The 65875-nt window shown below is 38.7% G+C and overlaps 1 protein-coding gene and 1 long non-coding RNA gene across 6 annotated transcripts; both read right to left on the bottom strand.

The window, feature by feature from the left end:
• Positions 1–5918: 5918 nt before the first annotated feature.
• tlx2 (T cell leukemia homeobox 2) lies at positions 5919–21403 on the bottom strand. Of its 5 annotated transcripts, XM_074674259.1 has the most exons (6): positions 20512–21403; positions 20230–20430; positions 12660–12872; positions 11909–12146; positions 6630–6810; positions 5920–6277 (listed from the first exon to the last, which is right to left on the bottom strand). In XM_074674259.1, exons 1-6 carry the CDS (start codon positions 20729–20731, stop codon positions 6266–6268), a joined length of 1065 nt encoding a protein of 354 aa, XP_074530360.1. In that variant the 5' UTR covers positions 20732–21403; the 3' UTR covers positions 5920–6265. The 5 variants fall into 5 exon arrangements, with proteins under 5 accessions (XP_074530358.1, XP_074530359.1, XP_074530360.1 ...); XM_074674257.1 differs by having other exon boundaries at positions 5919–6277; positions 20230–21403; XM_074674258.1 differs by having other exon boundaries at positions 5919–6277; positions 11909–12143; positions 20230–21403.
• Positions 21404–22515: 1112 nt separating this feature from the next.
• LOC141793502 (uncharacterized) lies at positions 22516–63709 on the bottom strand. Its single transcript, XR_012598412.1, has 3 exons — positions 63558–63709; positions 63390–63453; positions 22516–22633 (listed from the first exon to the last, which is right to left on the bottom strand). It is a non-coding gene; the product is annotated as an uncharacterized LOC141793502 (long non-coding RNA).
• Positions 63710–65875: the final 2166 nt, after the last annotated feature.

The raw sequence follows: 65875 nt of genomic DNA, 5'->3' as shown, positions 1-65875 counted from the left end.
GCAGACGGAGCGTGACACGCAGCACAACACGGCTGTTTTCAGAGTCGCTTTTTGTCCGCCTGCTCCAAACAGAGAGGCTGATAGGAAGTGTGATACACCCTGATCCTCCGTCTCTTGTTCATCTTGTGTGGTGACATTTTATTGGATAAGGACAGGGCTCTTTGGTGGCGAGACAGAGAGGGAGTGGGAGAAAAAAAACTCAGCAAAGCCATGACAAGAGAGGAGAAAAATCTTTAAGCACCTGTAGTAAAACACAATGCACGGTTTTGAAAACAGTAAAAGCAAGGAATTTTTCAAGAATGAGCCAAGTCACGTCTTCAAGGCATCCGAGACGGAGAGATGAAAGCGGCGTGGAGCGAAAGGAAATGGGGGTGGAGGAGGCGTCACCTGGAGGACTGCCTGCTATTGACAGGATCCCAACCAGGCAAGACGCCCTCAAAAACTGACGAAACAGACGAGCTGTGTTGTGGAGAAAGCAGAGGGTTGTTGGGGATGGATGCAGCTGCAGACAGCTGTTTCCAACCAAATCATCAACCTGCTCGGAGAAACTGTTTGGAGACGGCAGCAGCCAGATGCCGTTGAAATCCCAACAAAAGGTGCGATATGTTCACCTTGCAGTTTTTCAACACAGAAGTACGTCATAAAGGCTTATGAAAGGAATTTGTCAGCAGTACGCTCCACCAAGATAACATGAGGAGGAAAATATGCTGCAATGCAAATGAGTGACTGCAGAGGTGGAGGTGTCTCCAGCACAAGTCTCTATTTTTCATTTTAAGATGTTGGATTTCTGTGCACGAGTTTGTGAAATTCAAAATATAGCACAACAGAGTGGAGTTGCAAAGTACTTGCACCAAAAATAACCTAAAAACAGATGCCACAAAAGCTGATTGTAGTCTAAAACAGGAGCTAAAGGCTAAAACCCAGGCTAATGTGTTTATACTAATGTTGTCTCCAACCCACAGTCAGCAGTTATTCTGCAGTGGTCTGTTCAAACTTGAGAGTCTATCAATAAAATGAAGAGCCAGGTTACGTTAGCTCTGCTTGGTGAGGTTGGAGTTGGTAGATGAGCTCTGGTAGGACAGAACCAGGATTCACTAACGTTACACGTTACAGACACGTCTCAGAGCACCGGGCTGTGAGTAGAGCTAAATATAGCCGGCTGCTAAACTACGGTACAAACTGATAAAGTTTGCTTGTTGTCACATTAGCCTACAGATATGTCTTTGCCCTGGGCTGCTAGTGGCACTAAATATAACCAGCTACTGACGTACAGTACAAACTCACGTTTGAAACAGTGCTACGTAACTGTACAAATAAATACCTCACCTCATTGCATTGTATCCAGTTAAAAGTTGACTTAAACAAAGAAAATTTCTTCCCAAACAAACACATGCCTGGTTAAAAAAGTCACGTCTTTACGACAGTGTGTTTGAGACTCCAGGTCAGGAGGTGACGCTGCAGTCCAATTAAAACAGACCCTCCTCTCAGCATCTTTTACGTTGGATACATAAAATCCACAATGATGCTGATGCTGTTCGTTTTCCTTTTTCTGTTTATGGCGGGTGGTGCTAATGCAGCGTTCCATGCAACTTGTGTTTTTCCGTAACTTGTGAATGTGCACTGAAACGGCAGTCAAACTCTTCACTTCCCACCTGTGAAACTCATACCAGATCGATGGACTCCGAGTTATGACTCGTAAGGTCACATCACTGCCTAAGTACTCTAACGTTATTTATCTGTAGGGATGGGTGCCTTTCACATTTGAAACGATACGGTACCTATACCCGGTACCTGTCAATCGGTACCGGCACTTAACGGTACCAATTTTCGGTACTTTCTGTGTTATTGTGGTAAAAAAATATCAATTTACTGAAGAATAAAATACATATTTTTTCCAATTAAACATATTCATTCTTCAATATATAACCTTGCAATGCTGTGTTCATGTCCAGCATGGAAAATCTCCTACTCTTCCACTCCATCACAATCACAATGTTGCATTTAGATACCTAAACATGGTACCTTTTGATTTTATGTGAATCTGTAATTCGGTACCCATCCTCATTCATCTGCTAATGCTAGTGCATTATTGGCAGCTGCTTTGGCGTTAGCTAGTTTTTAGTGCATTATCCAATACAGAATATGTTTTAATATAACGACAAATCACGTAAAATATAAAGTATAAGCTTCTGTTACCTTATGAGCCGTTTCTCCTCCTCCCTTTCACTCAAATAAACAAATTGCGGCTCCTTTCATGATTGAAAGGATTAAGAATGATGCTTATAATGTCGGCCATGTTGGTTTGTTTACATACCAGAATTCCTTGTGCTCCAACCTAAGTCATAATTTGCCTGAGACGCTTTCAGGTCGTAACCCGGAGATTTCAACTGGAAAGTTTCCTGGAAGGCAGTGTACGGTTTAGGTGAATTACTGCTACGAAAGAAACAGGTTAATCTTCTCACTTCCTATCGAAAAATGCTATGACATAAGCCTCCATCTTTCCTCAACTTACACAGGATTATGTGGAGATGATTTTTCCATTCACTCTAAAAATGAAAGTCAGTCAGTTTTCTCCGTATTCTACATTTTATGGATGCTTTGAAACAAAATTGACCAAAATTTTTTATTAAAGACTCACCATGACCTTGTCTGACAGATGGAGGCTGGTCATAGCAACACTAGTTTAGTTTATCCAGAAAACTTTGTGACAACATCATAGCAGATTTGGGGCCTTGAGGAAAATATTGTTTCATATTTTATTGAAAGTTAAAGTTAGATTTAAAAAAAATATGTTTGCATGAGTAAAGGTGTTTCACTCGTACTCGTGCTGACAGACTTGTCTTCAGAGGTATTTTCGCCTCTGCTTTGTTCAAGTATTTAAGCTCATTTCCCAGCCCTCCTGATTGGCTCACACAGTGGGCGTGTCACGGCCCACTTCCTGCGGCGTCACAGCCGTGGAGGCTCATTTACGAGCAGAGAACCTGAATGATGTGTTTACTGTGCGTCGATCTAGATAGGTGGGTCTTGTTATGACTCGGCTGATAAGCATTTGCATGATAGAGTGGACGTGGTGATAAAGGATGTTTGACTGTCTGGTGTCTCCGTGACCGTGAATCACCCAGACAACAATGGAGGCGAGAACCTAAAATAGTGTGGGAGCGAGCGTCTGACGAGATAGAGGCGGTGACATTTAGGATTATGAAGCTTTTGTGTTGATGTTGTTGTTTGTTGTTTGTTGGAGGTTTCCATGCCTGCCATGGGTGTTAACTGATCAACTGAAAGTGAGGAAGCTTTGACTGTAAATCATGAATTCTCCTTCACAAATAATGAGCAGAGACGAAGGCGGCGAATGGTTTGTTAATCAAGGAATTCAGCTTTTGAGAGACACAACTTAACCTGATTTATAGAAACTTAAACATTTAAAACAGCTGGTTTAAAACAACCATCACACCAACCCTCCTCTGTTTATATTGGTATCTCATCAGCCTAATGGGATATAAGCCAAAACAAACAACAGATTTCTGTGTGTGTACAGACATACTTACTTCTCCTTACCTGCAGCTCCTACAGGATGCAGCGAGCAAGCCGCGCTCTGCAGCGTACGCTGGCTTGAACAAACACAGTCACACACTCAGGTTAGTCCCTGCGTCCTCGTCGGTAACATCCCCTGCAGCTCCCTGTGTCTGAGACTTTCAGCGAACTCCTCCTTCTTCCTGTCAAACATCCATCAACTTCACCAACCATGCATCAACTACACCTCAGAGACAGAAGACAGAACAGCAAGAGCTGCAGAGTCCCTTCTTTTAGCTAAACAGATACAGAACGTGATCAATAATTGAATCCTGACAGCACAGGGAGGGGCAAAATGTTACAACAAATTTTGTTATCAGAGCAAATTTAAACCAGTGAATAAAATTAAGGAATTAAGGGATTAAGTTATCTAGGACAAAAGACGAGAAAGTGGATCATAACTTTGAGAAAGTTGGTCCAACTTATTAAAAAATGTGATAAATGTAATAAAATGTCAGAATTTAGGATAAACAGACAAAATGATGGTACCAAAAGTAAAAATACTGACTTTTATCTCAAAACTATGATTCTTATTTTTATTATTTATAGTTTTAGAAATCGTAGGATTTGCCTGAAACTAAAGATACTATGGCCCTAGTGTCAGACTTACTGTCAGATCAGATGTCAACTTTTTATCCCCAATATACTTATGACTTTCTTTCCCGTTACTGTAATGTTTAATCTGATAATTTTGAGTTTGTATATCAAAAAAATAACTTTAATCCCATTATTATGACTTTTTTTATTTCACAGGTATGCCCTTTTATCTACAACTTATTGCTTTGAAATCATAAAGACTTTTTTGCCTCATTTTTGTGATTTTTTAAAATATTTTTATTATGACTTTAACTTAATATTAATACTTTAATCTCACAAAATGACTTCTTTATTATATTATTATGACTTTTTCATTATTATGAATATTTATCTCAGTTATTAGTGTATAGATCAGAACGATAACTTATTTTAATTCATATGATTTTTGTCTTATAACGACATTTAGCGCAAAATCACTTCTTTAATATCATATCTTTGACTTTCACTCAAAATTGTTCATTTTTATCTCATTATTTTGACCTCTAACCCCTTTTTTCAAACCTAATTTTAATAAGTTTTATCTCCATAATATTACTTTTTATCTTTTGATTCTTAGATATTTTTTCCTTATATCAAATTGTTATTTCAAAGGTTCAATTTGTTTCTCTTTTTTTTCAAATTATTATTTTATTTTATATATATTTTGTAACAATCACATAATTATAAGCTTTTATTTTTTTATTTTCTTTTATTTTTTAAAATTATGGCTATATATATATAAATAAACAAAATTTAACCTAAAATTTCATTATGTCCATATTTTTAAGCAATTATTATGATTTTATAACTCATTAATTTTAGCCATATTCTCCAAGAAAAGAAAAGCAAAAATCTTTTTTCAGCTTTTTTTTTGTCTTTTTGTTTGTCTTTTCATCATGACCGAGTCTGCGTTTTTTGTTAATTTCCTTTTTTAGAAACAGCCTCTATGCTGCAACCAAAAATAAAAACATAAACAACAAAAATGCTAAAACTATTTGGCAGGACGTACGTCTAACAGTACCAAGATCTGATTTGGTTGGAGGCAAAAAAAAAATGAGCCGTGAAAGAGAAAAATGAAGGTAGAGTGACTGTGGTCGGTTTAATTAAGCCGTAAACGGATCAAATGTCTGTTTTGTTCTTTTACTCTAAAAGAAACCCTGATCATCTCAGCTCCTTGTTGTATTCACTAACACTTCCCCTGCAGCGTCTGGTTTCAGGGAGACTCTCTGTCCTCCGTCTGCTCACAGAAATCCGTCTGAAAACCAGAGAAGCGCCCACTCCTCGATGTTTCAATAAAATCACTGGAATAAAAGAAAAACAGAAACATAAAAGCCAGACCACAGTTCAAATGTTCACTTGGCAGAGGCACAACTTGTACTCTCCTCGTAATTTGAGTTGGCATCAGTCTCCAAACCTTTATTTATCCAGGGAGGCCTCTGCCGAGCACACTCGCTGTTTTTTCGGCAACGCCCTCCCTCACTGTCACACCTGGGAGCTGTAGTCATCAGTTTTTATGGATAAAAAAGGTATTGGCCTGTCTTTGTGCTACACTTTGATGGTATCTTACCTTTGGGTGGTTTGAAACTTTAATGTGTAATCATAGCCCAATCCCAAGAGGCTAACTATCCCGGCTAAAATCATAAAGTATTATTGCATTGTTTTCATAATGGTGACAAACAACGAGGAGAGCAGACGAGAAAGAGCCCGACGAGACGAGGAGAGGCAAGGAAAACAGAGAGCTTTGTCATCTTTTTCAAAAAGTCACAATATCATTTAATATAAAACACCTTTAAATCGAACATAATGAGGAATTCATCATCAGGAGATCCACCAATCCTCTACCGCTTCAACACCGCAGTCCACCTCCACGGCAGCTGACCTCAGCGGTTCATCCCAGTGCACACAGAAAAGGGTTGAAACATGCATTTTTACTACATTGTACAAAGTCAAAAGCGAAAAACAGGAGGTCTTTTTTTGCCGTTAGTGGCAGAGAGTCTCTGCTGCCTCGTGGGGGGGCTCCAGAGGCACAAAGAGGGGGGGGCACAGTCTTGGTAGTTGGGCATGTACAGAGGTGTCCGTTTGTTTCCTGGCACTTATGGGTAAAGTGCCTTCCTCTCTTTTAGACCGTCAGCTGAAGGGAAAGCGGAAACGTGGTGTGAGGCAGGAAAATGACTCAACATACTTCAGATATTCAAGATAACAGTTGTGGACGTGTTTAAATGTGACAAACAGAAATGTCAGTGCGGCTCCTGAGCTGTGAAGTCCGCACACACTGATGTGTCGGTCTTGGCTGCTGGTAACGATCACTGAGTCCATCCATCATTCTGAATCTACGACAATCCCACAATGATGCTGCGTTTTTGAACGTCAGACACAAACTTGTATCCCCTCCCTCTGTCTCTCCCTTTCTCATCTACACACACAAACACACACACACTCACACACACTCAAACTACAGATGCCAGGGAGGTGACGGAGGTCACCTTATTGTCGTCCGCCCAGGGCTGCAGGTTCTGCAGGGCGTACAGGGAGGAGTTGTGCAGGCAGAGCGGGTCCGGCTGCAGCGGCTGGCTCAACGTCTTCTGGAAGGCTTCCTGCTGGAGCTGCAGCATCAGCCGGTTGGCCTGCTGCCTCTCCGCCTCCCTCTCCTCTGCAGTCTGTCTCCTGGGTGGAAGGAGGAGACAAAAGGAGGACAGAGGGGGAGATAAAAAAAACCTGAATGATGTTTGTTTTATGAAGAGTTTAATGTGCAGAAAACCCACTAATGTTGCACATCACAGCTTTGAAGTGCAGTGCTTCTTAACAATACAACTATGACATTAAAATCAAGATGTCTGCTGCTCAAAATCACAATAACATCCTCATTTTCCAATCTCTAAAAATGTATTGCACATTTTTTTTGATTGAACGCAACTAGTGTGAAGTGCACGATTAGAAAAAGCTTTATTTGGAGAAGCTAAAAGCTGCTAAATGATGTCTGCATTTTCTTATAAAGGTGATTAATGAAATGATTTCCACAGAAAAGCAACACCCCCAATAAAATACCACTCTGAAACAGAATTTTGGTGATCTTTCTGGTATTTAAAGGTGTGTTTTGCTTCACCTGGCTGCAGCAATCAGTTTAGGTAAGGGGTCAAATGGATGTAAAGTAGGACAATGGGCTAACAGAGACTGATACCTGAGCTTTGGGAATCGTCTGATACCGGTACTGATCTAATACTGGTGTTAAATAATAACCTGCATGCCCTACTGTGGGATAAGACTGGTAGTATTTGGGTGAAAGGAAAAAAAAACTGAGTATATGGAATTCCTGAAGTTGATATTTACAGCTCTACAGTTTAATTTAGCAGATGCTTTTGTACAAAACGACGTACAACACAAGCAAGTTAGCGAGTTAGTGCTGAAAATTCCCTAAGATCTGGGTCTGAGACCTTCTGACTCAGGCCTGAACCACACGTATATGGATATTTTTTTGATCGGATATCTTTGTCCTCGTTTAAAAAAAAAATCTCCATCCACACCACAGAAATATCTCTGTCCATACAAAGAGGCCAAACTGAGAATGATTGCCTCTGAAGCCTGCAATGCCATGTCTGGCCGATAAGTGGCAGGTTAGCAAAATATGAAAACCATAGAAGAAGAACGTTATGAGCATGCGCAGTCAAACACAGGAAAAAGAAGCAGTCAACACGGATGTTTTGAGTAGATGGAGTAAAAAGATGGCAAAGAAAACAAATAAAATTGAGTCGTTTGTGTGGACGGACGATGAGGTGGACTTGTTACTTTGTGTAACATTCGATTAAATGTGTGGAGTGGCTTCGATGCAACATTACATTCATTTGTAGAGCTGTAATGAGTGCAAACAGTGCAAAGAACACAGAAATAGCGTGGTAAATGTTGGCCATCGTTCTTGTCGTTGGCAACCGTTGCTACAGTGACTTGTTGCTAGGCGCTTGACATCATCGCGTCAACACCAGCTCCATTTAACACCACTACATGGATCCACTCAACCGGATATTTTTTTATTTCTTCACTTTTTTTATCCATTTTACAAAATCTCCGTTTATGTGGGTGAAATCACCGTGTTCGTGTAGTTAAGAGGCCCAATTGGACAGAAAAATGTGCGTTTAGGAATATATCCATATATGTGTGGTTCAGGCCTCATTCTCCCCCTGAGGACAAAGATTAGGGGCCTAGGTGTTCCCTGAACAGATGAGTCTTCAGACATCTCTAAAGTAGAAAGGGACTCTGTGGGTTGTATAGAGTTTGGCAATTCATTCACCATTTGGCAACAACAGAGGAGAAGAGTCTGGCTAGAGATTTGGAGCCGCGCTGGGCTGGGAGCACCAGGCGTCTTTTACAAGCAGAACGTAGAGGACCAGAAGGAGTGTAGACCTGGATGAGGGACCCCAGGTAGGCAGGAGCCATTCTTGTCAATGTTTTGTAAATCAGAAGAAGAGCTTTGAATTTGAATGGAAAGGTTAACAGCAGGGTGACGTGTGCTATATCTTTCCTAACTATAAAATATTTAAATGCTTATCAGGATTTTTGGTTAAAAACTTAAAGAAATGACTATTCAATTGTGAGATTTTATACTTAAAACAAAGAAAGTGCATCAGAGGAAACATGTCAAATCTAGTGGCAGAGAGCCCTTTCCCAACGATACCCGGTCCAGCTTTGAGGAGCTGGGTCGGCTAATGCCTGATACCAGGATCAGGGTCGGTGCATTCCTAAATAAAACCCAGGCCTTTGTGTAATTTACCACTTCTGTTTTACGTCTTTAATCACCTGTGCTTGATCTTCAAGCTTCAGACTAAAAAATCATCAGGGCCAGTGACAAGGATTACAGAGAAAGGTTTAGGCCATGTCCACACGTAGCCGGGTACATCACTGGTTGTGCAACTGAAAAACAGTGACACCTATGGGTTTGAAATGCCTCAAACAAAAGAAGGGGGATATTCGTTTCTGAAAATACCTGGCTACATGTGAACAAAGCCTTAATCTCTCTGCATTATGTTGGGATTTTCCATCCATCCCTTAAAGATTGTTTCTGTTTAAACAGAAAACAGACGAAAACACTGGTTTTGTCTTGTTTTGGATGACAGTTTATCTTAAATTACGCAGTGTCTAATGGGATGCCTTTGTTTGAAGATATCCAGAGAAAAGGACAATATAACTGTCCCTTTGTATTTTTCTGAATTGCATCAAATCAGACCAATTGTGTATGTTATGGAGCGATTAAAGTAGAGTTAATATCTGCTTTCATCACATTAATGCACCAATAACCCATCTGAACGTGAGCGTATGCAAAGTCTGCAGAATTAAAGGTCAAAACAAGACGTGAGAATAAAAATACATTAAATGTGGTAAAGATTCAAGATTTACAAATCAGTCAGAATGTCACCGTCAGTAAACCTGACTGTTTTTGTCTAATGAGCTGTTCCCTCCCTTACGTTTGTTTCACACAGACCTCATTATCCCTGATAGCGGCGTCACTAATAACACAAACCATTACGAGGCCAACGCTGTCAAAACCAGCAACATACAAATGGCAGGTGGAGCGCACAGGCGGAAACACACCTCTGAAACACTCTTTCATACACACCAAGCTCCATCCATTAGCCACACATTATTGTTAACAGCATTATCATAATCCGATTCGCCGGGCTGTTGATTTGATCATCCTCTTGTTACTAGCGTAGTCGTCACGCAAAGACATCCCTCATGCTCATCCTATCAGGTGCACACTGCAGGGAGACGGTATGAATCTCTGCAAAACGAGGAAATCAGGAAGAAACGGTGGCGCCAATTCCCTAAATGCTTGTGACAAGAGTCTAAGATTCAGTTTGCTCGTGTTCAATGTGTGTTAATCCATTTTGAGCTTCTATCTCTGCTTAAACTGCTGCTGAATGTGGTCCAATACATTAAAAATACAAAAAATATAGGTCATGCCACGAAAATGGTGGCTTTCTGAACAGCAGTTTCATGATTTTTTTGTTTTGTTTTTATTTATTTAATAACTCAAAATAATAGTCTCAAAACAGTCAAAAATCTATTATTATTATTCTATTTTTTGCAGTATAATAAAAAATCTTGTCCTTTTTTTAAAACTAGTATTATTATAATTATTATTACTTTTTGTTATTAGTTTTTTTACAGTATTATAAAATATTCTTGTCCTTTTTTAAAAATCAAGTATTATAATTATTATTTTTTAACAGTATTATAAAAAAAACTTGACTATTTAAAATCTGTTTTAATATTAATCATTATTACTTTATTACTTTTTTACAGTATTATAAAAAAAAAATCTTGTCCTAAAAAATAGTCTCAAAACAGTTATAAATCTCTTATTATTACTATCAATTTTTTTTGTAGTATTATAAAAAATTATTGTCCTTTTTCAATATTTTATTATTATTATTACTATTATTAGTAGTATTAGTATTATTATATTTTTTACAGTTTTAAAAAAATTATTGTCCATTTTTATAAATCTAGTATTATATTTTTTTTTCTTTTTAACAGTGTAATGAAAAATTCTAGTTCTTTTTAATAAATTTTTATATTTTTTACAGTATTTTAGAATATTCTTGTCCTTTTTTACAGTTTCATTTAAAAAAAATAGTGTTTAAAAATATTAATATTATTTATTTATTTATTATCTATGTATTTATTTTATTTTATTTTATTTACTGTATTATAAAAAAATTGTCCTATTTTTTGTCATTGAAATCATGCTCCCTGAGATTTAATTTGACTTTTTAATTGACATATTTCATCAAAGAAAGAAAAGGGTAATTTATTATGAAAAAATAATGTAATTGTAAGTTTTAATATGTGCTTGTAAAGTGTTTAAAATTACATTTTATATTTTCTGTCATCCAGTTTTTTTTTACATTACTTTCAAATTAATTGGCACTGAGTCTTCAAATTTGAAAAATCATACCCTTTAAATGTTTATTAATCAATGTTACAACCCTGAACTAGATACAAAATAATTTCTTTTTTTTCCTTTAAGACAGGAAGCCAATAAAAATAATCAGCACTAAGAAACAAGCATTAGTGAGTGTTTTCCGTGTGTGTTAAGCTGAAAAATCCTCCCAGTAAGCCTTAAACATTAAAACACTAAGAGGTCATTAGCTGTCTATAATATGCTTTTGAAATATGCGTCCTGTCCCTTTAAGTAGGGGCAGGGCTTCATAATTTGATTTCCTACTCATTTACTTCCAAATGGCTATAAACAACAGTTACAATGAAGTGAATGTGTGTGTGTGTGTGTGTGTGTGTGTGTGTGTGTGTGTGTGAGTGTGTGTGTGTGTGTGTGTGTGTGTGTGTGTGCTGGCAGTGCGTCCTCCTGTGAGTGTTTCAGTATTGCTTTGGACAGCAGCTTTCTAAAAGGCCTTTCAGGACGCCAGCGAGTAATTGTGCTTGGTCAAGTGAAGCGGCCTCGATTGGCAGCTCAGCTAAGCAGAATAGGTGTTGTGTTGATACGACGTCTCCAAATGCTCCACCTGTGAGACACTTTGCTTGTTTTGAAGCCTTTTAAAGCGTTTTCAAACCAAGATAAAGAATCTCAGATCGGTAAATTTATGGAGCAAGGAAATGTTGATCCTGAGTCCTCTGAGGAAGAAGCCTCTTGGAGCACCACGGCTCAGTCTGGCAGTAAAAAAGCGAGTTATGACACTTCAGCTTTCCTGTTCCCTCCTTTAAACCCACGTCTAACAGCCCTCACAGTGAAGGAAGCTCCCCGCCGTCTTACCGCCATTTTGTCCGTCTGTTCTGAAACCAGGTCTTGACTTGTGCGTCCGTCATCTTCAGAGCCTTTGCCAAGGTGGCGCGCTCCGCCGACGCCAGGTACTTCTGCCGGTGGAAGCGTTTCTCCAGCTCACAGATCTGCACCCGGCTGAAGGAGGTGCGAGGCTTTTTCCTCTTGGGCGGCGTCCGGTTCTGGTACGGGTGTCCGATGCGGCGGGTCACGGAGAAAGGTGAGAGGGCTGCTGGGATCAGAAACAGAAACAGAAACTCAGAGAATAGTCCATCAGAAATAAGATTACTGTCAGTAATGGAGGTTTCTGTGTGACTTTCCTTTCCACGATCTGTTCTCCTAAAGTCTAAACTTATTTCCCTGGAGCTTTTGTTTGTTTGCTCATGTTACAAACATAATTTAGTTTCCCAGTCCTCAGTTAGATAGAATTATTGTCCATTTTGTCTTTACTCTGGAAAAGGCCTGTGTGTTGGGGGAGTCTAAGAAAAGGCCCAGAAGCTGCCAGTTGAAGGAGATAAATGTAATTACGGCTGTTATTCCCCTGCCAGATTTTGAGAATCAAACAGCAGACTGATTCATGCAGAAAGGATGTCCAGGCAAATCCAGAAAACAGGGATGTTATTAAAAACAAGTGTGTTGCTTGGAAGCTGCAGCAAGACAAACTCCTCATTAAGCATCAGTAAAGCAGCTGAAAACACATGGGGTCACAAAGGGGGGGTTATTTGGAGGGGGAGGGGTCACTCACCTGGGCAAGCCCCCTTTGGGAAGGGATAGTCTGCGAGGAGGCCATTGCTGTCTCGCAGGTGAGCAAGCTCGGGGTAATAGCATTTAGCTAACGTCTCCACAGTGCTCCAGACAGGGACCCTGCCGATGTCTCCCTTGGGGAGAGGGCAGAGGGACCCGGCGGCCCCCGGCCCCCCTGTGGCCTCTCCTGCTCGGCTCTCCTCTGCCTGCTCCCCTAAAGGAAAGGGAGACACATTGAGGTCCCACATCTGGAGCACAGCAGCAGCCAGCGCTGTGCAGGCGCCGACGCATAGCAGCTAATCACATGAAGGAGGCCTGAATGATGAGCAGAGTCTGCTTTAACATTATTTACTGCAGAGGCTAAAGTTAGCATTTGGAAAGGTTTAGGTTCAGAATGAGATATCTGCCATTTAGAGTGATGAGGATGGTTAGAGAGATGAATGAGCTCACGGTGGCCACGAAGGATCAGACAGAGTCAATGAGAGGGTCAGAGCATAATCCTATAACCACGGATAAAGAAGAAACGCACTTTAAGCAGTGATACCGGCAAACAGTCGATCAGTCTTTATTTATACCGCTTCACGATAACAAAGAGCAGGGCCAGACTTTAGCCTTATTACATTACATATGAAGACAGGAGAAGAGCCAATCACAACTGTTACAAGAAGATTTTATATATAGTCTGAACAGAGTCAATGAGCAGCGTTGAATTATGGCACTAAAAGCCCTCCGTACAAACCCAGACATTTCTCATTAAAAATCCTACTTTAAATTTTTTTTGATGATGTTTGCTTTTGGACCTGAATTATTTAAGCGTTAACTGTTAAAATTGAAATTTTGTTGCATGGCTTCCTGGGTGTTACCAGACAAACAATGTATAAAACTGAAGGTGGTTTAAATATATAAATATAATGTATTGGAAATGAATACAAAGAGCTATGAATACAAATACTATTCACACAAGTTTTTACACGAGATGTTGCACTGACCAAAAAGCAGCAGTTTGGGTTAAGTTAAAGTTAAATACTGGGGCGCTAGATTTGAATAAAATTTGGTGTTTATCTATTTTGATTTAGTCTAGTTTTTCCACAGTGTAACACACATATTCAACAAAATTGGATGCAGTTTTATCCTAGCAATGATCTGTAAGCATAAAAAATAAATAAATAAAAAATATTAATAAATAATAAATATTTCCAAAAAGAAAACTAAGACTTTTTTTAAACTTTCTGCTGGTAAACAGTTTTTAGTGAAGCTATCACTTTTGTTAAACTCCTGTTTTGTGCATTTGTTTTCTATCTTAGCAGTACTCAATGAATTTGTTGCAGTTTTGAAGTCACTTTAGGCGACACAATATTTAATTTTGTTGCAGATAGCTCCCACTTCAAAACTTAGAGTTTTATTTCAAGGACCCTGGCAATATTTATCAACATTTGACGTTAGAACTGAAATACTCAAATGTGAGAATTTTGGCCCAAAAAGCCTTCCATATAATACCTGATAATTCTTCTGAAAATTTCAGGGTTTTTTGTCATGTTTAGCCAACAAAATTTAAAATAAATGAAAAAATAAATTTAAATACATAAAATAAAATAAAATAAAATCATAAATAGATAAATAAATAAATACATTTAAATAAATAATTAAATCATATTTAAGTTAATAAATAAAATGATAAATAAAAGTAATAAATATATTTAAATTACTAAGTAAAATAATAATAATAAAAAAATGATTGGAAAAATATTTAAATACATAAATAAAATAATAAATTAAAAATAAAATAAAATAAATTAATAACATCCACGGTTGGGCAAAAATGTCAACAATAGTTACATCAAGTGTTTTCCAGTCAGTGTTTTTTTTTTCAGACATTATTATTTGAAAACCTTAGCCAGACCAAAAAAAAAATAGAACATCAGGCATTTCTGATTAAAAAATCTCAAACTTGACGCATGTGACTTGCTAAATCACACAAATCTATGAACTTCTGATGCTGACCTCAATGATTGTGCTTCCATGAGTTGTATATATAAATACTGCATGTGTTTTAACTGTGTCTTTAAAATGTGAAGGTATGAGCAAACACTGTGTTCCTCTTACTGCCCGTATCACTGTATCTGGGTATTAATAACCACCCATCCTCTGCATCATAAAATATCTATGAATCCTGTCTATTTTGTCAGCCGTGGGTAAACAGGAGATCAATAATTGCAATGAGATCGTTCCTGGCCATGGATCCACTCCCCTGCTACATTCTCATTTTGAGGCAGAATAGAAATCAACAACAGGGAGTTAAAAAAAAAAAAAGGATCCAAATCCATGTGCCACTCCTCCCAAACAAGCTGTTCAGCCTCCTGTCTTACAGGATGTTTATTTGTTGTTGTTTTGTCAGGAAAAGCTCACCAGAAGCCAAAATGAATATGAAAACATCTGCATAGGTGTCCCTGGAGGGGCTGCGCTGCTGCTGCTGCTGCTGCTGCTCCTGCTGCTGCTCACAGAGTTTCTGGAAATTCATTTGCAGCACAGACGATGACAATTTGGATGGAAAATGGAACATGAAGCGATTACGCGCTCGACAGTCGTTCCCAGGGAGCCGCAGACGTCCCCTGATGGTGCTGAACACGAGTGGCAAATTGAGGCGTACACCAGCAGATGATTTGTAAAACAAAGCTGAGGAGCTGTGATGAGCTCACATGAAGTGAAACATCACCTGTGAGTGTGAATTAAAGCAGGGTTAAGAAGAACTCAGCGCTCCTTTATTGTGTTTTAAGCTGCATGCATGGTGACGTGCTTTCTTTGGCGTCCTCTCATTATTATTTTTAATCTCCCAGAGTAATATGCCTTTAATATTATCATCAGGTTTCACATTATGTGTAGCTCTGATGCTCAGTAGTAGCATAAATGGTAATTGTATCTCACTAATATTCCTTCTGGGACTCAGACAGGCATCCATGGTATTTAATCACGAGTTTATGGTGACAAAATCCCCATGATGTTTGTGATATTTCTCTGAAGTGTCCTCTGAAGACAGCAGCACCTCTGCAGCTCTCAGAAGTGAGATTACAATGGACTTATCACACGCTTAAACCTCTCTCATTTGATTCTTCCACGTTTTTCCCAGGTTTAAACGCAGTGATTTGCCCTTTTTGGCCTCTCGCAGCCAAAAAAAGAGATGCAGCTTATTTGGGTCACATGCAAAGAGCCAAACAGGCCTGTTGTTGCTCCCAGCAGCAGGTCTGGCTAACTAATACCGCATTAGGCGGCTATTTCAGGCCATCTGCGAGGCTAACTAATGGACCAGGCGCATACGAGCACGTTCAAAGGCAACACAAGAGGAGCACAGCATGCAGCAGGAGCGTTTGGACACCGACAACTGCAGGGAGAGCGCCGAGAAACACGCGATGCAGTGATTTCTGGGTACTGCAGCAGTCTGGTTTCATGTTTGGACAAAGAATCTCAGTCTGAAGAGGAAGCAGATCTGCTTTCAGAGGAATGCAATAACAGCAAGGAGAAAACACGGGATGAGAAATGTAATTTTTGAGTTTGCATGACAATAAAAGCACGTTTCAGAGTTGCTCATTTTCAAATAATGGACTTTCTCTGAGCACCTGAACCAGCCTAATGAAAGAAATCAGTAATTACGCCCAAATTATTACCATTCAGGGCTCAAATGTCTTTATTACTCCCTGATGTTGACACCGTCTTGTTTTAATTCTGAGTTAAGGGTCTACACCGAGATTGTGTAATTTTAAAAAACAACGTTTGATATTTCCTCCTCTTTTTATTTCAGCATCACTGTCACTCATGATTTCATCGCTGTGCACACAGAGAGAAAACAGAAGAAGCACATTTTTCCCCTTTAAAACCTAAACGTACGATTAAAATCTCTTCATTCTGGTAAAGTCAGGAGGAAAACTCAATTCCACTGAACATCATAGAGAATAAAATGACTGTTGATGAAGATGCTAAATCTGTAAACAAAGAAAGAAAAAGCTAAGTCCATGTAGCAGAATGCTGTGACTTCCTCTGCCCCTTCCTCAAATGAAAAACAAAATGAGCCAGAGTACTAAATGTGCAGCCTGGGTAATACAATTTAGCATAAGCACATGAAAAAATAAAATGCTACCGTGGAGGATGTGTTTCCCATAATAAAAGCAGCTCTACTTAATAACACTTGTGTGTGACAGCGCCTCCCTTCCCCTCTGCGGATATTACCTCTGCACAATCTAATAAATACAGCCGTGAAGGATTCTAAAGGGGATATTGAAATATAACATGAACATATATTGCTATTTATTACACTATACGGGACAAAACGCAGAGACACACTTCTGGCTTGTGTCAGAAGGAGAGCGGCGTGGAGGCACGAGGACAGGGGCACGAGGACAGGGGCGCGTGCAAGACGCAAATAAAAGCGCGAGGTTTCTGCTGTGTGTGCCATTAAAGCGAGGCTGAGAGAAACACACAGAGAGATGCTTTAATTATGGGTTTTATCGGTGCTACGTGACTTGACGGAGAGATCCACGGGCCGGAGTAAAGCTCTGCTGCAATATTATTATTATTATATTATTATTATTATTATTATTATTATTATTATTATTATTATTATTATTATTATTATTATCATTATTATTATTATTATTATTATTATTATTATTATGATTGAGTTTAAACTACTTTTAAGACTCGTAGTTTATGTGACCAAATAAAAAATGATACAACTTTAGACCTAGGAAATATTGACAGAGCACCTCGGCACATCTAAATCCTTCAAATATTTTTTTTAATTTAAATTTATATATAAAGAAAAAAAAACACTTTATATTTCTTTACACAAAATAAATAAAAATAACGGCTCCCTTTGGAAAAGCAATTGTGTTCTGCACAATACGGCAGCCAGACCATAATTCTGTTGTCGGGATGCTGAACAGGACAAGGGAAATAAAATAAAATAATAGAAAATAAATAAATAAATAAATAAAATGAAATAAAATACAACAAAATTAAAAAAAATTAAATTGAAATAAAATAAAATAAATGAAATAAAAATAAAATTAATTAAAATAAAATAATAAAAAAAGGAAACAATGACATAAACTGGGTCAGAATTTGGATTTTGGTCATTTAATTTCAAATATTTAATTTGGTTGAGTTTCACCACAAACATTAAATGTTGGGCACTTTTTAGCTTTGAGAGCAGAAAAAAAATACCTCTTTTTATCTGAAATTTCAAAATAAAAGCCCTGAAAAATAGCGCTTGTGTTGCTTAAATGTAACTTCCTTTAATTATCGTGACATAATCATAATAACAATAATAATAATTATAATAAAAATAATAATAATAATGATAATAATTCTTGAAGGAAAAAAAATAAGAAAGTAATAATAAAAAAATTGAACTCTTTTATTGGCTATAAACTGGTGATCAGCGTAAGCCCTCCAGCAAATAAACAGGTTTTGTTTCAAGATGTGGATTTTGAGCATCCTCCACTTTAATCCCTGGCGTCAGTCTGATCAAACTCTCCGTGATTTATTTTGTGAAATTTACGCCATGAGGGTTTTTGCCAGGATGACAAATGACAGAAGTGTGTTGCGCAAACAGAAAAAAAAAAGTATGAACAGGTTTCGTTTTCATCCCTGCAAAATAAACTCTCCTCCCACGGCCACAGCCGGAGCTCGGGAGCTCTGGAGCCTTTGGCAGGAAATGTTTGGAGCCGTACGAGGCGGTTTTTCTGCTCCGGTTTCATCACGAAGCGCGGGGAGAAAAACAGGAGACAGAGAGGAGCGTTTACAAAGCTGCTGTGTCCATCAGGAGAGATGATAGTCCATTTGATTTACGGCCTTTTATAGGAAACAGAGCAGGCTAAATGCGGCTGTGTGTGTGTGTGTGTTACAGTGTGTGTATCCTGTGAGTGTGAGTGTGTGTGTGCTGCTGTAGCTGATCTCGGCCTGATCAATACAGTGGAAAGATATAAGCTGCGAAATAATTACAGCGACACAAAGCAGAGAGAAATTAAACGAGAGGCCCTCGGTGACTATGAGGAGAATTGATAAGCCTATTTACACTGGATCTGTTTGCAGCTGACATATCGTCCCCTAGTATTTAATAATTCATCAGCATGGAAAGAAGCGAAGAGTGAATTTTTAATGCGTGGAGAGGTGGAGGGAGGGCGCCAATCCATGATGTTCTTCATTTTCATCTTCATAACGATGAGGTCATGAGAAAGGAGCAGAGGAAACACCCCCTCAACAACAAACACAGACACGATCAGGCCGAAGCAGCAGGCCTCTGTCTGCACAATTTACGCCTGATTTTCAGCTGAAATGATCTCAGATTATTTTATTTAACTTTGATTAATCAATCCAACATATTGTCTGAGAGAAAATAACACCTTTTAAATAAAAATGGCGCATTACTGTGCGTTTTTTGCTCCTGCAAAGGATGAAAAAGTTTGATTGTAAAAGTTTTTCATGTCTTTTAGATTCTTAAACAGTTTTATTTTATTTTATTTTTTACTGGAAAGAGCAGAAGAAAAAATAAGGTGATTGAAATGCTGCGTAAAAGTTGTGCACACGCGTATTTTGACGAAACTTGGTTTAAAAAAATATATATGTTTCATTTTCTGCCTTTATTTGAGTTAATTAAGTTAAATGTTCATACGTTGTTTTGATTTTATAATAGTGAAGAAAAAATAAACATCAATAAATATCTATTAAGAGTAAAATAATAACAGTAGAATCCTCGTTATATTATTTCAACAATTTGGCATTTTTTAAAGTTTCACCTGTGCGTAAAAAATAAACAATGGGGTGTTTTATTCTCTCCAGAAAAGAAAATTAACGCAGTTAAATAAAAGGCAGAGAAAACCCAAATCTAGGCTCCATAACTCGATGCTAAACTCAATTAATAAAGGTCGTTTGAGGGTTAAAAGTCTAAGTTTTAAGATTAATGTTGAAGTAATGTAATATAAGATCAATTGTTCAGGCCTGTGCGTAACCAGCACAGTCGTTACGCACAGAGATTTTATAACAATACAGTAACAAAGTGCGCTGTACCATTACGCACTCTTATGCCAGATTTGAGCCTGCCATATTTTATCACTATTAGCACTCATCTTCCTGTTTTCTCAATTGGCTCGCAGGAGAAAGGGGAAGAAAAAAAAAACCATTCATCCTCATGAAAAAGAAAGGGAACGTCGTTATCCGTCATCCGCTGTAAATGGAGAGTGATGGCCCAATACTGATTCATCAGCATGTCTGTGCCAATTTCTGCTCTCGTTTGTCAGACTGCCCTTCCAGCAGCATAAAAAACTCTGAGCGCGTTTGGTTCTTCACGTCTTACAACCTAAAGATGAAATCACATGCACTCTACGGGAGATATTTGGAACACACACTCACACACTCACACACACCTCGGGCCTGAATTTGAGCTCAACTTTAGAAAATTCAGAAAAAGGCCTCGAAAGGAACATGAAGGAGTATTAGCTCTGATTCTGAGGTCATTTTTGGGGTCATGTGTGCGTAAAATGGATCACAGGTGTTGCAGAATGACCAAAAACTCGAGTTACCTGTTAGTCTGTCCTTGGCAAACCTCCTACTGCTCTCCATCCACGGAAACGTGAAGTTCGCCGCGTTCCCCATTCCCATCCCAGGCACCGAGGCGATGCCGGGTCCAATGCCCGGCGGATGCGTCGCAGGGGGCGGATGCGGCGCAGCAGCAGCTGGCGGAGGCGGCATGGGTCTGTGTGCCGGTACCCGGATCACTCCACCTGCGCCGCCAGAGTTTACGTTAACGTTCATGTTCATACTAACGTTCATGTTCATGTTGACGTTGTAAGAGCCCGCCAGACCTGCCGCCGCCGCCATGGAGCAGGCCGGGTTGTAGACGCTGTTGTAGCCGTTGCTGTAGACATTGGGGGCCAGCGCGTAATCCGGGTCGCCGGTCCGGTTGGGCAGCATGCAGCCGCTGGACTGGTCCGAGCTGTTGAGGATCTGGTCGATGCCGAAGCTGATGGGTTCATGCTGCTGCTGGTGCGTCTGGTTCACCTCCTCGATCCCGGTGTGCTCCATAGTGTCTGCCTCTGACGCTCCGCTCAGTTTATTCTGATAATTCTTGGATTATTTCTGTCGTGTAACAGCTGACGCCTCGGGAGATGAAATGTTTGTGTGTGTGCTGCAGATTTGTTGTAGTCAAGCATCGACGCAGGCCTCTTCTACTCCCAGCAAACCATCACCAACGTGTCCAGCAGATCTTTCCAAAATCTTTCCATCATTTTCGTCCAGCAGCAGGATCGGGTGTTCCCTAAATTAAAAGCCTTTCCATCGGGCTGAGAAAACGCGTATCCATCTTTAACGGCGCGTTCTGGCTCGGTTTCTCTACACAAGCTGCAGCCTGACAGCGAGAGGAGGAAGCAGGGAGGTTATCCTGAGTACTCACAGACGAAAATCCGTGTTTTTGGAGGGTGAAGTCAGTTCTCTGGAGAGCTTTGGTGCGCTTTGTTCCCCTCACTCTGCCAGCGACGATCCGCACGCAGAGGGCATGCTGGGGGTTCCTCAGCTCGTTGCGTGAAAATAAAGCAGCAGACGAAACAAAACAAAGCCGAAGAGGCGAAAACACAGCGCCGACCTCGCAGACGCGCGGATTAATTGGAGGTGAGAGCGAAAGATGGTTGTGTTTGTGCTGAATGGTGAAGTGCGTTTCAGCAGGTGAGACAACCCTCTGCGTAAAAGCTGCCATTCGGTCATCCAGCCAAACCTCCCTCCACTCCCTCCTCCTCCTCCTCCTCCTCCTCCTCCTCCGTAGGGCAGTTGTTTTGCTCGGATGTCTTAAAGAAGCCGCAGCTTGCTTTTTCTTGTGCAGCTTTTCCTGCAGCTGAACTGGAGGCTTTGTGCCTTTTAATGTCGCTGGAGGCGAAAAGAAAAAAAAACAAAAAACAAAAACGGGTCAAGTGGTTTCCAAACAGTTTCGCGTCGATTCTCATGTGCACAGGCCAAACATTTGGAGTGAATCATTTAGTTCATTCACCCAAAAACAACTGACGCTGTGCACTTTAAAGACTCTAATTGACAAATGTTGTTTTTTTTTAAACCATTTTTTCCCCCTGGGACTTCCTGCTGCTTATTATATTAATTTTATTTTTTTTTATTTTTATCTAATTTGTATTTGACGCTTCTTTCACCCTTTTAGTCTGTTTTATTTATTTATTTATTTATTTAAAATATTTATTTAAAAAATACAAAATATTTTATTTCTTAACCATTTTTATTTATTTATTTTTCCTGGGACTTCATGTTGCTTTTTCTCTCAAGTTTCTTTAATTTTCTTTTAACACTTCTGTCACCCTGTTGGACTGTGTATTATAGACTTTTTGTTCTTGTTTCTTTTATTATGATCATGATTTATATATTTTCGTCCAAATGCATCAAACTAATTTGTAAAATTGTGGCACATAAAAGCTAATCATGATGAAAACAAAACAAAAAGGAAGAAAAAGAAAATCACAAAAAGCTGAGAGGATCTGTTGATGTTTTTCCTCCAGCAAAACCGGAAGAAGCTGTTCTTTTTTTAAACGCTCATTTAATAATTTTTAAATCTTTAATTTTATGTTTCTTTTTTTCTTTTGAAAGTAAGAAGCTAAAACAATCTTAAATTTGAAAATAAAAATGTAGATCTAAGCCTCTGTGGATTCGTCTGTTGGGAGATTTCGTCAGGAAACTCTCGGACCCTGAAAACTCTCCTGTTGGACGTGATTTACTACAAAACCTGACAGCAGGTCTGTCTCCAAGGCTACAATGAAATATATCGTTTATTTTGTGTTTGTGCTCACTTTATAGCTGCAAACACCCACCCTACATGGACCCACGGACGCTCAGATTTCCTGTACACCGTGTTTTAAACACCGCCAGCGTTTGGATCCACGAGCTTTACGCACGGATGCGTGTTGAAGAAATTTGGCCTGGACGGTTTACCCCCTGAAAGATTCAACAAAGAGTGGATCAGATTTCTGTGGCATATAGATAGATAGATAGATAGATAGATAGATAGATAGATAGATAGATAGATAGATAGATAGATAGATAGATAGATAGATAGATAGATAGATAATTAAACAAATAAATAGTCCGCTCATGGTGTGAGCCCCTCAGTTGCTGATTTGCACAAATTATTTGAGCTCTCTCCGCCCGGAGCGACGCCTCAGATCGCCCTGGTCTCAATTCAATAAAAATGAAAAATGGCTGATAATAAAAGCGCGACACGGGGAAAAACGAATTTAATATATCACCGTTTTATTACGCACTTATTTCACTTTCCCTGCGAATAAAGATATCTCTCCACTGCACAAGGTGGCTAGAGGGAAGCATAAAAATCAATTGTGTGGATTCAGAGCCATATCAATAACGGCGCGGGGACGAGGGCAGCGCGAGCGGAGCTGCTATTAGGCCTGTTTATATTTGCGCGTTACAATCAAATGAATAGAGACGAGAGGATGCGCCGGGCCTCACATCTGCTTACTGACACAGTAATTGGCCGTTTATGCAAAAGCGGGAAGATGTACGAGCAGGAAGGTGGAGAGTAATGTTTGGGAGGCTCGTTGGAGCAACACCTCAGATCTGCTGGTGATGATGTCAGCAGGAGGACGCTGGGATGTGACCGTGCGTCACCTTCAGGGAAACAGGTCACACAGGATCCAGAAGGATGAGCTCAGATAAACTCACACAATATGTATGCAAAGGTGTCCTATCAGAGCTCTAACAGCTTTTAGGAAGTGTGGACGAGCGCGTAAAGCTTCGTTTCGTGTGCGTCTTTTGGTGCTTTGTCCAGCTTTATGTGGACTTTACAGTCAGGCTGTATCCTGAGACCAAAGATACTGAGTGTGTGGAAATAAAGAGTCAGTTAAACAGTAAAGGCTGCTTTACTGGACGGTGCTGAGTTCACATTTAAAGGAGATGCAGGAAGAAACAGATGATTTAAGAAGAGATAAAAATATGTGATGCAAATGATAAAGAAATACCCTCAATTAATAAAATTGATCTGAATCAAGATTGTTGGCAGAAATAATGTCTGTGGACAGACTTTCACAGGGTTGGGGAGGAGAATATCAGGAGGCCCAGGACTGACAGGTGCCCTGAAATTAGGTGTGGGTACCCAGGGGCGTAGCTACAGTTAGGCAAACACAGGCAGTTGCCAGGGCCCCAAGATTCCCAGGGGCCCCCAAAGCATCTCTTAAAAACTGATTTATGAAGTTCTCTTCAATTGAAAGCATTTCTTTTTTTCTAAATCTTACTTCACATGCTTCAAAATACATCCAAAGGCTTAAAAAATTGATTCAGGAAGAAAGTGGTAAAAACACTTTTTCCATTTTTTTTTCTTATTTTCAACCAAGTGTGAAATAAAACCAATGTTGCTCTGAGATCTGAGATAAACATATCAGACTTTTAGGATTTTAAGGACTTTATCTAGCCCAGGAAACAGGATCATTTTCTCTAAATCAAACTTTTTGAGTTGGCGATAAACATTATTGTATAAATCTCTTTTTTGGAAACTTAACTCACTGGACAGGGGGTCAAATAAAAATACATTCACTTTAAAATAATAGTACCAAAAAGTATGCTAACTGTAAATATCACCTCTTTCAGTAGATTTTTTTCCAGTTTGATGTTGTGCTTGATATTTACATATTTTTTCTTTACTAAATTATTTTTTCAATATTTACCTATTGTAATGTTTTTCACTTCATCCTTTCTTGTTTGTTCCTGTTACTCTGTAAATTCCCCACTGTGGGACAAATAAGCTTCAATGGACCATAAAAGATTTCAAATCCAGGACAAAGTGGACTAAATGATGGATTCACTTTTTTCTAAATCAAACTAAAGTACAGAACTTGAGGAAATGTATTTAGTTGTGTTAAGTTAGCATGAACAAGATTAGCACTGTCTCATGCCTTGATTCTGGGAAAGAGACAGTGGACCCAGGGAAGGCCAGTCTAGCTCTGAGGAAGAGGAGTTACAAGGACATGGAGGGCCCCATTGACTTTGTTATTTGAAACAATACCGGTCCCTGGTACCTGGGAATCAGTATCGGTACTCAACGGTACCAATTTTTGGTACTGTTGTGTGTTTATGAGGTAATGAATATGAATTTCTTCAATAATAAAATCTGAAAGTGTTTTTAATTTGTTATATTTATTTCTCAATATATAAACTAGCAATGCTGTGTTCATGTCCAGCATGGAAAATCTCCTACTCTTCCACTCCCTCACAGAAACAAGGATGCATTTAGGTGCCTAAACACGGTACGGTTGAATTTAAGAGAATCACTACTCTGTATTACTTGACATAGTGAAGTGCAGTGGTGTAATCAAAGGGGGGGCAAGAGGGGCCATCTCCCCACGGAGCCCGTATATCTAAAAACAAAGTCTTTGGATGTCTTTGGGGGACCTGAGGAGAACCAAACGAGTGTTTTGTGTGAAGTTGAAAATAAAATTTACTTTTTATTTTATTTTCTTCTGTATCTGTGTCCTGACCCGATTTCTATGTTTGTTTACAGAATATTTCGACTTGTACCATTTGTGCTGAACCTCTCAACAACCTAAGACGACGCTAAATCTTTGACCAAAGTTGCTGCCTAACAGGGATTTTATGGTTGATTGGTCAACGAGCAACAATGTGTTAAATTTTGTGCCTTGCACAATGAAATGATAAATACTGTAAATAAAAAAAACTGTATTTTCTTTGAATTTCCACCATAATGTGTTGTTTAAGTTTTCATCACACTGGAAAGAACTGAGTGTTAGATGCTCAACATGCAGCAGTCTTCATTTTCTGCAGCACTTTGATGAGTCCGCTTCTTGTAAAGTTTTTCTATGGGGCCCAAATCCCTGTCCCTGTGTTTTTATTTCTGATCCAAGGGGTTCCCAAAGACCCTGAGGTGTTCACACACATCAGAACAGGACGAGCATTTGATTCTTTTCAGACACAAATCTCAGAGGTGGATGTTTATCGGTTTGGAGATATTTCACCAACTTCTTAGAGAGTACGCTGAAATATGAGCGTCGTTATTCTGTAACTGTGAGCACTGACAGGCCCATTGAGCTGCTTTATGATGCCAGTGTCTGTAAAACCAGTAAAAGTCCAACATCCTCTCTCGTTCTCAAACTGGTGGAGATCTCATGTGGCGATGCAAAGAGCAGCCAGCGGCTATCATACATTTGTTAAGGTAATGAGCTACGTGAAGCAGGTTTTTCTTCATGATATGTCCACGAAAACACGCTGAAAGAATGAAATTACTTTCAGCATAAATAAGAAATGATAACAGTAGTTAATCAATGTAATTTTTTTTACTTTGAATAAAGCAGAGATTATCAATAAGCTAAAACCTTTCCACAGGTGACGGTTTGTAAAGATGTTAACTGTGAACCAGGGGCGGCATTAGGGGTGGGCCGAATAGTCCTAGGCCCACCCACTTTTTCACAAACCCACCCTAAACTTTTTCTTAAATTTTCTTTATGTTTTTCATCTTTATGTTTTATTTTATTTAAATAATTTTATTATTATTATTATTTTTTAAATTATTTTATTTGAATCTAATTTAATTTGCCGCATAGTCCCAGGCCCACCAACTTTTTCACAAGCCAGCCCTAAACTTTTCCTTAAATTTTATTTATTTTATTTTATTTCATTTAATAGATATAAAATTAAATCCTATTTTTTTATATTATTTTATTTATTTTATTTTTCAAGTTTACATTATTTTAATTTAATTTAATTTAATTAAATTTGCCACAGTCCCAGGCCCACCCACTTTTTCCCAAGTCCCAAGCCCTAAACTTTTCCTTAAATTTTCTTTCTTCATCAATTAAATTTATGTTTTATTGTATTTCATTTCTTTTCTTTTATTAATATATTGAATTTAATTTAATTTATATAATATTATTTTATGTTATTTTTATTTGTAAATTCACACTATTTTAATTTAATTTAATTTAATTTAATTTGATTTAATTTAATTCAATGTAATTGGTTTTATTTTATTGATTTTTTTATTAAATGAAATGAAATGAAAAATTCTTTATCTATCCCAAAGGGAAATTCTGGATATTTATATTATTTTCATATTAATTATTGTATTTTATTTTATTTTAACTGATTTAAAAGGAATATTGTATGATTTTCTCATTTTACACTAAATTTGTTTTCATCGGATGCCCTGTCTTTAAAGAATGATCTAAAGGTGGGAATCTTTTCATCTATTAGAAAACAAAACAAAACAAAACATTCAACCACATATTTTACCTGTCAGACTGGTTTTGGGGAAGACTGTATATTTTTGTCTTTGTTTGGTGAACTAAAGCTCTACTCTTTGGCCAACACTGCGGAGAGCAACTGCAGGAAGGTCTGACGGATGCACTAAACAAATCTGTTCTGAAACAGTATCTGTATCTTTATAGTTATAGTTTTCCCACTTTTGTGATTTAAGGCCCACCCAGAGTCGGTCTGGGCCACCTCAAACTGAAATGCTGGCTCTGTCCCTGCTGCCAACACATTAAGACACAAATGTGAAGCATCTCCTCATCAGGAGCAACATCAGGATGGATTTTATCGATGCTGACACCCAGAGCTCACTCAGCCAGACTCTGAGTGTCCTGTTTCATTATTCTCCTGATTTAGACCCTGATACACAAGCTGCTGTCCCAACGAAGCATGTGGGAATCTAAAGGATTAATATTTCTGATGTGCACTTTATTTTAACATCTGTTTTTGATTCTTTTCTCTGTCTCTTTGATGCTTGTGTCCCTGTTAGTTGACTGTGCAGAGGAAAACACTGTTTGGAGATGAATGATCAATTTCTATGAACTGCTTCCCGCCCTGTGCTCCTGCTCTGAGTGCTGCTGGAAGCTGCTTTCACCCTCATCTTAGACATCTCTGTCTGCAGCAGCAGCTTTTCCCACCAGGATCATTAAACTCTTATCTAATAAGCTATGGATGTGGAGCACGGGGGGATTTAAATTATTATTTTTTAAATAAAGATCCCTGACTTATTATGGGATGCCACTGTTAAACGAGTTATAAAATAGGTCAATAGGAGGTCTTCCTATAGGTTTCTAGATGCAAACGTGACGTGATGCTGTGCAGGATTGTAATCAGCAATTTTACTAATGCAATAAAAGCCTATTGCCAATTAAGATCCCACCACCTCCAACCCAACCCCCTCATACACACACACACACTCACACACACACACCCTCTCCCTCAATATGAGCGCCCTCTCTGCCTGTGCCCAGAGGCGTTGTCTTTGGTTGCCGGCTGTGCGTGATGAATCGTTATCTCCAGGCCATGCAGCTCGTCTGGGTAATAAAGTACCAGCAAAGCGGAGACAAAAGGAATTTGTCACAGTTGCCACCTCGATATATTAGCGACCTACTGGTCGCTTTAGCTTTCTTTGGGGAGGCCAGGGGCCTGCACACCAAATTAAACCAAACAGAAAAAAGAAAAGGTGGAAAAAAGGGAGAGTGGAGGTAAGTAATGAGCCAGCAGAGGCAGGAGCTCCAGAGGCAGGAGGAGGACGCTCAGACACAAAAAGGAGGACGTGGAGCTCATGTTGGGCCTGCAAACACAGCGCAGCAACCAACAGCTCACATACGAAGACGACGCTTTCTGCTTTTGACGCTTAACGTCACGTTTGGATCAGATTTTACGCAAAATCAAGTGCGCAAAATCTGCAAACCAGGAAACATTTTTAACCCTTGCAGATAAATTACATACGTGGATAATTTGTGGAGAGACTGTTGTGTAAGCGTGTGCGTAAAGACTATTCACGCTTAAGTCGTTTTCTGTCAAAAACAGATACAGGAGTGCAAAAAGTCGCTCCAAAAATACTCATTTTTTAAATTTATTATTTATTTTTTAATATATATGTGTTATTTAAAGACTTAATGTTAGTCAGTTTGTAATAAATAATGTACTTTTCTTTATTTTCCACGAGCTTTTAATGATTTCTCACCAACTGATTTTAATAATAATAAGATAAATGGTGAGACGGTTACAAAATTAAATATGTACATGTTAAAAGTGCAGTAAAAAAATAAAGTAAAGATATTTTGTTATATTTTCTGGTCTTTTCATCATGGAAATAAAGCTTCTGCACACAGGAAGTGAGAGTTATTGTAGTTAGTTTTGTGTTAAAGTTGAAATTTGGCCCAAACCCGCCTTTTAATGCACAAATCGACCCGCATGGTTATCCTCTCCTGGCATCCTGTCAGCTGGTTGTTTATGGAGCCTCGTCCAAATTTTGTTTTTGCATAAAAACACAAACACTCGCAGACAGGAGCAGAGTCCGATAATGGCCGTCTAGCCGCCGAGCTGTCCGATAACCTCTGCGCTTTACACTGACAGCTGAAATGATCCCAGACCTCAGAAAGAGGAGAGGAGGAAAAAAAAAACTGCCTCAGCAATCAAGGATGTCAGAGATTAGTGTGACGAAGGCTGTCATCCTCCACCTCACAGGATCTCTCAGGATCTCTGCTGGGTTCAAGTTCAGAAAAAAGACCTGGGAAATTATTTATTTATTTGTTTGAGCTGTGATTTCCTCACAGTGCTTTAATCCTTCTCTGTTTTAGACTCAGGAGAACTAAAAACTGCAGTTCCGTGAGTGTCCACTAGAGGCTGGCTGCAGAAGTCTAAGAAACTGCATTAACTCCCATGTTGAAATATTAAAAAAAACAAAAAACAAAAAACATGTTTATAGCTCAAAGCAAAAAAAAAAGAAAAGAAAAGAAAAGAAAAAGTTGCGAGTATGTTAGGACCCTTCAACTCTTCCTAAGCAGGTGTTTCACCGTCAAAGAGCAGGAAAAGTTGCTCCTGAAGTCAGGTGTTTGTGTTTTGTCATGGGAAAGGTTGTTCCTGACACTTTTGGAGCTCTTTGTGAAAAATAAATGATAAATACGACTCTGACTTTTATTCATCGGTCACGGTTATTTTCAGCGTGCCAGTAAAGTTATCCAGGTGCAACGCCTCAGGGGCTCAGAGCCTCAGTTTAGCCTCGAAAACTTCAATTGAAAACTTAAACACCTGACCACACAAAGACGGTTCCTTATCAAAAAGTAGAATAAGCTTGTTTTCTTTATTTTTTTACTTAAGTCTTTTATTTCAGGTCAGGGGTTTGAGACACGGGGTAGAAACAGTTTGGGTATGAGGGGCTCGGCTGACTGACTGGGGAGGTTTTAGCTGTTAGCTTGGAAGCTAACGGCCTCTCTTGGCTGTGAGCTAGTTTGAGTCATTGTTCCATAAGGGAATCACCTTTTTCGGGTTTTGTACTCTGCTCCAGGAAGACTCAGAGGATACAGCCATGCTTTTTTACATTCTGCAGGTTATTTGGGTAAATGTGCTTTAGCATACCTGAGCATGTCTACACGCCTGATGAGGGAAGCACACACTGAATAAAGATAGAAAAAAAGATATTTCATTGGTCTTCTTTAGTTTTTCTGCTTTAGCTAGTTGGCTTAACATGGAAAAAGTAAGAATCTTGAAACAAAGAGCATCGCTTCTCTCTCGATTAGATTATTTTAACATTTTGGGGGTGCTGATTTAATTGCGATTCTTCGATTTTTCCAATTTTTAGTTGAGGATAATGTCTACAGACTCCCCAAAATTCACATCACATGTGAGTCAGTTTTTAGGATTTATTCAGGGGATCTGACATCTCAACTTTTTCCAACCCAGCTTATAAAGAAAAACTGAAATAAAGGACTTGGAGATGAAAAAATAAAAAATAAAATAAAATACAATAAAATAAAATGAAATAAATTAAATTTAACTAAACGAAATTAAAAAAAGATCTTAAATAAAGAATTAAAATTTTAAAAATGTTAAACAAAAATAATATCAGCACTTTGATACATCGAATTTTCCAGTAAAAATCAATATAAAATAATAATAATAATAATAATAATAATAATAATAATAATAATAATAATAATAATAATAAAAATAACAACAACAATAATAATAATAATAATAATAATAATAATAATAAAAATAACAACAACAACAATAATAATAATAATAATAATAATAATAATAATAATAATAATAATAAAAAGTATAAAAAATAAAATAAACACAGAGATTTAAATTTTTGTTAAAAAAAAAGTGATGCATATAAAAAAAGCATGAAAATTTGTAAAAACGTAGATTTAAAATTTGAGATTCATCAGAAATGTAACAAAAAACAAAACAAAAAAAAACAAGATATTTTCAATTTTAAGAAATTTAGAAAGAACTGCCTTTTTTCTTACTGTAAGCAGATTAAAATATGGAAAGTAAAATAATTATTAATGTTATTAAATTTTGAATCTCGTCTCCTAACCTAGCAGTCACAACAAACAGCTGATCTATGCCCGCTCACAGGGAGCCTCCTCTTCCTCCTCCTGCTCCTCCTCTGCTCCTCAGAGGGAGCTGCTGTGAGGGGATGAGGAGCCTGTCGGATCCACCTTTCTTTCTCAGAGTGTTGGGATCTGGTTTTAGACCCACCCCTGCACACGGAACCCTCTTTCCTGAGAGTGTAGGATTACATTATTCTGCATTTGGAGGGCTCAGTCCTTGACTCTTCGCCTCCCCTCAGGGGAAAACCTGGCGCCTCCTGCTCGAGTCAGACGACTCGAAACTGGCCGGAGTGGAGAGGAGGAGAGGAGGAGGAGAGGAGGAGGAGAGGAAGAGGGGAGGAGGAGAGTGTGGGGGGAGTGAAAGAGAGAAAAAAGAGGGCATGAATATCTGAAAAGCAGGCTGGGGACCGGGAGGATGGAGGGATGTCGCTGCACTGTTACAGGCCTGAGTAAAGGTAACTCCATTTTCATGTTTTCATTGATTTTTTTTCGACAAATCTTTCACAATTTATCTTTATTTTTCAGAGTAGATTGATTTTAATCATGATTATTATTTTATTTAAAAGTCATATTTTTGATTTAATACCCGATAAAAGAAAGAATTAACAGTAAAAGTGTTTGTTTCCTACTTTTTCTCACCGTGTTCGCTCCATTTAAAATTAAAAACGCGCTAAAACGACAAGTAATCGACTTTATTTTCTCTAATTTCATCATTTCATTTTTATCCAGTGAACGCAGAGCGCGGCTCAGCCCGAGCTCCTCTCCTCAGATAAACTTATCGATCAGACATCAGGCTGATCCTGGCCCGCTCTTATTGAGTAACTTGGTGAACCTTAAAGTGGATTACAGGAACTCCTCTGCCCCTCCGGTGAACTGTTAGACTCAATCTGATTTCCTTTGATAAAGTCCATCTATTTTATTTAGTCTGATCGCCTTTTTCATCGAGGGGACGACCGTGGAGGGGGGACTACTTTCTCTCGCGGATGAATCAGACTATTTATTTGGACGACTTTCAGTTTCTTTCATTTTTACTTTTATTTTTATAATTAAATCAGCACACCCAGTAATTTAAGTCTGTTGTGTTTTATAGTTGGAGTAAAGACATTAAAGCTCTGATTTCTAACAGATGCTCAGTCAGTCGTGTCTCTAATAAAGCCATTCATATTTTCTCAGTCTGCAATCCCTCTTTCATTGATTTTAATATGCATTTTTCTTTTTTTTTTTCTCTGCAGAAAAATCATCAGATCCAGTCAAAAACTGCAGCTTCCACCACAGCAGGGGATACTCTCTATTTTAGGAGGGGTTAATATGAAATTTCGTGCTTTATGAGTCAAATTTAATTTAGTGTGGATCGATCGTGATGTTTGTGTGGACAGGATGGTGTTGTTAATTTGTCTACATGTGTACGGTTTGCAAAATAAAAACAATTAATTTCAAAATAAATAAATAAAACATTAAAGTTAATAAGGCTCCATCACGTAACATTATAAATAAACAGATAGCATGCATTCAAAGTTTTGGTTTGACACAGTGCAAGGTTTGAGCAGACTGCTTTATAAAGCCTAAATAAATAAATGAAAAATAAATAAATAAATAAATAAAACCCCAGAAAAAAAAATTAACATAATAATAATAATAATAATAATAATAATAATAATAATAATAATAATAATAATAATAATAATGAAAAATAAATAAAACCCGGGAAAAAACAAACACAAGTACAATAGTAATGCTAGCTAAAAAAAATAGATAAATAAAAAAAATTAAACACCAATATAGGAATAATAATGATAATAATAATAATGATAAAAATAATGAAAAATAAATAAAACCTGGAATAAAAAAAAACAAAAACAAAATTAAAATAGGAATAACAGCTAAAAACAGATAAATTAATAAAACACCGGAATTAGAATAATAATAATAAAATATTAAAAACAAAATAAAAAAAGATAATTATGATAATAATAATGAAAAATAAATAAAAACCGGAATAAAAAAAAATCAGACAAACTTAGAATACTAGTAAAAATTAAAAAATATATATAAAAAAATAACGTTTAAAAAAAAACAGAAATAAAAACAATGATGTATTGTCTCCCCTCTCCCTCCGTCCACCCTGTCTCTCGGAGCCTGTACTACACATGCGTGGTATTGAAGCGTAATTGGCCGTATCATTGGCTTTTGTCTTGTTTACAAAGCGGCCAACAGAAGCGCTAATTTAATTTCCTCCGCTGCAGTGAGGAGCCACCAGCCGCCTGTCAGGCCGGGCTCAGCCTCTCCTGCCCCGGGCAGAGCAAGAGCCTGGCCCCGGGCGATCCTGGAGAGGGAGGAGGAGGAGGAGGAGGAAGAGGAGGGGGAGGGGAGGAACATCTGCCTCCAAATAAAAGCCTGCATGAATGATATGCTGGAGTGGAATGATAAAGGGGAAGCTGACAGACATCTATAACTCAGAGTTATTTAATAAGACGCAGCTGAAGAGCTGGTTCTAACAGAGGAGATGGATTTCATGTCATTTCTAGTTCTTCTTTAAACTTTAGCTATCTGACATATTCATATCAACATTTTTAAGATTCATTTTTTATGTTTTTTTTCTTTCACCACCATAAAAATCTGCTTTTTAAAGAGCCAATTTCAAGTCTCCTTCAGCCCATTAGCAAACAAAGAAGTACAAATCAAACAGAAATTGTTTTATGCCTTCTGTTTGGGAAATAGCCTGGTTTTTGTTTTCAGTGATGATAATGAGCCGTTATAAACTGCTTTCAGGTGGAAGAGGCTTTCCAAAGCTGAATTCATAGATCACGTTTGTGTTTCTGCATTAATATGATTATGAAAGATGTGAGGAAGATGACGACGATGAAGAAGAAGAAGCTGGAAAAAAGAGATTTACTGAAAAACACAGGCAATTATGACTGTAATGATGATCGCCAACCAGAGCCTCTTTTTCCCCTTTTCATTACCAACACGGAAAGCCTCATTCCCAACAAAAAGAGCAAAACAATCACATTTCATCTGCAAAGTGGAGAGGATGAAGGAAAGAGTCTGAGAGGAGAGCAGAGAGATGAAAACGTGGGGTATTAGAGCTGGAGGATGAATCTTTGCTTCATTAAAGCTAAAATCTTCAGTCTGTGTGTTTTTTTAATCTGTGTGCACAAGAAAACAACTAATGCAAAGAAGATTTCATCTCACAAAAATGTATAAAACAACCTGTTTCTACATGGTTATGAGACTACAAGGTACCATTTTGTGCGCAAAAAACAATAATGTAAATTATCTTAATGGAGTGATATTTAGTCTTCAAATCCAGGGGGTGTTTACTAAGTTATTATTGATGAATATTATTTATAAGTTGTTTATTTCTCCACAATCAAGTCACAAACATGAGGTACCATGGCACTGACACACCTCCTGAAAACCATTCATGATGACTTAAAGCTCCCATATCCTGCTCCTTTTCTACTGTTTAATCTGGATCATTGATGTCTTCATGAAATGGTAGTAACATGTTTTGGTCCAAAAAGCCAATAAATCAAGCACAGCAGCATTGTTTCCAGGCTCTCATAGCCCCTCTGTTCAGAACGCTCTGATTTAGTGGGCGTGGCCTTCATATGTAAATGAGCCACCGCTGATACCGCCCCGCTCTTCCACGTCAGTGAGAGCGGCGCCACGAGCTCCGAGTGCACAATGTTTAGAAAACAGAGAAGCTCGTTTACCGTAACATTACAGGCTAAAACAACAGGCTAACTGCAGCTAAAGTTAGCATCCTGAAGCTAACACAGAGACAGGGGGGACACTGAGGAAAAGCTCTTCCATCTGCTCCACAGCACACAGCATTTAAAATACTCACATTTCCAGGGTCCCAGGTTTGTTGGAGGATGGTTGGTAATGCGCCTGGATTCAGGACCAGTCTATTGGCTAGCCCTCTGTTGGACTGTCCAAAGTTGGAAAAGCAGTCGGCCGTGAAGTGACTAGCACACACATGCTCAGTTTTACTGAGTGTAGCTGGAACATTTCCTGATAAATGAACTCTAGACACTTAGTCTGTCTTCTTCTGAGATGGGAAGCTTGAGAATGGAACTATGTGGCTGTTTACAGCCAAAAACAGAGCAGTGATGGCTCTTCAACAGCGGGGAGAGGGGTTCGGGGGTATCTGCTCCGGTGGACCAATCAGGTCAGACTTGCTCCTGATTGGTCAAAAAAGGGAATCGCTGATGTCGGCAAATCCCCAAAATCCAAACAGCTGGTTTTAGGTCAGGATTTTAAATTCACAAGCTCTACTAAGAACAGGTTTGGTCATTAAATATCACATTTTGTGGGCTGGGAGGAAAGACAAAGACCCACAAATTTCACTAAAAGACTTAATAAAGTGATTTTTGCAGAATATGGGACCTTTAACATCAACTGTAATTCCAATTAACTTTAGAAAAATAAAAGTTTGACAAATTATTTCTATCTATGTCATGGATAGGCAACCTTTCCCATGACTCGTGCCACTTTAAAATACAGTCACACCCAAAGTGCCAAGACTTACTTCTTAATAAAATCATCGTCAGTAAATAAGAAAGTCTCAATTGGATGGTTTTCCATGCTCTCCATGCAGTGAGAAATGGTATAACTTCCACCTGTCGCCTGTTTTTTAACAGAAAGTTTTGATTGTGTCTGTTTAGCATACTTTGCTAACGCTGTTTTGGTGTTTGATCTCAAAAAGACGCTGCAAAATGGATATCCTACAGGGTCCTTGTCGCCTGATCTCTGTCAATCTCCGGCAATAAATCCATAAACCCTTGTCTAACTCTGTTAAAAAGAATGGCCTGAACTTGGCCTGTTTGCCATGATAACACTGCTAAATGGATGTGATTGTGAGCTAGCAGACTGACCTCCCAAGAGATTTCCAGGAACGCACTTGCAAGACACATTTGAGCACTTGATTTGAGTCATGATTTCAATTTATCATTCAACGTTTTTATGTAAGAACATAATGTGCTCAATTTCTTGTGAAGTGTTAAACAGAATAAAATACAATAGTTTTGTTATGATTTATTTATATATTTTGTCCTCTGCCTCCCTGTAATTATTCTCTGCGTGCCAACATAAATAGCCTCACGTGTCCTGGGTTGCCCACCCCTGATCCATGTAGTTTTTCCTATTTCTCTAACAAAAACATTGGAATATCATTGTAAACCGCTGCAGCTCCTCTACCTTTGGACATACGGAGAAAGTGAAGGAAACAAGGGAGCAACATTTCTTAGCTACACTCCTCATTGACCTCCCTTCATTGCACCATTTTCTGAAACCCTTTCCAAGACCTGTGCTGGTGCTCCAGTATTTGTAGTCCTAGCTCTGAAGCAAGGCATCCTGAGATATGCACAGGAAGACAAATGTAAAGAAAAAAGTCCGTACAGGCTTCACAACACAGCTAACACACTCTGCATGCCTCTTACGGGCCGTTAACACGCCAACGGTTTTAGGGTGAAACGCAAAAGTTTTGTTGCGTTTCAGTCGACCTAAAACGCAAACTTTTGAAAACAGCTTCCAGATACAATACACCAGATGATCGGCTTAACTCTACTTCAGAGGAGATCTACCAAAAGCTGCTTCTGGACAAGACAGTTATAGCCCCACCTACAGGCCTGGCATGCTTACTGCAGTGTTTTCAGTCCCTTGGCGTTTCCATGTAAGTGTTTTCAGGTGAAACATTGTTGTGTAAACGGGGCCTTATTTCCAAACCCTGAAACAAACCAAGCTACACATCCCTAACAGGCTGTATCAAATGTAGCTGCTCTGACACCTTACCCTTTACACCACATGCTAAATTATCCTTACATCATTCATGGTTTAAAAGGTTACCATGACTAAAACACATTGGGAGCATCACAAACATCACATTTAAGTTTAATTTCCTTTGTTTGTGGCCTAATTATTATAATCTTTATGCTGCACAGTAGGGGTGGGAGAAAAACCTAATGTATCCAATTATCTGGATTTTGTTGTTCAAAAACCTGACTCACATGACATGCATTTCTGATATAGTCTGTTGATATCATCATCATCATTCAACTTTTTCACTTGGTTTGATGATATAAAGCAAACTAGAATCAGAAATTTAAAGAAATGCAATTTAAATCAAACCGGCGCCCCAAATATAGTTAAAGAATCAAATAAGGAGAAAAGCATATGGTCCCAGCCCGACTGCACAGCTCAACTGTTTGTGATGTAATAGACCCTATAAGTTAAGACACATTAGCTAGTTTACAGGCAGTCAATGTTAGAGTTATGAATGCCACACTTGTAAATGACTTTTAACGAGGCGTGTGTTTATTTTGGAATTAAATACAGATCAGATCAAAACAAATTTTCTTTGTTCAAGTCAATTTTTTACTGGATACAACACGCCAAGGTATCAGTTTGAAATGTGATAACAAGCTAACGTTGTAGTAGCCTGCTATATGTAGCACCATAGGCAGCCCAGTGCTCCGATGTACCTGTAGGCTAACGTGACAACAATTAAACACTTTCAGTTTGTATGTAGTGCTATCGGCAGCCCGGTGCTTTGAGACGTGTCTGTAACGAGTAACGTTAGTGAATCCTGGTTCTGTCCTACCAGAGCTCATCTACCAACTCCAACCTCACCAAGCAGAGCTAACGTAACCTGGCTCTTCATTTTATTGATAGACTCTCAAGTTTGAACAGACCACTGCAGAATAACTGCTGACTGTGGGTTGGAGGCAACATTAGCACAAACAGATCAACCATTTTAGCCTTTAGCTCCTGTTTTAGACTTTAGGTTGTGTTTTAACATTTAGTCCATGTATAAGCCTTTCGCTCATTTTTAGCCTTTAGCCTGTGCTTAAGCCTTTAGGTTTTGTTATAGCCTGTAGTCTGTGTTTTAGCCTTATAATTATGTTTTTATCCATTAGCTTGTGTTTTAGCCTTTTAGTTATGTTTTTAGCTTTTAGCTTGTGTTTCAGCCTTTAGCCTGTGTTTTAGTCTTTTATTCATGTTTTAGCATTCAGGCCGTGTTTTAGCATTTAAGTTTTGTTTTAGCCTTTAGCCTGTGTTTTAGCCTTTTAGTTGTTTTTTTTAGCCTTTAGCCTGTGTATTAGCCTCCAAGTTGTTTTTTTAACCTTTTAGCTCCTCTTTAGCCATTAGCCTCTGTTTTAGCCTTTAACCTGTGTTTTGGCTTTAGCGCGAGTTTTAGCCTGTAAGTTGTGTTTTAGCATTTAGCGTGTGTATTCGCCTTTAGCTTACGTTGTAGCTCTTAAGTTGTTGGTTTTTAGCCTTTAGTCTCTGTGTTAGTCTTTTTCTTATGTTTGTAGCCTTTAACCTGTATTTTAGCCTTCAAGTTGTGTTTTAGCCTTTAGCTCGTGCTCTATCTCTCTCCTGTTTCTCTTTCTTCTGCTCTTCTGTCCTTTTTCTGTCTGACAGTTAGGCTCCAGTGTCTACCATCACTACAAAATTAATCACAGAAATCATTTTCAGCAGAGAAAAACACAGATCTCTCTTCTCTCTGATAAACTTCATCAGCTGGCGTGGTGTTGTCATGGAGACTTAGACGTGCTGTAAATCAATCCAGTCCTGCTTGACCCGACCAGGTAGCTAAGAAATAGCATCTAGAAATAACCTATAATCTGAAATATTGGAGCTAATAATCTCATTTTAACGTGTGGATTAGGATCAGGCAGATATCTCATTAATAAAACTGTTAATGTGACTGTAAACACGTCTCAGATTCACCCTGACTTTCATCCATTATGACATGAAATCCTATCCAGCGTTGAACTCAAAGTGTTGCTGTTTTTGAACCGTTTCCATTCGTTGATTGAGAAAAATAAAAACTCCTTTATAAACTGGATCATCGCAGAAATCAAATAATGAGTGAATGTATTTCCAGCGTGGAGGAAAAGCAGGTTTTTTAAATGAACTCTTTATTGACATTGTACACAGCCGAGGAAGAATGAAACACACTTAGCTGCATGCTGTGTGTGTGTGTGTGTGTGTGTGTGTGTGTGTTTACTCGAGCAGAGCACAGATAGAGAGAAAGAGATGGCACATTAGGCCTGAGGGCGCTTCGTTATTAGACAGCCTGGCTTCCCTCCTCCTCTCGTCCAATCACAGCAGCGTTCAGGACAAACACAGCGCTTGTTCAGCCGCAGCATTCAGCAGCTTCTGAGCGTGCCCAGCTCGCTTCCTGCTCTCTAATTACGCCATGATACAATGCAATATTCCTCTGCAAATATTCCCACATAAATTCATTTCACAACCCATTAAAGATACGGCGGGTGAGATCATTTACATCGCCACGTCCCAGTACGATACAGCACGCCGCAGCCGGCTTCCTTACAACGCAGCCAAATGCGTCAAGTCCCCTCGGCTGCACGGCAACCTGGTAGGCATTAACTCAACATAATGTCTCACAAATTAAAGTATTGCTGGGGCTACCACCACGGCGTCAGATAAATGTGCTCTATTAGGAGGCCTCATGCTGTGAGCCAAACAATTGATTGCTTGTTTGTGTTTTCATATGGCGTCTGTGAAACATGCGGGGTGATGGATGAGGGCCTGCCGTCTCAAGTTGCACTCAGTCGATCACTGTTGCTGCTTTTTTTCTTCCTCCACTCCAAAAGGAGGTGAGGTCAGACTGGATGCTCGCTGATATTTCTAATGGAGGAGGAGGAGGAGGAGAGCAGCCAAAAAAGGCAGAGACGACAAAGTGTCAACTTCAGTCACGTTCACACCTCAGGTTGTTATTGTCGCTCAAATCAGGTGTGTGTTTTTAGGTTTGAATCAGTTTTTGCATTTCCTCTGTGGCTTTTGCAGCAGCTCTCTCTTTGTAATCTTCGTATTTGGAGTGGATCATTACTTTGTTTGGCTCATTTGTTGGTCGTTGACACCAAACTTTTTGTGTCTTCAGTGATATTTTTACTATTTTTTCTCCTGTGTTTGTCTGGAGATCCTACATGTAACCATGGCTGCATTGTTTACATGTGAACTCAGCTGTTAGCAGCCTGTAGCATGTCAATGCTCACTGGTGCTAGGCCGGATGTTTCCCACAAGGTGAGGAGAAGGTGACGACATGGACCTGTCCTTCCATCCATCGTTATTGGGAACGTAAGATCTATCTCCAATAAGATGGACGAGCTAGCTGTGCTAACCCAGCAACAGAGGAAATACCAGAGGGCAGAGTAGCATCATGCTATTCACAGACATGGCTAACAGAGCTAACAGCAGACACCAAGGCCACACTGGAAGAGCTTCACCTGCTGTGAGCAGACAGGATCCAGGAGACAGAGACTGAACAGACTGCTGAAGAAGCTCAGTCCTGGACCCTGTGGAGGTGGAGGCTGGCTGACTGGACAATGATGGACAAGCTGTCAGCATCTATTTTCTTATGGAGCTTTTTACACTTTCTATACACTTTCTGACTTTGGTTTTCTTGATTGCTGCTGTGACTTCAGATTCGTTTTACTTGTTACAACGACAATAAAGTTCTATTCTATTCTGTTCTATTCTATTATGCACAAGCGAGTATGAAAAGTCTGTTGGCATGTAAACTTCCTGTTCCCGTAGTTATGTTAATGTTTTTATTTGTGTCCTGATTTTCTACACACCAAAGGAGATTACGTGTGATCGTACATAGGCATCCTTTCTGAGACGTGATGTCAGCTCTTTCAGCCGTCTCCAAACCTCTGCTGTGAGCTGTAGCAGAGATATAGCACGCTGAACAAACTGGAAATGAATCTCTTGTGAGGAAGTTATGAACATTGGTTTGTGTGTTCAGGGATCAAAGTTGAAATTTTGCTGGGAAAAAAACCCAAAGTTTTATCATTGTGCTAACAGCGAGCATATCAATGTAATTTCTATCTGTCAACTGAGCGGTCCTCGTGCCCGTAGTGTAGCGTACAGCTGGCCGTGCAGGCAGGCAGCCAGACACACAATGCATGGCGCACAGAGAGAAGGGAGCGACAGAGAGAAGCCTCCGACCACCAAAAAAAGTCGCTAGATTTGTTGCTAGTCGCTTTTCTCTCATTTTCTCGCTGGAGGGGTCCAGAAAGTTGCTAAAAATAGCGACAAAATCGCTAAGTTGGCAACACTGATGACTGGGGAGACAGTTTTTGAACTATACTGCAGCCAGCCACCAGGGGGAGCAGTTTTTGTGGAGACCTCACTTAGAGCCAAGCAAGAAGACGTCTATTTTATTCATTTATTTATTTATTTTACATTTTTTCTAACTTAACCTCTGAAAAATTATTGTCCAGATGTCCAGGAACTTCCCCGAGCTGAGTCCTGCAAATGGACCATTTCTCAAAGGCAGATCACCCTCAATGAGTTTATTCTTATCATCAAAATATTGAATGATAATCAAAAGTCGTTTGAGAAGGATGCATCCTGTTAGAGTCCTCAATCAGTGGAGACTTTTATATATTTTTTTAAGTCCAAACAAGAGTCGATCTCTGTCTTCTTGCTTCAATCTGCAACAGCTCATCTTTTTCCAAGTGTCAACAAACCACAAAGCACCATCCTTCATGCATGTCATTTTCTTACTGCCCTCTACTGGTCTGGTAGTGTATTGCGATTACTTTTTTTTCTCCATACGTCACTGGTCTGATTTACATAATCCACCCAGGTCTTTGGCCACCGGCATTACTTTCCACAGAGTGTGCTGGATCAGGAAAATGATCGGTGTTGTGACTTTCAATCTGTGATGTGGTAATGAATACCTGCTTCAAGCTGTAATCATCCACTTAAACCATTTGGATTCAGCAGCTCTGCTCTGTAATCTGATTATTCCCGTTGAAATCAGACAGTTCTGCTTCAAACTGGTTTAGTTTGGAGGTAATTTAGTCGGTACGATGAGTAATTTGCTGCCATCAGCTGCAGCTACGATCTTCAAACTAAAGCTTTGGCTCAATATCATGAAAATGCAAACCTGAAAATAAAAACATGTGATAAATCTGTTGAGTCCTGTGCAGCAGAAGAGAGATGAACTCTTGTCTTTTGTAAACCCTGCATGCACACAGAGCAGAGCACATTTGTCAAGCAGCTTCGTCCTTATGAGCGTCTCTTGCTTGATCGCAGTCATTACTGTAATCTGCTGCTCTGAGTCCAGGTGAGCGCGAGCAGGGTCTCTGAGAGGATATCACAGCATTAATTGATGTTTAGCTCGATCAGTCTCATAGGTGCTGAGTGCAGGTGCAGTGGCAGAAGTGATGAGAATGCCCTCCCTCTGCTCTGCGCCATTACTCACCTCCACCACTAAAATCACCTCCTCTCCTGAAGGCACCGTCCTCGGAGGAGGAGCTGACACGTGCAGAGTGTTTATATTACTCTGAGTGATTAACATGAGGCTCACAGTGACGCATACAAACAAAATCATACGTGTGATTAGCATGACAAAGGATTTTGAGGTCATGTTTTGCTGTTTGCAGGTGTCACTGCCTCTAAAAGTTGAAGACGTCTTTAGAGAAAAACATGTTGGTTTTCTGCGTGATGTGCAACCAGCTGCAGCTTTCTGTGCCCCACACACCGAGCATCCTGCTGTAAACTGGGCGTTTCATCTCAGGGAAGTAGCGAGCAGCCAAGAGGAGGCCTGGCTGCAACGCCAGCCAAGGCAGCTAATTACATTTTCCATCTCGACAAGAATGGAGGATTCCTTCCTATGTTATTAATCATAATGAGGGGAATATAATAAGCTACCATACATCATGCTGTTGACAGTCGTAGTTTGCCATTTGCAAGCCCAAGCATTCTTCTTCTTTTAATGGCCGTAAACTGAATTAATGTGCGCTGAGTTCGATGCCCGTAATCAATTGTGGATGAGATTTAAGGCCTTTTAGCCTCACCCTCCAAGAGTTTGGACCGGCATCAAGAATCTTTCTGGACAGAGACTCCCTGTAGGTGTTTGTACTCTGTGCATGCTCCACTGTGTGTGTATAAAGCTGTTTCTCTTCAGGACTACAGGACAGGGCACTGGTATGTTCTGGGCAGGGGTCTGCAACCTTTACTTTCCTAAGAGCTGTTTAGCCTCAGCTCACCTGGATTAAAGTCATTCTAAAGTCACAACAACTACTTTATCGCCATTATAAAGACATTAGAGTCTATAAAACTCTATACAAAGTTAACATCTAGAGAGTAGTTATCTAAATGAGAAGGGTTTTTTTTTTAATTATAAAATTGTACATGTGATTTCTTCATATTTTCTTTTAAAAATTTGTATAATTTTTTTTTAAAGGAAATCAAAAATCAACACAAAGATTGGAAATTTGGAAAATGTTCAAAATTTGCAATTTTTTTCCCCAATACTGAAAAAAAAAATAATCAGAAATTTGCCAAAATTTCTCATAATTTTAAAATTTCAAAAATTTGTAAAAACATAAAATAATTCTCAGAAATTTGATTTTTTTTTCCAAAAAATGCAAAAATAAAAAAAAATTAAAATTTTTGCCAAAATTTCCAATAATTTTGAAATTTCAAAAATTTGAAAAATAAAAAAGAAATCTCAATAGCTAGCAAAAATTTTGATATTAATTTGAAAAGGTTAAAAATTTGCAAAATTTTGAATTTTTAAAAAAAAATGCAAAAAAAAATCAAAATATTTGCCAAAATGTTGAATAGTTGTGAAATTTTAAAAATTAGTAAAAAAAAAATTGAATATAATATTTTGCCAAAATTCCACAACTTTTGAAAATGCTAAAAAATGTGCAAATTTTGTTTTTTTTTTAAACTGAAAAAATACAAAAATTTGCAAAAAATTTTGAATTATTTTGAAATTTTAAAAATTCATTCGAAAGAAAAAACATTTACAAAAATTATTATTTTTGAAAGAATAAAAATTATTATTATTTGATATATTGATTAATTAGCTCAACTATTGATTTTTGGTTGGTGCCAATGTGTTGGTACATATCAAGCATGTATATTAATCTAGCACATTGGTAGTCAAATCCATTCATACACACACATACACAAATTTTTTTCCCAAATAGTTAGTGAGTTACGACAAAAAGACTGGCTTGCATTAACTGATTGGGACGCCCCTGCAGTTGGATTCCTATGCAGTATCCTAATACCCCAGATATCGCCATAAATCTTGTCTTTTCATTTTTAAAGAGCAGTTTCACTTTTCTTTCTCGCCCAAATGATTGAGGAGTTAAGATACTTTAAAAAGCACTTGTAAAATGGGAGCGTAGGCTCTCTGATGGGTTTTGAAGATTTAATAACAAAGTAACTATTAGATGTTTATAAGTATGTTGCTCTAGCTGGACATGTTTTGGAAGTAAATAAGTAATTCTAAAAAATATTTGCAATTTAAACTATCTCTCAATCCCCAAAAATGTGTATTTGGTCACAGCTTTTTCATAATGTCAGCTAATTAAATTATTTGTTTAGAATGTGAAGTAAAAGTTTCTACCTGTGAAAATGGAAATTTGTTTGGGTGCTGGTTTAGCCAAGGAGTCTTGGTCTGCATCCCCCATGAGGAAAGCCCTCAAGTAGGTGGTCTGGGTTGGTGTCCAACCTGTGGCACCTTTCCCACCCCCTACTATCACTCTGTTCTTGCTCCTGCCAATGTCTCTGATCAAGGCCCCGTTCACACAACAAGTTTTCACCCGAAAATGAAAAAAAGATGCAGAAAAAGAAATTGTGTTACCATGGAAACGCTCAGTATCTATGCTGATGTTTTCAGTCCGTTTGGTCACCAAACAGCTCCTCACACGAGCTTTAAATCCTGTGTTTTATAAACTAAATAATTAAAACCAAAACCAACATGAACATATTCAGTGTCACAGTGACAACATCAGGTTTCCTTTTCTCCACATTTCCTGTTTTAAACCATCAAATACGTCACATATGAACCTAACTGTGTGGATATTTCTCTGTAAATTCACTGTGTGAGTGTCTGCAGAAGTGTTTTGGTCTCAGATCTGATGTTGAAGGCGACAGTAAACTCCAAACCGTCGGCCATATTTCTTCCTCTGCTGTCATCCTGAGCCAGCTGAGGGGCGCCGACTCCACGGCCGTGTTTAATAACGGTGAGAAAAATGAAAAGATCCTGAAGGTAGCTATACCTCCTGAACGGCTATCTGGAGAGAGAAACAGCACTGAGATGTAATTTATGGCGACTGAGCGCGCGGCCCTCAGGCTTCTCCTTCCACCGGAAAAAAATCGCAGAAAGGAACAAATCGGAAATAAAGGCTTCCCTCCTCTTAATCCTGCTCACCTTAAGGGTGAGGGACACAGGTTAAAGACTTCACAGCCCAGTACAAGCCAGATAAGGTCCGAGTCAGTCTGGTCAGTGCTCCGATAACTTCATCAATCCTGGAAAATGCAATCAGATCCAGTCGGACTCAAAGCCGCCGCTGCCCTCTGGGAGCCGGAGAGAGACATTCATTTTGGCGAGGAGGGCACACAATCTCCCTTTTGTAATTAAGAGTACCCAAATAAACTGTGTGTGTTAGCCCTGAAGTGAACAGTTAGAAACAAATAAAAGGCTAATGAAGAAATGATTGCTCTTTTACAGGAAGAGGGAAGAGAAGGAGTGTGAGGGCAGAGCGCCGGGTGGACGCAGCGCTCCAAACTCGCTTTGCTCACGGTTAAAATCAAATGAGGACGAGTTTGTTTGTGCGTAAACACGTGCATGTGATTGGACTTTATGTAAGAGCTTCTCAGACCCAAACATTAGAAGAAGAAAAGGAGAGAAGACGCTGTTATCAGTTCCTCCTTAATCACGTGTTGTTAAAATCCACGCTGCTCGCTGACTGGAGCTCATGGGAGTCGATGTTTGACAGTTATAAAATGACTAAAATACGTTCAGATGCCTCGATGTGTCCCTGATATATGGGTTGTTGGTATATGACTGAGAGGTGACTAACCAATCAAAATCTTTGTCCTGCAAAGACCTGCAAACTCAATCCACCCTCCCACTCGACTTCCAGTTTTAAAATCAAACAAATAAAAGATGGTGTCAAAAAATTCAAACTTGGAGGTTTATTTTCTCATTTGGAGCTGAAAATGTTGTTTGGTTGACGCTGGGCTTGATATTTTACCTCTTCATCATTTTGACAGAGTTGTAAAACTTGCGTAATAATGAACAATGATCACTCAATTAAAAAACTAATAATGAGACCAATTAGTTATGAGTTAAATACTTTAGCATGTCATCACAAAAGCCAATTAAATACAACATGTGACTTTGAGCAGAGCAGTTATATTGCCCATTAGGTAGAACAAGAAAACATTGATTTAAAACAAAAAATAGACAACTATAGAAAACAAGAAGAAAGAAAGAAAGAAAGAAAAAAGAAAGAAAGAAAAAAAGAAAGAAAAAAGTAAGAAAGAAAGAAAGAAAGAAAGAAAGAAAGAAAGAAAGAAAGAAAGAAGAAAGAAAGAAAAAAAGAAAGAAAAAAGTAAGAAAGAAAGAAAGAAAGAAAGAAAGAAAGAAGAAAGAAAGAAAGAAAAAAGAAAGAAAGAAAGAAAGAAAAAAGAAAGAAAGAAAGAAAGAAAGAAAGAAAGAAAGAAAGAAAGAAAGAAAGAAGAAAGAAAGAAAAAAAGAAAGAAAAAAGTAAGAAAGAAAGAAAGAAAGAAAGAAAGAAGAAAGAAAGAAAGAAAAAAGAAAGAAAGAAAGAAAGAAAAAAGAAAGAAGAAAGAAAGAAAGAAGAAAGAAAGAAAGAAAGAAAGAAAGAAAGAAAAAAGAAAGAAAGAAAAAAGAAAGAAAGAAAGAAAGAAAGAAAGAAAGAAAAAAGAAAGAAAGAAAGAAAGAAAGAAAGAAAGAAAGAAAGAAAGAAAGAAAGAAAGAAAGAAAGAAAAGCTTTTACAGCAAGTGGAAATGAGATTATCAGCGCCAATACTACTGGTTACAGGTTATTTCAAGATGCTACTGTCAGACAGAAAAAGGACAGAAGAGCAGAAGAAAGATAAACAGGAGAGAGATAGAGCACAAGCTAAAGGCTAAAAGGGCTAACCTGTTTGTGCTAATGTTGACTCCACCTAGGGTTGCCACCCTACGCGTAAAATACGAAGTCGTCCCATATTTGGCGCTCAAAAATTCACAAGCTAAGGATAAAACATGAGTTAAAGGCCAATACATGTAGTCAGGACCATAACATAAGCTAAACACTAAAAAAACAAAGCTAAAGGCTAAAAAAAATGAGATTAAGGCTCAAAACATGGTTTTAAACACAGGAGCTAAAAGCTAAATTACAAGCTAAAGCATATATTATGGGGTCAAAGCTAAAACATGAGCTAAAGACTGAAACAAAAGCTTAAGGCTACGTAACGAGCTACAGACCTAAACATGGTCTAAAACACAAGAGCTAAAGGATAAATCATGGGGTCAAGACTCAAACATGAGCTTAAACTTAAAAAACAAGCTTTAGTCTTAAAATGAGCTACAAGGGTAAAACATGAGCTTTAGGCTAAAACGAAAGCTTAAGGCTACATAACAAGCTACAGACTTAAACATGAGCTAAAACACAGGAGCTAAAGGCTAATTCACAAGCTGAAAAATAAAACATCAGCTAAGGCTAAAACATGTAGTCAAGACTAAAACATGAGCTAAACACTAAAAAACAAGCTTAAGGTTAAAAAACAAGCTAAAGGTTAAAAAACAAGCTAAAGGATACAAAACAAGCTAGAGGTTAAAAAATAAGCTAAAGGATTAAAAAAATGAGCTTAAGGATAAATCATGAGCTTAAGGCTATAAAACAAGCTAAAGGTTTAAAAACAAGCTTAAGGATAAAAAATTAGCTTGTGGATAAAACATGGGTGAAAAGCTATAAAACAAGCTACAGACTAAAACATGGTCTAAAACAGAGAAGCTAAAGGCTACATAACAAGCTTAAGGATAAAACATGGGGTCAAGACTCAAACATAAGCTAAAGACTAAAACATGAGGTAAAGGCAAAAAAAAAAAAAAAAAAAAAGCTACAGGCATGGGGTAAAACATGAGTTAAAAGCCAAAACACAAGCTAAAGGCTAAAAGGGCTAATGTGTTTGTGCTAATGTTGCCTCCAACCCACAGTCAGCAGTTATTCTGCAGTGGTCTGTTCAAACTTGAGAGTCTATCAATAAAATGAAGAGCCAGGTTACGTTAGCTCTGCTTGGTGAGGTTGGAGTTGGTAGATGAGCTCTGGTAGGACAGAACCAGGATTCACTAACGTTACACGTTACAGACACGTCTCAGAGCACCGGGCTGTGAGGAGAGAGAAATATAGCAGCTGCTAAACTTCGGTACAAACTGACAAAGCTAGCTTGTTGGCCTGGCAGTCACGTGACCTGAGCGGTGCCTCTGATTGGACAATCAAACAATCCAACTCCTAAACCACAGAGTTAGAAAAAAATCACTCACTGTCCAGTGTGTGCTGATAGAGAAATCAGCGTTTCAGACCCAAGCTGTTTTTTGAACCATGCTGTAAATATGTTTTTATTTCTGGGTGTGGACGTGACTTCCAGTCTTTCTGAAGCCAGACTCATGTGGATGCTCTACAAACAGCAACTTTTAGCACTTCAGCATAGGCTTCATTTTTCCTGACTGGATGTTGCCCCTTGGTCCTAGCACTGGGCTGCTAGCGCTTCATATAGCGAGCTACTAAACTACGGTACAAACTTACAAAGTTAGCTTGTTGAAGAAAGAAAATTTGTTAGAAAGCAAACCTGGTTAAAAGTCACATCTTTACGACAGTGTGCGTGAGACTCCAGGCCAGAAGGTGGCACTGCAGTCTGGTTAAAACAGATCCTCCACTTGTTGATGTTTTCCATCCACTCCCTGATTCCTCATGAACCTGTGAGTCGTTTACCATCTGTATAATTGGTGTTCTTTATGTAAAAGAGTTGATAAATAAACAAACTAAACTATGAAAAAAAGTTGTTTAGGGTTTGAAAAGAAGCTGCTTCCTTCACGTGTTTTTTGAAAATAAAGAAGACCAAAGTTTGATGCTTTAATGTGTGGATTTGAAATGATAAACTAAAGCTCTTCTCACTCTGCATTTGAGATTTGAATTGATTTTTAGAAAACCTTGAGTTCAGTTTTGGATCAGGTGTTTATTTTCCTGTTTTTGCTTCTTTCCAACTGATCTGAACCCCTCCGTCTAGCCAGGGTCTGGATCTGTGAAGCCTTTAAACACATTAAGCCTCGCTGAGCGTCCCGTAATTAAAATCTTTCTCAGTGTCTCTGTTACTCTGCATTTCTCTGAGTGTCTGCGCTGTTTACTTTTCTCGGCAGATAACTGACGGCAGATCAAGACGCCGAGCCATTTGCGATGAAAGGTTTTGACTGCAGAGATGAAAGTTTGTGAATTCCAAAGTGCAACTCCGTCTCGGGTTACAAAGGGAGGTCAATCCACTTGTGGTGACTCAGATTTTAGCGGTGAGGGCGCCATAGGTGGATGAAAACACGCAGCCACAACAGACGTGACAGCTATTTCAAGATTTCAGCTGTCTCGCCGTGTCGACCCGCTCAGAAATCCACTTTTTATCGAGGAGGTTTCTTCACATGTCGTGAAAATCTGTGGAAAGTGTGCAGCATACCGTCTCAGAGCGGCTGCAGAGGCTTGTTTTCCTCCTGGTGTATCAGCGCTCATCTGAAACGTGATCCTCCACATCTGCAGCCACATTCCCGGCTACTGTAACGGAGGGGGTTGTTTTGTTCCACTGCACTGCAACTTTGACTGTCCACCCATAAAAGTGTCAAGATTGAAATATCTGGATTAAGAGCGGGCGAAGCGGCCCGCGTGAAACGTCTCCGTCGACGGCACGCAGCACGGCCTTCAGCAGGAGGAAAACGCATTAGTCCCCACGGATCGCTGTCCTTCAGAAACCAGATCTGCTGCTTTTATTAAGAAGGACACAAGTTAATTTATGTCAGAGCTTAAAATGAGCCTGTTGCTGCTTCTTGTGTTAATGATGAAGCAGGTGTTTTGGGGGTTTTCGCCTCACAACAGCAACTGGCCCCTCTCGAAGCTGTGTTTGGATAAAAAAGCGCTGGATCTGGATGATCGGTGGCTCTTTGAGTGAAATAAAAGATGTTTTATCAGACTAAGCCCTGAAGATGACAAGGAAAACACATTAAAGAATATGTAGGGACATGTTTTCGATGCCCTGAAGGCCTCCTGAAGAGGCTCGATGATGGAAACTGAGCACAGACGTCAGACGGCAGCAGAGTCAGAGAAGGAGCGTGACACCCTTGAACTCTGCGCGGCGAGTCTGTGCACGCAGAGGGCCCCCGCTAACGTCGATGCATTCCCATCTGCCATTGTCTTGCCAAAGCAGAAGCTTGAAGATCAGAGCTGGGAGAGAAAGAAAACACGCCGTCCCTTCCCCCTCGCTCGCGCCGTCACAGTGATCGACACTCTGACTCATGGCGTGAACGCCGAGCAGAGGCATCTGGACAGCATCTCCTGCCTCTTGAAACGTTTCGTCGCCGGCTGCGAGGGGCAGAGTCATTTTCATTCCAGTGCAGGCGCTCTGCTCTTCCACCTGTCATCTGCACTCGGCGCTCGACCTGCTGACAGCTCCTGAACGTGAGGGGGAGTCACAACAGCAGGGCGCCGGGGGAGAGGTGTGTTGATGTGGAGTCTGTGCTAACATCATGTTCCTGTGCTGACTGAGCGCTCATTACCTGGGAACTACTAAAACTCACCTTTATGGAGACTTATGGTACGGCACAGAAAAGAGTTACCAAGACGATGAGAGCTAAAATAGAAAGGCACGGAGGTAACGACTGTCACAGGGCTCTCGTTATCAAAACAATAACAGAAGGTGGAGACCAAGGGTCTTCAACCTGCAGCTATAGAGCCTCATGCGGCTCTTTGATTTCTTTGCAGTGGCTCCTTTTAGCTTTACAAAAACATTGTTGGAATAATGAATTATTTTTTGCAATAAAGCTTTCAAATTTTTCTGATTTTTGAAAATTTTCTGATTTTTTTTTATTTTTGTTTTTTTTTCAAATTAAGAAAAAAAAAGCTAATTAAAAATTAATTGTTGCAAGTTTTTTTTTTTATTTTGGCACATTGTGTTCAAATTCAATTTTTAAAACAAGTTTGAAAAAAAAAACTGCATTTTTTGAAAATCAAGCAATTTTTTCATTTCTTTTTTTGCAATTTTTAAAAGTTTCATAAGATTTGGAATTTTGCACATTTTTTATTTTTTTTGTCATCATTTAAATTTTAATTTTTACTTTTTTTTACTTTCTTTTTTATTTATTCATATCTTTAAAGAAAAAAAATATGAATGTCATACATTTGCAAAATTGATTATATCTCAAAAATGCAGTTTTTCAAAAAAAAAAAAAATGTTTGCAAAAGAATAAAAACCAGACAAAAACACACATAGTTTGTTGTACTAAATGACGTACAAAGGAATTTCCAACACAGTCAAATATTTAAAAGAAAATGGATCTTAAATACAAAAACATCTGAATGAGCATAATAATACTAAACAAACTACAACTGAGGCAGCTGAGTTTAGCTAAAGCTAGCTGAGGTTAGCCAACAATGTTGTACTGAAGTGCCCATACAGCAGAGAGGTGATAAACTGTTTTACATTTGATTTATTATGAGCCACATTCACCTGAAAAGTTCAGAAAAAAAAATCTGTTTTAAGATACTAGAAACAAAAATGCAGCCTCAATGTGTTGTAAATATTGAAAGAAATGGCAATAAATACAGACAATGGGTTAAAACAGGAAACTACACAATCACATTTTTTCTTACCCCATTTGTAGATTATTTTAACTCCTCACAAGCCGTTCAGACCTCATTTTAAGCTTTAATGTGTTAAAATAAGACATTTCTCCGGACTTCTTGGGTGAATATGACTCATGTTTAGACAAATACGACATGGCTGTCAGCTCCTCATCGCTCTTTCCTCCATTTCCGTCCTTTCTTCTGACTCAAACTTTTGTTATAATTTGTTAAATCCTCTAATCTTTGCTGTTAGGGTCACTCCAGATATCTCAACCCGTAACGAGCCGTCTCATCCCTCAAACAACGGGACTCTTCCTGGTTTCACAGACCGGGTCTACGAGGGGCACTATGAGCACTTCCACTCTGCAGGAGACAGTTTGAATTTCACTCTTAAATTTCAATTTGTATCTTGCTGTTTCCTCCTGTGCCCATACATGGGGCTATAATTACATTTGGGCGACGGGGGTCTACACTGTTTCAATTAGGAAGGAAGGGGCCCGTCTCTGCTGTAGGCCCACTCTGTGATCCAGGCTGACATGTCATGTGATCACATGATAAGGCCGACCAGGCAGGACACCCACCTGGGTGTGATTGTTGAGAAAAATATTGCCTAGTTAAAGCACTACTGCAGCGAAAATTTACCTTGGTGCAAAACTTTAGTAATGAAGAAAGTGCATTACGTGGCAGTCTGATTCCAAATGTTCCATGTAGGAATAATTAGAAATAGAATAAGCAAAAATTTAATGTCTGTCTCTCTGCAGGTGACAGGAAATTGTCTTAGCCATGGTTCCTCGGTGAAATAACAACATATCATAGAAGAACAATTAGACAGAAAAGTACGCCGTTCCAGCTCGCCGTACGGCCTCCCAGCCTGCGGGGGTCAGACATTAATCCAGGAATCTCATCAGAGTGACTCGAACACAGGAGTGGCAGTCCATAACAACCCCACCAGATCAACGGGGAAATAAGTTTGACCCGCTGCAGTTTGTTACTTTTCCAGAGCCTGGATACAGATCTGCAGCTTTCACAGGATGTCTCCTTCACAGCGTGTGAGAACGCCCACAGCCACCATCGCCCAGGAGCTGACATGAGGGGCTCCGAAGCCTTGAAGTTGGCGCGTAATAATCCCGCAGACAAAGCGGAGAGTGTTCGCAGGAACACAAATACCACCACCATGTCTTTACTTTGAGTTGAGCCGGCACAGGTTGGTTCATTCAGCGTTTATCTCTGATCTCTGAGCTGGAGCTGCAGCGCCCTCAGCGCCACGGATGCTGAGGGGGATCAGGTTAATGGCCATTAAGAGTCCAGATGATCAAACTGATGAAACCTTTTTATCTTTCACGATAAGGACAAAGGTTTCTGCCTTTTCCTGAGACAGCTGCGTTTTTTAGAAACATGTTTTCACAGCTTCACAAAAGGAACACCACACACACATACTGCGAAGGTACACTGCAAAAACATGAATCTTATCAAGTGTTTTTGTCTCATTCAGTAGAAAATGTCTTTCAAGACTCAACCTGAGCCACATTCACCTGATCAGTCTACAAAATGTCTTGTTTTAAGTTATTCAAAGACACAAATGAGCAAAGTCGCTTGTATCAAGACAATTTTCAAGTTTTACGCAAATTTTCGGCCAAGTTTCTTTTGGTCTATTGGCAGATTTTTTTTTACTTGTTACAGCAATTCAGACCTGATTTTAATCATTTTTCTGGACTGGTCAGGTGAATGTGGCTCATATCAAGTCTGAAAAGACAACTTTTTGAAAAAATAAGACAAAAGCATTCAGTAAGATTTCAGTTTTTTTGCAGTGGATGTTTTTAAAACACGCTGGAAGATCAGCCAACTGCTGTAAAAGCTTAGATCAAAGATTAAAGGATCAGTTCATGTTTTTCTTCTGAAACAATCAGACTGACCCACTGCTGCGTCCATCAGGGTTAATACGTATCATTTTGTCGTGTTACACTTGAAAAAACTGAAATCCAATCAAGTGTTTTTGACTTATTTTAAGTTAGAGCACATATTATTTTTTTCATTGGCAGATTTTTTTTAACTTGTTACAGCAATTCAGACCTCATTTTGTCATCATCAACATCATCATCATCATCTTTATTGAAAGACTCGAAGTGAATTAAAAGAAAAAAGAGAAAAAAGACAGACACAACAAGAATATTATAAAAGACAGCTGTACCAGTGCTTCCACAGAGCTGACTGTTTACGTACAGCACTGATAGTGGGATTGACCAAAGTCTGGACCAAAGAGTTTTCACAGTCATTGAGTCGACACATAAATCTGTACATTAGGTGTCTCATAAGAGCACTGAATGAGTTTACATGAGCTCGACAGAACAGCAGGCTGGCACTGATGGATCGCGGCTTTTTTAACAGAATCCTAAAGGCATCGTTATAGGCTACTTTGAGTTTTTGCAAAGAGCTCTTTTTATATTAACACCACAGTGGAGCTGCATACAACGGTGTGCAAAATGTCCTGAACAGATTAATTTTTACATTATCCCAGCACAGGAATTTGCGGACCAAAGTATTGGCCTGAGCATACAGTATACGGCACTGGCGAACAATATCATCATCATCACACAGCCGGTCTGTGATAGGTGACCTAAGTACTTTGTTTTTCCACAGACACTCAGCTTTTTTCCAGACAAATAGAAGTCTGGATAGCAAAGGTCTTTGTCTCCTTTACATCTGCAGATGAGAACCACACTCTTTTTAGCATTATAACGGACATCAAATTTGAAACCATAATCAGAGCAGACGTTTAGCAGCTCCTGAAAGCCAGCGCTGCTCGGGGAGATAATGGCCAGGTCGTCAGCGTACATAAAATGGTTGATCAGAGTGTTACCAATCACACATTCAGTTCTACAGTTATTCAGCCGCTGGGGCAGCTCATCCATATACAGGTTGAATAAGACTGGGGACAACAGCGCCCCCTGCCGCACTCCATTATCCATTTGTCTTGAAATAACTTGAAAAAAAACATTTTTATTGACTTTCAAGGTGGAAGTGGCTCATATTGAGTATAATAACACAAATTTTATTTTTTTGCAGTGTAGAATAGAATACAATAGTCACAGCAGCATTTAAGAAAACAAAGGTGATAAAGTGTATAGAAAGTGTAAAAAGCTCCATAAGAAAATAGATGCTGACAGCTTGTCCATCATTGTCCAGTCAGCCAGCCTCCACCTCCACAGGGTCCAGGACTGAGCTTCTTCAGCAGTCTGTTCAGTCTCTGTCTCCTGGATCCTGTCTGCTCACAGCAGGTGAAGCTCTTCACATGTGGAGTTGGTGTCTGGTGTTAGCTCTGTTAGCCATGTCTGTGAATAGCATGATGCTACTCTGCCCTCTGGTATTCCCTCTGTTGCTGGGTTAGCACAGCTAGCTCGTCCATCTTATTGGAGATAGATCTTACGTTCCCAATAACGATGGATGGAAGGACAGGTCCATGTCGTCACTTCTTAGCTCACACCTGAGAACCAGCACGTCGTCCTCACCTCCTTCTCCTCACCTTGTGGTAAACATCTGGCCTAGCACCAGTTAGCATTGACATGCTACAGAGTGCTAATAGCTGATTTCACATGTAAACAATGCAGCCATGGCTACATGTAGGATCTCCAGACAAACACAGGAGAAAAAGTAGTAAAAATATCACTGAAGACACAAAAAGTTTGGTGTCCATGACCAACAAATGAGCCGTACAGAGTAATCGTCCACTCCAAATACAAAAATGACGAAAAAGAGACAAAGAAATTACAAGAAACGGACAAAGGAGAGAGAGCGGGCAGCACCTAGTATCGAAAGGAGAGATATAACGTGTTGAATGGATTGAAAATGAATCTCTTGAAGAAGTTTTGTACATTTGTTTGTGTGTTTAGTGATGAAAGTTAATATTCTGCAGAAAAAAAGTTTTATCCATTAATGCTAACCACTAGCATATAATGCAATTTCCAATGTATGTTAGCATCAAGCTAAAGCTTAGCAGTTTAACTAAACAGTAACAACCTGTAAACTCTCTTGTAATTGAAGGAAGGTTAAGGATTTATCTTTAGTCTCCTGGGATTGTTTCCTGTGACACTCTCCTCTCTTTAAACTTGCTTTCAGCGCAGATTGTCTAATCTGAGGAACCAGATAAGAGGAAGAGGAGCAGTTGTGGAGGAAGTGCCCTCATCAGGCGAGCAGCCAGCATCCTCACACTCTCTCATCTCTGAGCCGGGGAGCAGATAGGGGCCAGAGGAAGACGCGCTGAATTACACATTTGACTTATGACTTTCCCTAATCGTGCAATCTGCTGTGTGACTGACGCCGGGTAATGGGCTGTGGACGGTAGTTTCTCACTAAGTGCCATCATTCTTAGGTTTCAGGCTTCAGTAGCTTTGTTTTAGCTGTCAGAAATGAAAAGCTTAATTATCAAACGCTCCATTTATCTGAAGGACGGACGCTGATTCTCAGGAAGGGACGTTCCTGAAATCATGTCAGAGATACAAACATATGAGCACAAACATGGTTTACAGAGAGAAACAGATGTAGAGTCAAGTCCAGATCACAGGGATCCTGTTCACCCTGGATTAATCCTTCTTTATGACGTCTATGAGGAGAGCAATGCTGGGGGAATTCCTCATCCTTCTCTTTTTGTTTCTTAGATTGTTGCAGTTACCTCCGACAAAAAGCAAAAGACGGAAATCAAACTCAAGTCTTGAAAAAGCACACTTTAAACTTTCGTTGTTGTTAAAAACTCATCCGAGCAACTGTTGTACCGTAGTGGACTATGATGATAATCTACAGCTGCACGCTACGTCATCCTCTCTAAAAATAGACTGACATACCATGATGCATTGCGGCTTCTCCCTGGTCTAAGTGTTTTCAAGTAGCCGGTATTTTGAAAAATGAACACCCTCCCTTCATTCTTTTTTAAAAATATGCTCAACCGCACCTAGCCGAGCAAATCCTCCGGTTTGGATGAGTGCAGCTTGAATCATGCCGAACCTGTAGGTGGCAGTGTTTTCAGACGTGAAACCTGTGCCAGCCAATCAGAATGAAGAAATGAAAAAACTCTGTTTTCCTGTCTCCATGAAACTTAAGTTTTCAGAAAACATTAGCTGTGTCCCAATTCAGGGGCTGCAGCCTACGTAGGCTGTAGCGTTTGGAGGACCCGGCCTTTGTAGCCTGTGTAGACCACAAAGGCTGAGCTGAACTGAGACGGTCTGGTCTACGAAGCATTTCCCGTTTGTCACCCTAGACATCACACAGCGCCGCCCTCACCTGTCAGGCTTACATTAATTTTAAACACATGTAAACCAAAACCTCACATTTAAACAGGATGATTTTCACTATCTTTTTATTACTTTATTATTATTATTATTATTATTAATTATTATTATTATTATTATTATTATTATTATTATTATTATTATTATTATTATTATTATCATCATCATCATTATTATTGTTATTATTATTATTATCATCATTATTGTTTATTATTATTATTATTATTATTATTATTATTATTATTAATATTATTGTTATTATTATTTTCATCATCATTATTATTATTATTATTATTATTATTATTATTATTATTATTATTATTATTATTGTTATTGTTATTATTATTATTATTATTGTTGTTGTTGTTATTATTGTTATTATTATCCCTACTGATAGAGTATAGAACCACCATTTACATGAGAGTAAGGCAACAACGTACATTTTCAACATTCGATCAAGTGCTGGGAGGATGATAAATAAAAAAGTATAAAATAAAAGCTGCTGAAATGATTTAATGTCTTTTTTGAATTCCCTGTAAAAATAAATTAAAAAAAACACCAAGTACGTTTTTTTCTCCAAGAGAGTTTACTTTTATGAACAAATTTTTATATAATAATGAGAAGATTTCTAAAGAACTATTTTTCGTCAGTATATCACTTGAAAAGAGCCCAAACACATTTTCACACAGAAAAACAAAATATTCTTTCACGCTTTAGAAACACAATCACATAGTTGTTGCCAGAAATCCTTCTTATCTGGATAAAACAGGAACTCCTTTTGGAGTTCGGCCATGTCCAGCATGTTCGGTGTTCATGCGCAATGAATCTTGGGATATGTGAGGCTATGAAGGATTCACCGAACCCGTCCTTCGCGGCACCTGAAACGGAGGACGGATTCGTCGGCCGCATTTGAAGGAGCCTCCGTATTGGGACAGCCTCCGACGCACCGCTGTGACGTAATCGGTCTACAAATCCAGCCTCCGTAGGCTGCAGCCCCTGAATTGGGACACAGCTTTTGTTTTAGTGACATAAAACTGCAGTTTGGTGTGGATGACAGGACTGAACGTTTAGTAACACATGAGGTTTTCCAGATACCCAGGTACGTGTGGACATGGTCTTCGAAATCTTTGCTGCATAGCAGAAAAACAGTGCAGTGGTTTATCTTTCTGTGGATGCACCAATCTGATCCTGGTCTCAGAAACTGGTCGGACACTGACTCAAAAGGGGTCTCAGTGACAAAAGGCCAGTCTACAGGACAGGTCCACCCTACACCAGTCTGTACATTTTGCTCTGCGCAGCTAAAATATGGAAGAAGATGACGTCACTGAGAGCGGCGCCACGAGCTCCGAGTGCACAATGTTTAGAAAACAGAGAAGCTCGTTTACCGTAACATTACAGGCTAAAACAACAACAATAATAATAATAATGCATTTTATTTATATTGCACTTTACATTTACGCAACCTCAAAGTGTTACAGAGTAAGACACAAATTAAAACAATTTAAAAACTATATAAAAACAATTAAGACACCTGAAAAATCCTTTCTAAAAATAGATTCTAGGAGTTAAAATGGAGAACACAGTACTGCCAACTAGCTAGAAGCTTTTTTAAAAAGATGAGTTTTAAGATTTCCTTTGAAATCTTCTGAAGACTGTGGGGCCCTCAGGTGGTCAGGGAGCTGCAGAGGGAAAAGCCTGATCGCCCATGGTGTGGAGCTCAGTTCTGGGGACCTTGAGGGTGTTGGTGGCAGCAGAGCGAAGGGTACGTGAGGAGGTCTGGGGGGAGAGGAGTTCCTGCAGGTAAAGGGGGGCATGTCCATAAATGCACTGGTGGGTGAGAAGGGAGACCTTGAAATGAATTCTGTATGCAACCAGGAGCCAGTGAAGGGATTTCAGGATGGGGGTGATGTGTGTGAGCCTGGCAGCGCTGTTCTGGATGTACTGGAGCTTCTGGATGCTCCTGCCAGGGATCCCGATGAGGAGCGCGTTGCAGTAGTCCAGCCTGGAGGAGATGAAGGCGTGAACAAGCTTCTCTGAATCTGCCAGGGTGAGTGTTGGACGGATTTTTGCAATGTTCCTGAGGTGATAGACGGATGTCTTACAGAGGTATAACAAACTATCCACAGGCTAACTGCAGCTAAAGTTAGCATCCTGAAGCTAACACAGAGACAGGGGGGACACTGAGGAAAAGCTCTTCCATCTGCTCCACAGCACACAGCATTTAAAATACTCACATTTCCAGGGTCCCAGGTTTGTTGGAGGATGGTTGGTAATGCGCCTGGATTCAGGACCAGTCTATTGGCTAGCCCTCTGTTGGACTGTCCAAAGTTGGAAAAGCAGTCGGCCGTGAAGTGACTAGCACACACATGCTCAGTTTTACTGAGTGTAGCTGGAACATTTCCTGATAAATGAACTCTAGACACTTAGTCTGTCTTCTTCTGAGATGGAAGCTTGAGCATGGAGCTATGTGGCTGTTTATAGCCAAAAACAGAGCAGTGATGGCTCTTCAACTTTGGCATTCTCCTCCCTGCTGCAGCGGGGAGAGGAGTGGGCGGGGAGCGAGTTCGGGGGTATCTGCTTCGGTGGACCAATCAGGTCAGACTTGCTCCTGATTGGTCTAAAGAAGGAATCGCTGACGTCGGCAAATCCCCAAAATCCAAACAGCTGGTTTTAGGTCAGGATTTTACATTAACAAGCTCTACTAAGAACAGGTTTGTCATTAAATATCACATTTTGTGGGCTGGGAGGAAAGACAAAGACCCACAAATTTTACCAAAAGACTTAATAAAGGGATTTTTTGCACAATATGGGACCTTCAAGACAGTATGCAAATTTTCAGCAAAATTTATCTTGTTCCATTGGCAGATAATATATATATATATAGGCAAGGCAAGGGTAGGTCTGTAGCACATTTCAGCAAGGCAGTTCAAAGTGCTTTACAGGCAGAACAAATTATAGAAAACAATTAAAATTCAATTGAAAAGGAGATTAATTAAAAGGATACAATAAAACAAAACAAAACAACAAAAATTAAACAAAAGATTAAAATAGATTTTAAAAGAGATTTTAAAACAGATTTGAAAAACAGATTTTAAGATAAAAACAGATTTTAAGATAAAATTTGCAGTGCAAAATTAAAGAGAAGATATTAAAATGATATAAAAATGATTTGTTAAAATGCTCTAATAAAGGCAGCTGTAAAAAGGTGAGTCTTCAATCTGGATTTAAATGAGCTCAGAGTTTCAGCAGACCTGATATTTTCTGGCAGCTTGTTCCAGATATTTGGAGCATAGAAGCTGAATGCTGCCTCTCCATGTTTGGTTCTGATTCTGGGGACTGAAAGCAGACCTGATCCAGAAGACCTTAGTGGTCTTGGTGGTTCATACGGGATCAGAAGATCATTGATGTATTTTGGCCCTAGTATATATATATATATATATATATATATATATATATATATATATATATATATATATATATATATATATGAATTTTACTCATTATAAACATTTCAGACCTCATTTTTGTCTCAATAACTTGAAATAAGACATTTTTCTTGACTAGTCAGGTGAATGTGGCTCATATCAAGTATAATAAGACAATTTTTACTCTAAACGAAATTTAAAAAAAAGACTTGATAAGATTTCAGTTTTTTGCAATGGATGTTTTTAAAACATGCTGGAAGATAAGTGAACTGTTGTCAAAGTTTAGATTACAGATACAGAAAATAATGTAACCTGTGTGTGCTTTATGTTTTACTGCTAAAGGCTAATCCTGTTCAGACTGATTTTTTTTTTTTATTTGGATTGCCTATAGTTTTTTGCTGTCTTGTTCTTTGTATGACACCAAAGCTGCAGTCTCAGGACTCCATCGGAAACAGATTTTGTGTATCAGCAGAAACCATAAAGCTTGCATATTAAATTAAGAGCAAAAAGAAAAAACACATTTCTTCAGACAGAGGACTGAAAATGTTCCTCCTGGTGCCTTTTTATCCAAACTTGTATCATATTACCTGAAATCATTCTGACAGTGTTAGCGCTGAAACTGTGACTTCTCTAACATCCTAAATGCAGATTTAAAGATAAACTAACTCCTCCTCAGCCGAGAGCTGAAACTGTAAACGTGAATCAGCAGCTCCATGCGTCAGCGTCGTAAAGCCGAGGCTCTCTGACGCTCTGAATGTGAAGCCGAGTGTTTCTAAAAGTCAGAATGCAAACTCAGCAAAGCCTCTCTGAATAAATACAAGCTGAGTGAAAGAAAGCAAACAGGATTTTGTTCATTCATATTCTTCATATTTCATTTCCTCTTTCTTAGCTCTTGCTGTAAAACCATAAATCTCCAATTACCAACTCTGCCATTTGTTTTAAGCTAAAAGAATAAATGAATAATTCCTCATTCGTCGGCACAAAGGCCACAGCAAAGTGCATTAAAGTGACAGGCGACGATACGGAGTTTGAATCCATACGGAGCTGCAGAGAGCAGAGGTAAAGTCAGGGAGGATGGAGATACTCATCATGCTATGCTAGCTGAAGGGATTAGAAAGAGCAGACTGTTGAGCTACTTTGGCAGAAAAGAAACAAAAATGTAAAAACAGAAACAGGTAAAGGTTAGGCCTGGGCATGATGAGTCAGAATTTACAGTCGTGGCCAAAAGTTTTGAGAAGTTTTCACAAAGTTTGCTGCCTAAGTTCTAAGTTTGTATCAACGCTAAAGTGTGAAAGTGATCAGATCAACTGCAAATAACTGCTAATTCACTCCTTACCATGAAAAATGACCTTAAAACAAAAAACTACTGCACCCCACCAGGCCAGGCTTCTGGGCGCCAGAGAAAACCAAGTGAACCAAGCCATCGAGAAGCTGTGGTCAGTTCTCAGAGAGAAGGTGGACTAACAACAACCCAGAATCTGTGATCAACTCCAGACAAGACTAGAGAAGAATAAGTCTTCATCAGTTAAGATTTTACCCAGAAACTGGTATCCAGCATGCTGAGACAAACTGCAGAAGTCTTAAAAAAGAAGGATCACTTCTGTAAATATTAAGTCTTTGCTTAAACTGCATGGATTCTTCAATAAAAGTTAACACACATATGGTATGCTTATAATTCTACTTCATTATAGGAACATCTGACAAAAGGTTTAAAAATTAAATATGGCAGCAAACTTTTTGTCATGTACTGTTGTGGCCAAAAGTTTTAAGAACAGCACAATTTTTTAATAGTTTTTAAAAATATTTTTATTTTATTTTATTTTTTATAAAAAAGAGAGAGAATGCCATGATTTTTTTATAATAATTATTATCATTTTATTCGAAAAAAAATGTATATAAAAAGAAGAGAATGGCATGATTTTTTTTATAATTATGATAAATTTTTTCTAATTTTTGTTGTAAAAAAAGAGCGAGAATGGCATGATTTTTTAAAATTATTATTATTATTATTTTATTCAAAAAAAATTATATGAAAAGGAAAAAATGGCATGATTTTTTTTTATAATTATGATAATTTTTTTCTAATTTTGGTTATAAAAAAGAGAGAGAATGGGATGATTTTTTTTAAATTATCTTCATTTTTATTCTATTTTTTTATATATAAGAAGGAGAGAGAATGGCATGCTTTTTTATTATTATTCAATTTTTTTCTTATTTTTTTATATAAAAAAGAGAGTGGATGGCACAATTTTTTTGTTGTTATTATTTTTTTTCATTTTGATTTTTTTAATATAAAAAAGGAGCACAAATTTTGGATTTCACACAGAGTAGTTTGCTAAATCATAAAAGAAATTCTGCATTTTATATAAGTTTTTTTTTATTTAAGTGCAATTTTTGACTCAGAGCCTATTGTATATTTTCTTTTTTTTATATATATATATTTTTTTGGATTTTTGAAAATTATTGATATTCCAATTACAATAGTAAAAAAAGTCCTGAGAATTTTTTTTTTTTTTCATATTGAAAGGGTTATTGCACTATAAATGCACTATCAAAAAATATATTTTATGTATTAGTGGTTAATTTGGTCTCAAAATAATATTGTCAACAATATTGTTGACCAGGCAATCAATCAATCAGTCTTTATTTGTATAGTGCCAATTCATAAACATTATCTCAAGACACTTTCCAGAAACATATACACTGTTGATAAAATTTCATTAACAGAAATCCAACATGAAGACAAGATGAGTCTGATCTCATCTTAACCCACCATGAGCACAGGACTTAAAAAGCTACGATGGAAAGCAGTTGTGGGACAATATATCATCCAGATAAAGTACAGGTGAAGAAATCAGCCTCTTCTGTTCCTTCAAACCACGAGCGACCACCACGGCCTGCACCCAGGCCTCAAACCAGCTCAGCAGCTTCAAACCCCAGTTTCAGAAAACCTTCAAGTAGCTTACCTTGCTAAGTCAGCTTCTTATCTCCACACCTCTCTGCATCTGCTCCTTCTAGCTCCATTAATCCCTGTGATATTCAAAGCAACAGTCAGAAAAAAGCAGAAAAGAAGAGTTGGGTTGTCTAGTGAGGCTGAATGTGAGGCCTACTCAAACCACCAAACTGCTACTCACCTGATCGAGCTTTTTTTCTCATGGCAAACACTGTGATACTGCACTTAACATCTCAACTTGAGAGTTTAGATCCACATTTTCTGTCTGGGTTCATCATAAAGGACAAGTTTCCTCATGTTTTTCCACATCTCTGTCGAGTCACTCAGGCAAAAGTTGAGCTGCTGTTTGAGAGGGGCTTTTATTCTGAAACCAGGGATGAGGAAAGCTCACTTCCTGTGCTGGGTGGGGCAAACCAAAAGATGTATTTTTGTGTGTGAATTGTTTTTCCTATTTGTATTCTTCATAAATACACCTTTTTGTTTTATTAAATCAAATTAAATTTGTGTATTTAAGTCTTTGAACTCTTTTGTTTGGAAGTTTTCTGCAAGAACTTGTGTTTCCTGTCACTCCAGGCCAGTTGGTGGCAGTAGTGCACCCATGAGCTTGTTTGATAACCACAGTTAAATAACAAAGAAGAAGAAGAAGAGCAAACACATGTTACTGGATTGTTTGGATCACCTCAGTGAAGGTAAGACAACCAGTTTTAAGATTTTATCCCTACTTGTACAACTATTATTTCCTCAACTTCAGTTTTTTTTTGTTTGCAGTATGAAGGGAGCAACAAGATAAAATTTTAAGTTGTTGTTTTCAAACTTTCCGAAAGTCAAAATAACAGAAACTCTCACGTAGATCAAATCAAATCCAGACACTTTAAAGCAACACAAGCAGTTTTAACATCATTAAACATCAACTTTCACAATGAAAAGCTGATTTTTTTCACAAAGAAATCAGCTTTATTTAATGTTTTTTTGTGCCACAGCAGCAGACCGTCTCACCAAACCTGTAGGATTCACAATCACTGTCATGATCAAACCATTTCTCATGACATGATAAGTAAAAGCAGCCGTCCTCTCCCTCAGCTTCCTCCCGCCTCCTCTAATTGAAACAACAACCGTCTAACTTTCCTGTCGGTGTCAGCAACACGCCAGCCAAACCACTCCCATCCAATCAGGTTAATTTGCATCGGGCTGTGGCGGCGGCGGCGTCACGCTGAGAGTGGCTTCGAGTTGAAAATGAGTCCGTCTCCTTTTCTCCTCAACGACAGACCCACTGATGGAAATGTGGAGACGACAGTCTGATGGGTGTTTTTAGAATAAGTGCAACAGGGAAATCTCAAAACAAGCTGCGAGTTTAACATCAGAGAAAACCGTGTCTGCTTCATTTTGAACTTACTGGACAGAAAATAATATTAATGATTTATTAATTTCCGATGAAATAAAGAAGCTTCAGCGTTTTTTTTCCAGACATTTCTTGCAGTGTGTTTGCTGCAGCTCAGTTGCTGCCTAAGCAGGCGGATCCTCTAATGAACCAGCGGGTATCAGCAGATGTGGGTCTATAACTTAATTTGCCCCCTCAGCTATAGAGCAGATCCTATGGCGTGTAAGTGGTCTTGATGGATGAGCAGCACAGCTCATCATACCCCCACCCTCAGCACCCAGCACCCATCAGCTCTGCGTCCACAGGCCCAGGATTAGCATGTAGCTGCAGATTCAAGATGATCTCTCCTCATTGTTTCCACGGATCATTTATGATCACTGACAAACAGCTCGTCGTTGTTAGATGTTTGAGACGTGAATCTTCAGTACAGAGGGGATACAACTGGATTAACTGTAATATCAAAAGCCAAAATGTAACAAATGAGGCCCTTCGTTCTGCTAAGTCTACAGTGAGAAATAAAATGTATTTATTTATTTATTTTGTATAATGACATATTTACTTAAAAAATGAACAAAATCTGACCATGTAAGCTGAAAAACCAGAATGATTTACATAACATGCTGGTTCAAAAGTGACCGACACCGATCAGGTGGACGATGATGAACACTCATGTCTTTGCACCATGCTTTAAAGTAGTGCTGTCAGGCGATTAAAAAAAATAATCTAATTAATTACAGGATTTGTATTTAATTAATCTAATTAATCGCATTTTAATCTCATATCTGCTTAAGGTCCCAAAATAAAGAATTTGAATTCCAGGACATAAAAATTACATTAAAAGACATTAAGAAACATTTAAAAATAAGGTGGGAATATAAACAACACATTTTTACGTACCCTGAGGCATAAGGAACACATGAAAAAAGTTTTATGGTTCTATCTTTACAAAATCTACACAGTCCTGCACCTAAGATAAGCTGATTTGATTTTTAGGACGTTTTTTTTTGCTTCTGTCACATTTTTACTTGATGTGGACTCAATTTTCACTGCAATATTAACTTCTGTACTTCTATGAGGTCAGGAGAACCAGGGCTAAAGGCTAAAAACTGTGAGGAACTATG

Source organism: Halichoeres trimaculatus, unplaced genomic scaffold, assembly GCF_033239565.1.
Source record: "Halichoeres trimaculatus isolate MK-OKI-2021-1 unplaced genomic scaffold, fHalTri1.1 fHalTri1_scaffold_7, whole genome shotgun sequence".
Classification (NCBI taxonomy): Eukaryota; Metazoa; Chordata; class Actinopteri; order Labriformes; family Labridae; genus Halichoeres; species Halichoeres trimaculatus.
The sequence above is the reverse complement of the archived record's forward strand: the minus strand, read 5'-3'. Positions and strand labels throughout refer to the sequence as shown.

Excerpts from the sequence above, each read along its gene's own strand:
- tlx2 (XM_074674256.1), bottom strand. The coding sequence starts at position 20,731 with ATGGAGCACACCGGGATCGAGGAGGTGAACCAGACGCACCAGCAGCAG. Across the intron at positions 12,873-20,229 it reads TGCCAAGGACAGACTAACAG|GGGAGCAGGCAGAGGAGAGC; the intron begins GTAACTCGAGTT and ends CCTTTCCTTTAG. Across the intron at positions 6,811-11,908 it reads AACAGACGGACAAAATGGCG|GAGACAGACTGCAGAGGAGA; the intron begins GTAAGACGGCGG and ends CCTTCCACCCAG.